Raw genomic sequence first — 72,089 nt, forward strand, 5'->3', positions numbered from 1 at the left:
CCACCACCCCCACACCGCAAAGCTGCCTTCCGCGGCGCATCGCAAAACAACTCCCCATTGCCGGATTTTCTGGGTGCTCCCTGTTCCCCAAATACAGGAGTGACCCAACCTGCCCCACCACCGAACTCCTTAATTAGGGTGACCCCCACAAGGACCCCCGAACTAGAGGAATCCCTCACAGAGACGCATAACTAAAAGAACGCACCACAGGGACACTCTAAATTGAGGGCCCTCCCCACAGAACCCCCAGAAAAAGGAGCCCTGTCTAGAAGCTAGAGAGAAGTCCAGACATGGGCAGTGAGAAAAATTACAGTTGTAACACTTACCTGGAAGCACCACATGTCCATTCTTGAAAAGGAAAAACTGTGACCTGTGTATAAACCCCTCAGATCCTGGAGCTGAAAGCCAGACATTCATTTCCAGTGGTGGCTTGTGATTGCCAGCTTCCACAAAACAGCTGCAGCCTTGATTCATTCATCTCCCTTCATGGGTAAGTGACTCCAAGTGCTGAAACATCAATGTTTACAGACATCAACTACATCAAAGAGAGGTAAGTGCATTACAAACGCTAGGTGTATTCCAATGACTCAAGCTTGATGAAACTCAAAGAGACACGCTGGTTTGTGGATTGCACAGTTAAGATATTCAGAGGAAGCTGCTTACTGTGAGTGGTTTAACTCTAAGATATTCTATGGAAGTTGCCAAAGCTATTGAACTTGCAATGAGAGAAGCTTTCCAGATAGGGGCTGGAGCGAAGATCCACAAAATCGATACCTCAAGAAACAAGGTTGTAAAGGTGCAACCATATCACTGTTGTACATAGGTTGGACACTCAGCGGGGAATTTTGGAGTAAATCAAAACATTCAAGAACTGTAACAAGAAGCACCACATTGCCAAAGCATTTGGGGCTCAGAAAACATCCCCTGCATGCATTTAACAAGGTGTTTCTCAATGGCTGCAGCACCAATAAACATACCGCTATCCAAAGATACTTTGTCTTTTTTTACCTTGGGAGCTTCACCCCGCCAAGGCCTCTATTAGAGGGGTTTCCTGCTGGTGATCTGAAACTCAGGTGGTACTGCCAGGGTGCCAGCTCTATTTGGCAATGCATGGTTGAGTAAGATTAGGTATAACTGGGATATAGTAACTGGGAAACTAGTGGATTCAAAGAGCAAATTGCAACAACTTCTGAAGAGCTATGAGAAGCTGCTCGAAGATTCAGGCTTGATGACTGGAGTTGAGGTACACCTAAAAATCAAGCTAGACAGTACACCCAAATGTCTCAAAGCTAGAACCATACCATAAACCATTAGGCCTAAAGTTAAAGAAGAACTAGATTGATCGCTAAGATCATGAGTCATTCTTCCTGTTGCTACAAGTGATTGGGTGACACCAATTGTTCCTGTAGTAAAACAGGGTGACTCAGTGAGAATTTGTGGAGATTTTAAAACTACTATTAACCCAGTTCTGTGCGCAGATCATTATCCACTGCTGCTATTTGCTGAGCTTTCTGGAGGACAGAAATTCAATAAAATTTATCTTTCGCAGGTACATCTGCAGGTGAATGTTGCTGCCAAATCACAGCCATTTCTCACCACAGTTTCATTCCAGATGACTTCCTTTTTGAATAACATCTGTGTCTGCTCTTTTTCAAAGAACATTTACTCAATATTTTGTATTTCTCGCTCATGGATAGTATACCTATGACTTCATCTCAAGTTCAAAGATATCCAAGAACTGATCCAGTAATTTTTTTAAAAAAAATTTAGAGTAACCAATTATTTTTTTCCAATTAAGGGGCAATTTACCGTGGCCAATTCAGCTATCATGCACATCTTTTTGGGTTGTGGGGGTGAAACCCACGCAGACACGGGGAGAATGTGCAAACTCTACATGGGCAGTGACCCGGGGTAACTGATGGGGAAGGTAATGGACTTGGTCCAAAAACGAAAATAGTCTTGAGAGCGATGGGGGACGGTGGGTACAACTATTCGGGTATGGCCAGGAGCCATTATAGTAGACTACCAAATGGTGGTCCATTTTGAAAAACAGAATTTAAGCAAGAGAATATGGAAGATGGACATATTTTAAAGATTTTATTGCTTCATCCCTTTTTGGCATGGAATTTAAATAGCTTTTCGTCTACACGTTTCTTCACAAAATCATCAATTACATCATCATAGGTTAAATCTTGTAAAGACACACTTTCAATCATCAATATTACTGAACTTGTCAAATGTTCCTGACAGATCATACTTCACATATGACCTTTCACCCAATTCAGTACAGAGAAAGAATATTCCCCAGAAGCATTTGGGACAGGTATTTTCTGACGGCACCATTATCGCGTAACAAATAACATTGATGGTCTCAATGATGATCTTTTCTTTCCATTTTAAAGTGACTTCACTGTCTCTAATTTTATTGAAAATAACTTCCTGTGTCTTGTACGCTTCTCATCATCCGATGAACCTGTATTTTCTGTTATGCTTCTACTGAACTATCGTTATTTCAAACTTCCATGCCAAAACTTTTAACTGAGGCTAACAATTATGCAGCATTCAATAAAGTTGTATCGACATTTTGCAGTGATTTTCTGACGGCATTAATTCTTTGAAGTAAACAATTTCACTAAACAGTAAAAGCTGCCATACCGTAATTGCCAAACTTTTTTGCTAAGGATTTTGTTTCAGCATTCACATGTGTTTTCCTGAATTTGATGTGGTTATGTCTGATAATATTTCCTTTATATCAGCAAAGTTCAGTCTCAAAGCCAAAACGGTATTTGTATGCGTGTACCACCTGGCGTCACAAATTGCTTTGGTTGTCAAATGTTTTCCCAAGCGTGACTGCAACATATTCCACCAATGTGTGGAAACCAAAAAAAAGCATTCAAGTTTTGAGCACAGTCAAAGGTATGTACAGCTGCCTCACAGGATTCAGCTTCAGCATTGTATATTAAATTCAAGGAATGACTAGAACATGGGATGAATAATGCACAGGGGCTTGCATGGTTTCTCAGCCACTCTGCCATTGGATTGGATTTTGTTTATTGTCACGTGTACCAAGGTACCGTGTGAAGTATTTTTATAGCGATGAAGTGATCGTCTGTTCTGTGCATTAAAATGTTGGTCTTCCCTGAGCCATAGTATTGATAACCTTTCAAATGCTCTTTGAGAAGCTCATCAAATTCACTGAGATATTCAAGGCAGGCTAAAAATGTACCTCTTCAAATTGACACCGATGAATCATCATGTCCTCTTAGAGATCATCCCGAAGAAGACAACAGTTTGACTGTGGCAACAACACATCTCAGCATTTTCTCCAGTAAGAACACTCCTTTTCAAACTGAGCCAATAACACAGAATCAATTCCTCCAGATAATTTATATCTTTGAATGAATGCACACATAGCTTTAATATTATTATATATACACATGTGTGAAATTATAGTTGTGTGCATTGTCTCTTTAAGATCCGAATCACTTGGCATGTGTGACATCATCAGCTACATTGTAGACTTTTAGAGAGTCTATTACCAACCCTTGTACAGTGAAGACCTAGTTAATAAACCTCTGTTAATTTTGCATCAAACCCATGTGTTTCTGCAATCCTATTTCTTTTGTATTGTTAGTCTGAAGATACAAAAGTTCACAAAAATCAAACTGGCAGCGAGGATGGGAACAGAAGAAAAAGGAAAACTTTTATTTTTTTCAAAACATTGTTGGAATGGAGCAGCTTTGACAAATTAATCAAACAACTAATTAACAGAAGGTTGGAAATTTCTGGCATCAGAACCGCTAAGGTTTTAAGGCACAAATTCATAGGAAAGGCCTGTACTGATTTTAAACTGGCAATCCAAGGAGTCGCCACGTGCAGTACAGTAAGACACAGAGGTTGACCGGGGCAGAAAACAAAAGATAATCATACTTTTGATGCAAGCTAAAGGTTCTGAAAGTGAAAGCTGATGAAAGTTAATGCTGTACCTTTTAATAATCCATCTTGACTAAAGTAGACCACTGGATTAAGTGAAGGGTAGAGCATTCCGATACTTTGAAAAATGGCAGGAAATATTGGCACAATGGGCTCTTTTGATGAGGACTCAGATAACTGTAAGTCATATTCGGAGAGATTCCATTATTATATTCAAGCCAACAAAATTTTGTAACAGATTAAGGTATTCTTAAGTATAATCGGGGAGCAACATTTTAATTTGCTAAGAAGCCTAGTTCAGCCGGAGAGCCCTTGATTATTGCAGAGAGGTTTCATTTCCATCGAAGGAATCAGTTCGAAAGTGAAAATATTGCACAGATTGAGCGACAGGCAGAGTTTTGTGGATTTGGCAATTCGTTAGATGACACCATTAGAGATCGTTTAGTGTGTTGTTTGAAAAACGAGGCCATTCAAAGAAAGTAATTAATGGAACGTAATCTAAATCTGAAGACTGCATTAGATATTGCTGTTTCAATGGAGTTCATGGCTAAGGAAGCTTCTCAGCTCAAAGCATGAATGAGGATCCATAAACTGGCTGCCGGTCAGACGTCTACCCAGGAACAGGCATGCCATCGCTGTGCAAAAATGACCCATTCACAGGCTGATTGCTGGAGCATGGACAGCCAATGTAAAAATGATGGCAAGACTGAACACACAGCAAGAGCTTGCTGGAGTAAAAAAAATTCTCCAGAGAAGAACACTCAAAGGAAGACCTAATTCAACGGAAGAAAATTAATAATATGGAAGAACAGAATAGCAACTACAATTAAACTAAAACAATATATTCTGGTGAAGAATTAAAGTTGAATATGGTATCAGTCCAGGATGAGTCAGACCATTTTTGGATAGTGCCAAAGTTGAATGGGCAACCTGTTAAAATGGAGATCAATACAAGGGCAGCTATGAACAGGCACTTAACCACCTGCCTTTAAAACCAGCAGATGTGATCTTGAGGACCTATACTGAAGAGAGAGTATCAGTGAGAGGTTGCATCACAGTCAAGGTTGGGCTAAATAGACAAACCGCAGAGTTACCACACCATGTGGTGCAAGGAAGTTTTCCAGCTCTCTTTGGCTGCTCCTGGATGAAAAGGAATACATTGAATTGAAGCGTTGCCGACAACTTAGTTGATTCAAAGTCACTTACCGACCATTATGGTAAAATATTGCAGTGTTTTTGCAGATACACTGGGGTCCTCGAAAGGTGTACAAGTGTCCCTGAAGATTAAAGGAAAATAGTCAGCCGAAATGTATCAAGGCTCGATGTATGCAATACATCCAAAGGTTGAAAAGGATTTCCTGAGACTTGTAGAAACAAAGTCTTAGAACCCGACACTACTACTGACTGGGCAACCTCTATTGTACCTGTAATGAAACAGGATGGTACAATTTGTATCTGTGGAGATTTTAAGCCAACACTCAATCCAGTACCACTTGTGAATCAATACACACTACCATTGACTGAAGATTTGTTTGCAGGTCTAGCACTAGGATTTGATTTGATTTATTATTGTCACAGTGAAAAGTGTTGTTTCTTGCATGCTATACAGACAATGCATACGGTACATAGGGAAGGAAGGAGAAACTACAGAATGTAATGTTACAGTCATAACTGAGATATAGAGAAAAGATCAACTTAATACGAGGTAGGTCCATTCAAAAGTCTGATGGCAGCAGGGAAGAAGAATGTTCATGAGTCGGTTGGTACGTGACCTCAAACTTTTGTATCTTTTTCCTGATGGAAGAAGGTGGAAGAGAGTATGTCCAGGGTGCATGGGGTCCTTAATTATGCTGGTTGCCTTTCCGAGGCAGCAGGAATTATAGATAGAATCAGTGGATGGGAGGCTGGTTTGCGTGATGGACTGGGCTACATTCACAACCTTTTGAGTTTCCTGCGGTCTTGGGCAAAGCAGGAACCATACCAAGCTGTGATACAACCAGAAAGAATGTTTTCAATGGTGCATCTGTAAAAGTTGGTGAGAGTCGTAGCTGACATGCTAAATTTCCTTAGTCTTCTGAGAAAGTAGAGTCGTTGGTGGGCTTTCTTAACTATAGTGTCGGCATGGGGGGACCAGGACAGGTTGTTGGTAATCTGGACACCTAAATACTTGAAGCTCTCGACCCTTCCTACTTCGTTCCCATTGATGTAGACAGGGGCATGTTCTCCTCTACGCTTTCTGAAGTCGATGACAATCTCCTTCGTTTTGTTGACATTGAGGGAGAGATTATTGTCGGCACACCAGTTCACTAGATTCCTGTACTCTGTCTCATCATTGTTTGAAATCCGACTACAGTGGTGTCATCAGCAAATTTGAGAATAGGACAGAAATTCAGCAAGATTGACTAATCGAGGCCCACCTGAAAATAAATGTGGCAGCTGAACCTCAACACCTGCTCACCATCATCATTTACAAAGGCCTATTCTGCTACAAGAGATTGTCTTTTAGAATAACGTCAGCACCAACATTATTTCAACCCTCAATGGACCAGATCCATAGTGGCTTACAGTGGGTACAGTGTTACCCAGATGATATATTGATCACTGGCAGAAATGAGCAAGAGCATTTACAACATTTAGAAGCTACACTGAAGTGACTTCAAATGCATGGGCTTCGGGCCAGGAAAAATAAATGTGATTTCTTCCAAACATCTGTACAATATCTTGGACATGTAATTGACAGTAAGGGTCTACATAAAGCAGAAAAAAAAACAGAAGCCATTATGGAGGGTCCAAGGCTAACAAATGTCACTCAACTTAGATCATTCCTAGGGTTAATCAACTGCAATGGAAAATTTATCACTCTATTGATCCTTTTACATACTTTGTTGTGTGCACAACAGGTATGGCACTAGATGCCAGAATGCAAAAAAGCATATCAATCTGCAAAAAGTCAGAAGTGTTGGTACATTGCAACCCAATGTTACCATTACAACTTGCCTGTGATGCTTCACCGTACGAGTGGTGGTGCCACATATACTACCTTCAGGGGAAGAAAGGCCATTGGCGTTTGCATCTCACACGTTAACAAGTGCAGAATCTAACTACGCTCAGTTGGGGAAGGAGGCACTGAATATATTTGGTGTTTGAAAATTCCACCAATACCTGTATGGTCATCACTTCACATTGCTGATGGACCACAGGCCCTTAGCTATCTTGTGGCCACATAAAGATATCCCTTTGTTTACTGCAAGTAGGTTCCAACGATGGTCATTAAGCCTATTGGCACATTGGCGAGACCATGCAGACGCTGCGACAACGAATGAACGGACATTGCGCGACAATCACCAGGCAGGAATGTTCCCTTCCAGTCGGGGAACACTTCAGCAGTCAAGGGCATTCAGCCTCTGATCTCCGGGTAAGCGTTCTCCAAGGCGGCCTTCAGGACGCGCGACAACGCAGCATCACCAAGCAGAAACTTATAGCCAAGTTCCGCACACATGAGTGCGGCCTCAACCGGGACCTGGGATTCATGTCACATTACATTCATCCCCCACCATCTGGCCTGCGAAATCCTACCAACTGTCCTGGCTTGACACAATTCACACCTCTTTAACCTGGGGTTACCCCATCTCTGGATCTGTAAAGATTTAATCACCTGCTAATGCTCGTATTCCAAGCATTGTCTGGCATCTTTGAATTTGTCTATATATATGTTTCTGGAACATACCTCTTCATTCACCTGAGAAAGGAGCAGCGCTCCGAAAGCTAGTGATTCGAAACAAACCTGTTGGACTTTAACCTGCTGTTGTAAGACATCTTACTGTGCTCACCCCAGTCCAACGCCGGCATCTCCACATCTTAGTTTCATTGGTTCTAATTCTCAGCTGAGACCCCCTTGATTCATTCAGGAAAGTGCCAGTCACTTAACAGGCGATTGGTTAATTAGACATTAATCAATTATCCCAAGTTAATTAAGTGTCCCACATTCAAATTCCCTACATCATGTCTGGTCATAGCTGTGATACGCTTTTAATCTTGTTGAATGTACCTTCATATCAGATAATGTCAGAACTTATATTAAGGGTGGACAGGAGCTAGGAAGAGGCCCCTGAGGAGGGACTACTTAGAGAGCGACGAAACCTCCAGACGGAATTCGACTTACTGACTACTGGGAAAGCAGAGGCGCAGTGGAGGAAAGCGCAGGGGGCGGCATATGAGTATGGGGAGGAGGCGAGTCGGATGCTGGCACATCAGCTTCGTAAGAGGGAGGCAGCGAGGGAGATTGGTGGTGTTAGGGATAAAAGGGGGAACATGGTGCGGAGTGTGGTGGGAATAAACAAGGCATTCAGGGACTTCTATGAGGAGCTGTACAGGTCGGAGCCCCCGACGGGGAGGGGGGGATGCGCCAATTTCTAGATCGGCTAAGGTTCCCGAGGGTGGAGGAGGAGCAGGTGGTTGGGCTGGGGGCACCGATTGGGCTGGAGGAGCTGGTTAAGGGACTAGGGAGCATGCAGGCAGGGAAGGCCCGGGGCCGGATGGGTTCCCAGTAGAATTTTATAGGACGTATGTGGACCTGCTGGGCCCGCTGCTATTGAGGACTTTCAATGAGGCGAGGGAGGGGGGGACCTTGCCCCCAACAATGTCAAGGGCGCTGATCTCTTTGATCTTGAAGCGGGACAAGGACCCATTACAGTGTGGATCGTACAGACCGATCTCGCTCCTCAATGTCGACGCAAAGTTGTTGGCGAAGGTTCTGGCCACGAGAATTGAGGACTGTGTCCCGGGGATGATTCATGAGGACCAGACGGGATTTATGAAGGATGGGCAGATGAACACCAATGTGCGGAGGCTCCTTTATGTAATTATGATGCCTTCGGTGGAGGGGGAAGCAGAGGTAGTGGCGGCTATGGACGCGGAGAAGGCCTTCGATAGGGTGGAATGGGAGTATCTTTGGGAAGTGCTGCGGAGGTTTGGGTTCGGGGAGGGGTTCATCAGTTGGGTTAAGTTACTATATAAAGCCCCGGTGGCGAGTGTGGCTACGAACCGGCGGAGGTCGGAGTACATTCGGCTGTACCGGGGGACAAAGCAGGGGTGTCCCCTGCCCCCCTTGTTGTTTGCACTGGCAATTGAGCCGCTGGCCATGGCATTGAAGGAGTCCAGGAACTGGAGGGGATTGGTTCGGGGGGGAGGAACACCGGGTGTCGCTGTATGCCGATGACCTGTTATTGTATGTTGCGGACCCAGTGGAGGGGTTGGCGGAGGTCATGCGGATCCTTCGGGAGTTTGGGGACTTTTCGGGGTATAAACTTAACATGGGGAAGAGTGAGCTCTTTGTGGTGCACCCAGGAGACCAGGGAAGGGGGATAGACGAGTTTCCGCTGAAGAGGGCAGAAAGGAGCTTTCGGTACCTGGGGAACCAGGTAGCTAGAAGTTGGAGGGCCCTGCACAAGCTCAATTTGACGTGGCTGGTGGAGCAGATGGAGGAGGATTTTAAAAGATGGGACATATTGCCACTCTCGCTGGCGGGTAGGGTGCAGTCGGTTAAAATGACGGTCCTTCCGAGGTTTCTCTTTGTATTTCAGTGCCTTCCTATTCTGATCCCTAAGGCCTTTTTTAAACGGGTAAGCAGGAGCATCATGGAATTCGTGTGGGCGAATAAGACCCCAGGGTAAAAAGGGTTGTCCTGGAGCGTAGCAGGGACAGAGGAGGGCTGGTGTTGCCAAATCTATGTGGCTACTACTGGGCAGCCAATGTGGCGATGATCCGTAAGTGGGTAATGGAAGGGGAGGAGGCGGCGTGGAAGAGGCTAGAGATGGCGTCCTGTGTGGGCACAAGTCTGAGGGCGCTGGTGACGGCACCGTTGCCGCTCCCGCCAACAAGGTACACCATGAGTCCGGTGGTGGTGGCGACTCTGAAGATTTGGGGGCAGTGGAGGCATCATAGGGGCGAGGTGGGGGCCTCGGTTTGGTCCCCAATTCGAGAGAACCATCGGTTCGTCCCGGGATGGATGCATGGGGGGTTCTGAGCTGGCATCGGGCAGGGATTAAAAGAATGGTTGACCTGTTCAATGATGGGACATTTGCGAGCCTAGGGGCGCTGGAGGAGAAGTTTGGGCTACACCCGGGAAACGCTTTCAGGTACATGCAAATGATGTCGTTCGTGAGGCGGCAAGTGAGGGAAGTCCCGCTGCTTCCATCACGCAGGATTCAGGATAGGGTGATCTCGGGGGTATGGGTTAGAGAAGGCAAGGTCTCGGTGATTTACCAGGAGCTGCAAGAAGAGGAGGAGACCTCGGTGGAGGAGCTAAAGGGCAAATGGGAGGAGGAGCTCGGGGAGGAGATAGCTGATGCCCTGAGTAGGGTTAATTCTGCCTCCTCTTGCGCCAGGCTCAGCCTGATACAGTTTAAAGTTGTTCACAGAGCACATATGACAGGGGCGAGGTTGAGTAGGTTCTTTGGGGTGGAGGACAGATGTGTGAGGTGCTCGGGGAGCCCAGCAAATCACGCTCATATGTTCTGGATGTGCCCGGCGCTGGATGGGTTTTGGAGAGGCTTTGCGAGGACTATGTCCAAGGTGGTGAACGCCCGGGTCAAGCCGAACTGGGGGGTAGCATTATATGGGGTATCGGACGAGCCGTGAGTGCAGGAGGCGGAAGAGGCCGGTATTCTGGCATTTGCGTCCCTGGTAGCCCGGCGGAGGATTTTGTTACTGTGGAAAGATGCGAAGCCCCCTAGAGTGGAAGCTTGGATCAATGACATGGCAGGGTTCATCAAGCTGGAGAGGATAAAGTTTGCCTTGCGAGGGTCTGTGCAGGGGTTCTTCAGGCGGTGTTAACCGTTCCTAGACTTTCTCGCGGAGCGTTAGGAGTAGGTCAGCAGCAGCAACCCAGGGGGGGAGGGGAGGGGGGTAGGGGAAGGGGGATTTTCTTTTGAGGTGGCGTTTGGGTTAGGATGGGGTGTTTCCCTATTTGTGTTTTTATTGTTATATGGGGGGTTATGGTAGTTTGGGGAAATTCTATGTATAATTCTTGCGGGTTGTGTTCTTATGTTCTTGTTTCCTTTTTCTGTAGGGGGGGTTTTGTTGAAAATCTGTTGAAAATTTGAATAAAGATATATTTTTTAAAAAGATAATGTCAGAACTTGTAGTTCATTATTTGTAACATTTGGTACAGGCATGGACAGTATTCATATTTATAACTTACTCATATTATTTCATATTTATTTCTACAAATTCAGTAATTTTCCGGAATCTTTTCAGCTAATATTTTAGAGGACCTCCCTCTATAATTGCTAAATCCAACAGAACATGTTGTAAATCTCACGGACACAGCGGCGGGGTATAATTATCCAGAGAGTGGGGGGAGGATCATGTGACTGAGAAGCTCCGTAAGAATATTAAAACGCATTCAAATAAATTTAAATGAGGTTCCTGCCCTTGTTGAGCGTGAACCTCATTACATCACCGGTGGGGGGGACGCATGGAAAATCGGAAAATGGGGTCTCGCGGGCGAGAATTCTTGTGGGATTTTCCGCACACATCGCCATTCTCACTGATGGCTAACGCAGGCTACAAATCGCTCCCATTGATTATTTTATTCATTTTTCAGGGAGATTTTGAGAAAGATACAGGCAGTTTAATATTCTCGTGATCAATAAAGAAAAAAGTTAAGATTTCTTTCCCTGCAAGAGGTAAATGGAGGAGACTCACTGCAACAGGGTGGCACCATGTCACATGATCTATCTCGAAATGGTGGAAACGAGTCAAAGTATCATCTCTCTGGCATTTCAAGCTACCTCTGAGACCACACCCATTGTATAAATTAAGGATCATATTTGCAGGCTAACAAAGTCAGCTTTTTAATCAAACAAGTTTCAACTACTGCCTCGGTCGAATGTTATGGTATCATCCCGATTCAAGGTCAGTGTTATGAAATTCATGCCAAAGGCACTCTCAATAACAATGAAGTCTTGCTGTTCACTGAAGTAAGAAGGCATTAGCTTCGCAAAATGAACTGCAAATCTTATATGGAGTGAAATAAGGAATGGAATAGTTCTTCAGAAGGGCCACAGAGTGGAAAATGCAGAACAGAATTGTTCGAATCCTAGGATTTTAAGCAGGTGGGAACATTGAAAATGCTCCAAACTATAATCTTCCAAAGTTCTCTCAATATAGGAACCTTTCCTTTAGATTGGAAATGTATGCTACACATTCTAAACAACCCAAAGATGTGCAAGAGATGGATTGGCCACGCTAAATTGCCCCTTAATTGAAAAGATTTTTTTAAAAAAGGAAATGTATGCTGGCTATTCTGCCATTTAAGAAAGGCACAGGTGGGAATGACCAGTTAGCCTAACATCTGTTGTAAGGTCATTGCTAGTGTCTAGACTTAAGGATAAGGTGACTAAGTGTGGCACGGTGGCTCATTGGTTAGCACTACTGCCTCACGGCGCTGAGGACCCGGGTTCGAATCCCGGCCCTGGGTCACTGTCCATGTGGAGTTTGCACATTCTCCCATGTCTGTGTGGGTCTCAGCCCCACAACCCAAAAGATGTGCAGGACAGGTGGATTGGCCATGCTAAATTGCCCCTTAATTGGAAAAAAATAATTGGGTACTCTAAATGTTTTTTTTTGAAGGATAAGGTGACTGAACACCTTGAAACTTTTCAGCTGATCAGAAAGAGCCAGTATGGATTTGTAAATTGTATGTCCTGCGTGGTGGGTCGGATTGAAAATTTGGAAGAGGTGACTAAAGTAATAAATAAGAGAATGGGTGGGATTTAGACGACCGTTAGCCATGGGTGTAAATCCCGCAATGGCCGCAAAATATTGCGAGAGGCCAAAAACAGGAATTGTGCTGGTGAGATTTCAGAACGCGATCTTCCTGGGCCCTCCCCGATGGTATGGTCAGGTGCACACCTACTATGGGCAAGAACCTGATCTGCATCGATTTGAATGCATTATGATGTATTTAGTGAGATTAAAGTCGAACTTTTGGACATCAGTGAATATTCCTACCCACCAGGTGTAATGTCACATGGGCGTGAATCACCACGACTTTTTAAAAACAGGAGTCAGGTACCATGACCTCCGAAAGGGAGGAAGGAGAAGAGCTCCCCCACCTCTCCACCTAGTACCAGGGAGTCCATGCAGCTGGCCAGCTCTAGAGGGGGAGGGGGTGGTTCGGGGGCTTCCAGAATGGGAGTCGCAGCTGGCTCCAGAAGTCTCAATGTCACCTGATGCTGCCAGTCCAGGAAGTCTGCCATTGTCTGCATCATATATTGAACCTCTTGGCCATGGTCCTCAGGGACTGAGCCATGCTTCGGAGTTCTCCATCCATGCATCTGACTTTCCACTGCGGATGCTACCCATGCTGTTTTGGCCTAGGTATCACGCATTGCTGACAATATCTCCTGCAACAGAAGGTTTTGAGACTCCTGCAGTCGGCCCTGGAATCGCAGGAATGTCACTGACAACCACTCCTGGTATTCCCGCCTCTGCCTTTGCCTCTCCAGAAGCTGAGCTACCAATGTGTCCAGGGGCATGGCACCTGGCTGGGGCACAGCTGAGTCCTCAGACCCTACAGACCTCTGACTGCCTGCTCCCTGGGATGTTCCTGCCTCCACTCGATGTACATTAGAAGCAGTGTGGTGCTTACCAAATAGTGACCGAGAAACCTGCCTGCTAAGTTTACCCACCAGGGTGTACATCTCTGCGATAGTGGATGGTGCGGGTGATAGCTGAGGCGCTTCATCTGTTTCCTCTGTCATGTGAGAGTGCCTTTAAGAAATGGATGTTTAAGCAATGTATTTTTAAGAAATGCAGTGATGTCAGAATGTGGGTGGAGCTGGGCTTTAGATCAGCCATTTTGCAGTTTTTAGTTTCAGTTTGAAAAGAGCTTGGGAGTGTTTGTGTTTGCAGTGAGCTGGATCTGCTGTGATCTCTGCTATGAAAGACTATCTCTGGATCGTTTGGGTGATTTAAACTCATAATAGTAAAGCCTTTAACCTGATGTGTTCCTGTTTAAAGGTGTTAAGTCTCTTGGATGTTGAAAGGAATAACTGAAGGATTATTTAGTGTTGTAATATTTTCGGGATTATATTTGAAGTAAGGGGTGTTAAGTGATCCAATGTATATTTAAAAGGTTAAGTTGAGTTCATGGAATAAACATTGTTTTGTGTTTAAAAACCCACGTGTCCATAATTGTAACACCACACCTGGAGAACAAACCGTGTGCTCGGAAAAGCAACAATACATTAAAGGGGAGGTTGGTTAAACTCCATGATACATTTTGGGGTTCTGAAAACGCCTCGCCCATAACACCTCCTCCAAGGTGGTGTCGAGGGGGGACAGTGAGACACTGCTGATAGACGGGCCAGAATCTTTGTTTGACGTTCCTGCAAGGCAAGGGATATGGCTTTAGTACATGGTCTGGTCAAGGGTTTGGACTACACATAACTCACTTGAGACTGGTCATCTGGATGAAGGCGCAGTGGCTCCTCACTTTTCATCCCATACCCACCTCGGTGTCTGTGTGGGCCCGCTCCTGCTCCTCCACTACATGCTCATTAGCCCTCTCCTCGTACGGATTCAAGATCCTCAGCTTGGGCATCCCACCACCTGCTTTCTCTCTCTTTCGGCAGTTGTGGAAAACAAACGGGGATAATGTGAGCTGGGCGCTAGGCAGGCCAGAGGTCAATGACAACGGCATGCGTAAGCAGGAAGGGGTTCTGATGAGGAGTGCGGTGGGGGGGGGGGGGGGGGGGTCTTTGAGGATGATTCTGGGAAGTCAAGTCCTGGGCCCCTGAGAGATGTAAGTTTGTGGGTTCCAGGTGACATTCCGGGGGGGACGGAAGTGTGGAGTACCAAGGGGAGACCGGGAGCACTTACCCTTGCTGATTGTAGTAGGTCATTCATCTTTCTCCTACATTGCACACCTTTCCGTTGGTGAGGCTGCTGGCACGGAGCAGTGCTACAGCCGTCTGTCAGGCGGGATTTGTGACCTTGCTGGAGGGCCTTTTGGGCAAGCCCCAGGGTATATTGTAGCCTGCCTCTACTCCATGGCATCCAGCAAATAGCTGCGGTCCCTCGCCACAAATCCAGGAGCTGGTTTCCTTCCTGCCATCTTCCTTGAATCAGATCAAGTTCTGTGGAGCCATTTAAATGCAGCACCCTTTATTGTCGTACTCAGATGACCCCCCAGGGAGGACAAATCAGAAACTTTGCTCCTCAGGGGCGTTGTTTTTCATGTGGAGGGGAAAATGTTTTCAAAGTGCCGAAAGAATGGGATCCGGATCGCGCTGTCAGGACTGACAGGCATCACACTGATTTTCTCGCCGAAAATTACACTTTGTCATTTTTCTCTGAAAATTCAGCCCAATACCTATATGGACATCCAGACATATTTAATTATTTTGTCAGAAACTGTTAACTAAAATTGAAGTTCATAGATTTGAAGGCAAATTATTGACCTGGTTACAACCGACTGAGCAGCAGGAGACAGAGAGGAAGGATAATGGGAATACTAATTTTCAAGATTTGACTCGTAAAGTCCCACAATGGCGGAGGCCATTCACAACTTAGAGGATGGGATAGAAAGCCACATATCCAAAGTTATGCCTCACTTATGCATGAAACATGCCTTCTGCTACAAAACAAGGTCATTAACATTGGAAGTGGGCGGGAAAGGAGCAGAAAATGGAGTCACTCCATTTTAACTGTTCACTTGCTCCCTTCCCATTCAAAGGTAGAGTTAAAACTCCCCCCTCCACCAAAATTATGGAAAAAGGTGCAATTCGCATTTGAACATAGTAACAGGAGTAAGCCTTTTATCCCCTCAAGCTTGTTTGGCCATTCAATTAGATTGTCTCAGTTTTCTAACCTAATTGCTCAGCAACTCATCAAGGATTCTTCAGCAGAACCTTCAAAACCCACAACCACTAACATCTGGAAGGACAAGGGCAGCAGGCACATGGGGACAGCACTACCTGGAAGTTCCTCTCCAAGTCACTCACCATCCTGACATAGAAATATGTCGCCGTTCCTTCACTGTCGCTTGGTCAAACTCCTGGAGCTCCTCCCTACAGCACTGTGGGTGTACCTACACCACATGGACTGCAGCGGTTGAAGACGGCAGCTCACCACCACCTTCTCAAGGGCAACTCGTGATGGGCAATAATTGCTGGCCGAGCCAGCAGAGCCCACATCCTGTAAGTGAATTTTTAAAATGCCAACCGAGGTACTATGCTGCCAGGAGGACCCTATTGTCCTGTTATTCATGAAGGCCCGGCCTTCTCAATCTTGCCCTTCACCTGAGGTGTGGTGATCCTCAGGTTAAATCACCACCAGTCAGCTCTCCCCCTCAAAGGGGAAAGCAGCCTATGGTCACCTGGGACTATGGTGACTTTAGCTTTACCTATTGTGCTGTTAACTAAGAAATTACCGTGGCTTTTGCTCCAGGTTATCAGCTGGTGGGAAGGCTGAAAAGGGCTCTGAAGGTAAGTGAAAAAAATTGTTTTGTGGGGTCAGGAGAAGCAGAAGAGGACTGCCAGTCGAAAATAAACCGAACACAGGAATGTTCAGAACTGGAGGGACCATTAAGGACAATCAGATACACCTGATAATCCAGAAAACTCGAGTGAGTTAGATGGTATTTAAATAGTTGAGAGATAAAAAGCATTAAGGAAGATAGAATGTCATATAACATTCTATCTTGCTTAATACTTTTTATCTCTCAACTATTTAAATACCCATCTAACTCATTCGAGTTTTTTTGTTATAATAGCCTTTATTTTGCTCTCAGCAATGAATGGACAACTCTGGCTGCACATTAGTCCAGAGACATTATGCAGGCTTGTCATTGGAAATTTCCACTAGTCCAGTAATTATTTCAATAAAGCACCTCCTACAGTATATCTGTGTTTCAGAGCCAGAGAAATCGATGAGAAGAAATTATCACATTAAACTGTTAAAACTCACATACTCCTTAATGCAGCAGCCCTGGGGTATCCAGCTGTCTTTGTGGTGCCATTTGGAAAGTACACCAAGGCCCGATTCTTCCCCAAAATTTTGAAGTTAATTTGTGGCGGGTTTTTCGGTAGTTTCCCACCGGCTCTGCCGTCGAGTTCCCCACCGCTATTCAATGACACTTACTCACTGTTTTGAGCCCTGGGGAGTTTCTCATCGGTTTACGCCACACTTAGAGGGCGGGATTCTCCATTTGCCGAGGTCGAAATCGCGAAATGCGATTGGGTAGAGAATAACTTCCGACGGCAAAATCGCAGTAGGCACCGGTTTGACGCCAAATCGGTAAGCTCCAGCACCCCGGAAATGGCGTAAATGCGTCACTCGCCGCGCGGATTAGAAGTACAGGAGACATATCTTTAGTGGGCCTGACACTTGATGCTCTGGGGCCTCCACGATTCACCACCTCCGATGGCCGGATTTCCCAACGGCGTGGTTAACCTGTGGTTCTAAGAATCGTGAACCTGGCATCCTGGCTGCTGAGCGAAAGATAGAGGAGGTAGGAAATGGCGTGGAGCCACTGCGGTGTTGGGGGAGGTGATTGGGGGGGGGGGGGGGGGGCGGGTGAGGGGGGGGGTGTCCGCACATGTGACATGGGGATCCGCAACTGAGCCTGCCGCTGACCTGCACCCCGACAACCTCCCTTTCCTCCGGGTCGCCGACCACATCCAGTGCCCTCTGTTCAGGCATGGTGAGGGACCGCAGGTCTGGTGGGACCCCTCCGGTCTTCTCCCACTCTCAGCGGTTGTGCCCAGCCTTCTCCTGGGGTGGGGGGTTCGTGGGGGGGGGGTAAACACAAACAACGACACTGTTAGATGTTCCGACGCAAGCAGCCCAGGGGTTGGGTAGGTGATGGCATTAGTGGCCAGGGCACCCGGCCATTGCAGCTGGCATGGTGCTGGCATGTTGGGCAGCTTGGGTGTTCGGCTGTACCCCTGGGGGGGGAGGGGCCTAGTTATGGGTGTGTGGGGGGGGCGGGGTTAGTGCCAGCAGTATGGCGCTGCCTACTCACAGTGGCCGCCCTGAGGAGGTGATGCAGTTTCTTCCGGCACTGCTGGCCAGTCCGGCGACGTTGCCCACGGCGCTGACCACGTCTGCCACCTACGCAGAGACACGGTGAATGGCGGTGCCTGGTGGCCTTCCACTGCATCCAGGAGGGTGTCCAGCTCAGAGCCCCTGCCATCTTGTTGGCTGGGACGGCGTGTGTGGGGGGATGGATCGTTTAAGTGCGGCTGCAGCGTGTGAGCCTCATGTGCGCCAATCGCGGACCCGGCGAATCCGGTACCATTTTGCATGGAATTTATTGTGTTCCACGTGGCGATGGTGCCAGCCCATTTAGAGTTGCTGAATCGGTGCACCTGTTGCGCCATTTTTGCTGTCGTAAAACGCCACTGTTTCCACGGCGGCATCAGCACTTACTCTCAGAAACGGAGAATCCAACCCCAAATGTTTTTTTAGCACTGGGGAGCTGAACTCAGAGATCGGGCTGCCATTTTGAAAGGGTGCCCTGATCTCTAAGTGAGCATCCCTACCCATGGGCAATGTCATCCGCCACACACATGAACACTACCCCACACTCCCCAAGTAAGGACACCCTATGGGGTTCCTGGGGAGCCCCCAAGCCCCCTTACTGCACCCTTTCCCTTCCAGGACCCCCACCCATCACCCCCCCCCCCCAATGTCCCGGAGGCCCCTCCTTACCTGCCCAGCACTCTCCCACCCTTCAAACACCCCGCACCCTCATTTTATGGGCAAGGCCCCCTTGCCCCCTGGCCTTTGGCAGTGCCACCTTGGCACCCAGGACGTGGCTTGGCAGTGTCATCCTTTGTGTGGACCAGCACTGATCGGCGCCCGGCTGCAGTCTCCCTGGGGAGTCCAGTGAATCGAGGGAGGCCGTTGGATTCTGCGCAGGTAGGTCGTAAGTAGATTTCCGACTCCAACACCTTGCGGGACAACGGAGATTCCTGGGAGGCGCGGAGGGTTGTCGGGATGCTCGCTAGAGGGCTTTCCTGGCAACATCCGGCTGCGTTACACTCATGCGAGAGCCAAACGCAGCGGAGATTCGCTCCCTAAATAATAATATTATTATTGTCACAAGTAGGCTCGCATTAACACTGCAATGAAGTTACTGTGAAAAGCCCCCAGTCGCCACATTCCGGCGCCTATTCGGATACACAGAGGGAGAATTCAGAATGCCCAAATTACCTAACAGCACATCTTTCGGGACTTGTGGGAGGAAACCCGAGCACCCGGAGGAAACCCACGCAGACATGGGGAGAGCGTGCAAACATCGCACAGACAGTGATCCAAGCCGGGAATCAAACCTGGGACCCTGGCGCTAACCACTGTGCTACCGTGCCGCCCCGGTGCCAAGTATATCTATTAAGACTGTAATACCCCATTGTGCGGAGGAACAGGGTTCCCCTGATAGTGAGTGTGCATGTGAAGATGACAGATGTTGCTGTCAGATTTACCTTTATTAATGGTGAACATTCATAGCCTCACCGATATTACTAATGCAAAATCCAGACCAACCTAACTTCACTGTCTCCCCAGTCACCACATTCCACACATTCACTATTGTCAGTAATTAAATCTAAATTTTCTATTCCTCTTCTGAGCTTGAATCCACGCCAGTTGTCACAAATGAATGTTAGCTTGTCTATACTTGAATATTTAAATACTTGAATAAAATCTCGCCTGTGCCTTCTCATCTGAAAATGTTCGCAATTTCCACAGCCCCTCAGAAAACAAGAGAGTATTGTTTTACTGGGGGTTCTCCTGATCTCCCAGTAGAATTTTGGTGGAGGATATACAGAATCCCCAGAGAAATGGCTTAATGGTTAAGGTCAGAGACGAGTGGAGCTTCCACTGAAATTCTATCCCCAGATTCTGCAGTGCAGAATTGTAAACAGTATCACTTTCTTCGGATATATGCCAAGATCTGGTATAGCCTCTTTAACTGCAACCCACTGCATTTGAATGTTTCAATTCCATCTCCTTTAGCTAAAGTATTATATGAAGGTAGTGTGGGTTTTATGTTTTTTTTTAAACTGCAATAGGAAGATGTTGGAGTTGCTATTGTGGAAGGACAAAGCCAAAGAGGCTGAAGTACTTTCCTCATCTAAACAGATCTCATGACTTTCTCTGACCCAACTTTATTTTTCAATGGCATTATCTGCTCTCAATCAGAAAAGCATTTTTTGTTGTACATTCATAATAAGACATTTGCTGCTGCAGCTACATAAAGTTAAACGGTCGCAATAATTATCCACCCAGTGTTGCTCAACATACTCCTGCTAAAAAAAATGAAATTCTTCATTTAAATGCAAGTGTTGCCCCAAGTAGATTTGATATCCATTAGCAGATATTTAGGTGCAGAAGACCTAACATATTTTTAAATTACATCTATTCCATACTTTAATGCCAAAGTGTGTGCTATTCTCGGTGTCCATGTACATAGATCCCTGAAAGTTGCCACCCAGGTTGAGAGGGTTGTTATGAAGGCGTATGGTGTGTTAGCTTTTATTGGTAGAGGGATTGAGTTTCGGAGTCATGAGGTCATGTTGCAGCTGGACAAAACTCTGGTGCGGCCGCATTTGGAGTATTGCGTGCAATTCTAGTTGCCGCATTATAGGAAGGATGTGGAAGCATTGGAAAGGGTGCAGAGGAGATTTACCAGAATGTTGCCTGGTATGGAGGGAAGATCTTATGAGGAAAGGCTGAGGGACTTGAGGCTGTTTTCGTTAGAGAGAAGAAGGTTAAGAGGTGACTTAATTGAGGCATACAAGATGATCAGAGGATTGGATAGGGTGGACAGTGAGAGCCTTTTTCCTCGGATGGTGAGGTCTAGCACGAGGGGATATAGCTTTAAATTGAGGGGAGGTAGATCTAAGACAGATGTCAGAGGTAGGTTCTTTACTCAGAGAGTAGTAAGGGCGTGGAATGCCCTGCCTGCAACAGTAGTGGGCTCGCCAACACTAAGTGCATTCAAATGGTCATTGGATAGACATATGGAGGATAAGGGAATAGTGTAGATGGGCTTTAGAGTGGTTTCACAGGTCGGCGCAACATCGAGGGCCGAAAGGCCTGTACTGCGCTGTAATGTTCTATGTTCTAACATATCCTTCCATTTTTATCCCCATTGTATACTTATATAGCTTCCCTTTAAATTAATCTATGCTATCTCTTTGAACATCTCCATGTAGTAGCTGGTTCCACATTTACTCATTGGATAAAGGTTCCCTTCAATTCCTTATTAGATTTATTGGTGACTATCATATGCTTATGGAACAGGATTTTCCAATTCCTCCCACTGGCAGGATCTTCCAATCCCGCCAAAGTCAACGGGGATTTGAATGGCTCGCTGCATCTGCCGTGGGGGATCCTGCCATGTGGAGGTGTCATGGATTCCACAAAAGGTCTTCAGGGTGTTAAACATGGCTACCACATTCTCTCCCACTTGTTTGCCTAAAAAAAAAACAATTTAAGCCTGGGATTGGCACACCATAGCATTAATATGTTGCCTTTATTACTATTAATCTCTAATCTTAATAGGTTTCATCTTTTCCTCTGCACTGTTAATGGTGCCCTTTTTGCACCGTTAGATAACCCTTCCAATGTTGTCACTCCTCAGCTTAATTTGACCGGGAAAATGAATGAGCTGCAATGCTGGCAATTAGAATAATATTGTGCCCACCGGCAAACTCTGCCACTGACCTCAACAGACCTTCTAGGATCAGAGGGACGTCCCTCATTTTGGATTCTCATAATGGGAGTCCATGCTTCTATAAGTTATTCTTGGGCGCCTATCCAAGACAAATTGAACTTTGCCAGTCAAACATTTTGGGCTCGATTAAATGGCCATGTTGCGTCCGACCTGGTGTCAGGATGAGGCCACTGAATCTGGGCTGGGGGCTGGTTTAGAACAGTGGGCTCAACAGCTGGCTTGTAATGCAGAACAAGGCCAGCAGTGCAGGTTCAATTCCCGTACTGGCCTCTCCGAACAGGTGCTGGAATGTGACGACCAGGGGCTATGTTATTCTCTAATTCTGAATAACGACTGTAGACTTACAGTTAACATAAACACTTTATTCAAAGGGTTCGTTCTGCTTCCAGAGCTCAACTAGATGTAAAACAGCCAAGAGGTATCACCACAGTGAAACTAAGGTAAACTGCCTATGCTAAACGATCCCTGTGTGCTGCTGCTCACTAGCTCTGTGCTTCTAAAAGAGGCGGATCCTCCCTTGGGCTCGACCCTTTATACCCGTCTCTGATGCTGCCCTCTAGTGATGCTGTGGCTGTCACATCTGTGCTGCAGTCCCTGGTGGATGTGCAGATGTATGTACAGATCACTACAGGGGCTTTTCACGGTAACTTTATTGAAGCCTACTTGTGACAATAAGCGATTATTATTATCTCATGAGAGGCCTCTCACAACATTTGCAATGTTTAAACACCTCACAATATTTAACAGAGTCTCGCGGGACATCACGATCTGGATCTCACCCTCACTGGGTGGGATCCAGATCAGCATATTTAAATGAGCCATTAGGCATTATAGCCATCGGGAAATACCCTGCTAAACCCACCCAAAACTGGAGATAGATTTTTTTCTGGTTGAATTGCGGCCATTGTTTTGAACAGAGTTACAAATTTGGTAATATTAAGTTCTCTGACCTATCTTTGTTGCAAACCGGCACGTACTTGAATTGAATAATAGTGTGACTAAAGTAGATGTATTCATTTTTTAAGGACTCTAATAACAGTTCAGCATCAAATTTAAATAAAGTACAAGATGGTCAGGTGTTCCCGTAAGAATGTCGCGCAAGTCAGAAATGAGGAAAGCTCATTTGGTCCTTTGATGTTCATCCTTCTTGCAATATTTACCCCTCAAAGTGGCATTTACCATGACCTGTTTCAGCTGAAGGGATGGGTGCATTGTTGTCTCATTTGTTCCTTTACTTTGAGGAGTCAGAGCGTGTAACTCATGTTACAATGACATTTTTTAAAAATACATTTTATTCAGGTATTTATGGTTTTACAACAACAACAAAATAAACAATGTACATGAATTTATAAACATAGTGCAAAAGCCGTCTTCCTCCCTGACAGGTCACACCTTTACTAACCCCCTACTCTAAATTAAGCTAACCCCTAACCCCCCTCCCCTCCCCCCCCCCCCCCCCCCCCCATCTGCTGACAGTTAATTTTCCACAAAGAAGTCGACGAACGGTTGCCACCTCCGGGCGAACCCTAACAGTGACCCTCTCAAGACGAACTTGATTTTCTCCATACAGAGAAAGCTAGCCATGTCAGTTAGCCAGGTCTCCGACTTTGGGGGCTTTGAATCCCCCCAAGCTAATAATATTTGTGTCCGGGCTACTAGAGAGGCAAAGGCCAGAAAGTCTGCTTCTTTCTCCTCCTGGATTCCCGGATCTTCCGAAACCCCAAAAATCGCCACCTCTGGACTCGGTGCCACCCTTGTTTTCAATACTTTGGACATGACATCCGCAAACCACTTCCAGAATCCCCCAAGCTTCGGGCATGTCCAGAACATGTGAACATGGTTCGCTGGTCCCCTCGCACACCTTGCGCACCTGTCTTCCACCCCAAAGAACCTCCTCATCTGGGCCACTGTCATGTGAGCCCGGTGAACGACCTTGAATTGTATCAGGCTGAGCCTGGCACACGTTGTGGACGCGTTGAATCGATGCAACGCGTCCGCCCAGAGACCATCCTCTATCTCTCCTCCCAGCTCCTCTTCCCACTTGAGCTTCAGCTCCTCAGTCTGCATCTCCTCCGACCCCATGAGTTTCTTCTAAATGTCAGAAACCCTCCCTTCTCCCACCCACACTCTAGAAGCTACCCTGTCCTGAATTCCCCTTGGTGGTTGGAGCGGGAAGGTTGAAACCTGCCTCCGTAGGAAGTCCCGCACTTGCAGGTACCTAAATCTGTTTCCCCTCGGCAATCCAAATTTCTCCTCCAGTTCCCTCAGGCTAGGAAAGCTCCCTCGATAAACATATCCCCCATCCTCTCAATCCCTACTCTCTGCCATCTCCGAAACCCTCCATCCATCCTTCCCAGGGCAAACCGGTGATTGTTACAGATTGGATACCACACCGATGCTCCCTTCGCACCCATATGTCTCCTCCACTGCCCCCAGACCCTCAGGGCCGCTACTCTAAGGTGCATCTCCTGTAGCATTACCAAGTCCGACTTCAGTCCTCTCAGATGCACAAACACCCGTGCCCCCTTAACCGGCCCATTTAGTCCTCTTACATTCCAGGTGATCAGCCTAGTTTGGGGGGCTCATCACTCCCCCCCCTTCTCCGATCAGCCATCACCTTTCTTGGGCCAGTCTCCAGCCCGTGCCGCACGCCTCCACCGGCCCGCCCCCAGGCAGCCTCCGCCCCCGACCTCCTTTCTGTCCCTCAGCAACAGTCCCTCCCCCATCAGCAGAACATCTTCCCGCCTCCCCCCTAGTAACAGCACAGTGTAAACCAACCCCTTCGACAAGCATAACATCTGCTCACCCCCCACTGCGCTTCTGTGAGCTAGCCCGCCCAGCTAGCTTGGTGACCCCCGCCCATGGCGCCAGACATTCTCTCACCTATTGTTCCCTCCCCACCCCGCCACCCCCGCTCATACACACATAATCAAACTAAGAAACCAGTCCCAACACAATTGCCCTAGAAAAAAAAACTGATTAGCAAAGAAAAGATCAAGCAAGAGATCCAGCATCTGAACAAACACACTTCCATCTCCCATCAGTGCAAATGTAACCTTTAACTCACTCAGCTCTGCAACTGGTCCCAAATCAATACAGAAGGCATTACAAATAACGTCTGAAAAACAAAAAACAAGAAACTTTTTTTTTTTAATTTTAGAGTACCCAATTTGTTTTTTCCAATTAAGGGGCAATTTAGCATGGCCAATCCACCTACCCTGCACATCTTTGGGTTGTGGGGCGAAACCCACGCAAACACGGGGAGAATGTGCAAACTCCACACGGACAGTGACCCAGAGCCGGGATTGAACCTGGGACCTTGGCACCGTGAGGCAGCAGGGCTAATCCACTGCGCCACCGTGCTGCCCTGCAAGAAACTTTTTTAACGTGAACGTTGCAGCAAAGCTCGAAGTCCTCAATCCGCCACCAGTCCTTTCCTTTACATGAAGTCCATCGCTTCCTCGGGTGACTCGAAATAAAAATGTTGCTCCTCGTACATGACCCAGAGACGGGCCGGATACTTCCAAACTTCACCTTTTTCTTTAAAAAGGGTCGACTTTATCTGATTGAACCCCGCTCTTCTCCTGGCCACCTCTGCACTCAGGTCCTGATAGATCCGCAGGATACTGTTCTCCCATTTACAGCTCCGTGTCTGCCTGGCCCACTGTAAAATACGCTCCTTGTCCAAGTACCTGTGGAATCTCACCACCATTGCCCTCGGGGGGTCCCCACTCGCGGCTTCCTCGCGAGCGCTCTGTGAGCCCTGTCCACCTCCAAGGGTCGGGAGAACATCCCATCCCCCAGCAACTTCTCGAACATGCACGCTATGTAGGCCCCAGTGTCCGCTCCTTCGGACCCCTCCGGGAGACCGACCATTCTCAGGTTCTGCTGGCGGGATCTATTCTCTAGGTCCTCTACCTTCTCCAGGAGCCTTTTCTGCTGGTCTCTCAGCATCCCCACCTCCAACTCCACCGCAGTTTGATGTTCCTCCTGCTCAGCCAGCGCCTTCTCTACTTTCTGGATCGCCCGATCTTGGGCATCCAATCTGAGCTCCAGCCGTGCAATTGATTCTTTAATCGGGTCCAAGCATTTCTGCTTCTGCTTGGCGAAGCCCTCCTGGATAAATTGCATCAGCTGCTCCGTTGACCGCTGGGTCGACAAGCCAGGACTCCGGTCATTCGCCATGCTTTCCCCTGCTGCAGCTTCAGCCCAAGCCTTCTCTGTTCGTCTGTTTCTTCCTTTGAGAGCACTTCAAGTCCGCCTCTCCATGCACCGATGTGGGAATCCAATCAACAATTGCCTCTGCCATCAATTTTCCAAATCAAGTCCGGTAAAAAATCGGGGGGAAAGGTCCAAAGGTCCGACCCGAGCTGGAGCCACCAAATGTGTGACCTACTCCTTCATAGCCGCCACCGGAAGTCCCGTTACAATGGCATTTAACCTCTGGACCAACTATATCAATAGAATCATGCATACATGTGGGTGCAATGAGTAGACAGAGGTAATGCAGAACAGTGAACATTTTTATGAAGTGAATCAGGCGAAAAATCTCTGGGAATGAGGTAATTAACCCTTTGGGGTTGTTGGATTACTTTTCCACAGGAACAGAAATTCCACTCTCTTTATTGCAGAGATTCCACATCGATTCTAGATACATTCATGGAACCAAATTCTGACAAATTCAAAGTGAGTATTGATCGCATTAATATAAGCAGCGACACCCCAGTCCAACGCTGGCATCTCCACATAATGAATAATGTGTCCTCTATGGATTTTCTGATCCTGGGAAGGCCCACCTTGTCAGAATATCAAAAGATGGCTGTTTATTTTTCCACTTCATTACAATTACAGCATTACACATCGAGTGGTGTCTTCACATACCATACCGGGGTACTTAGTCACAATGAACTTTGAACCAAATTAGAAAATCAAATCAATCAAAATCAAATGAGTTAAAGAAATGTAGAAATGGTAGATCGAGCTAAATCAAAGTTTCATTGAAAGTCTCATTTGAATTGAAGGGAATCTCAGACAAATCAGACAGTGTATCATCTAATATTCAAAAAGAAAACAAGAAAATGGTGCAAACAACAATAGTGTCATATTTATTCTGTATTATGAGTGTAGTACCCTCAATAACGACACGAGAGTGTGGAATGGTAAATGAAGGCTTTAATAAGCAGAGAACTAGCCAGCTTTGAGGCCTACCTGGAATCCTCGGAAGCTCCCGGCCTAGGGCCTCGCAAGCTGTGCCTACTCCACGCCCGAGTGAGCCATAGAATCTCCGCCATGATCGAGAAAGCGACCACTTACGACGAGGCGATTGAGATCCTGCGAATACGTTTCGTCAAACCCATAAATGCACGGCACCTGCTCTCTACCTGCCGGCAGCGCTCAGGGGAAACGCTGGACAAGTATGTGGAAAAGCTCACCGCACTCGCCAGGAACTGCAACCATCAGGATGTGACAGGGGAAGTCCACATGAACCTGCACATCCGAGACGCCTTCGTGTCCGGCATCCGTTCGACATATATCAGGCAGCGACTCCTCGAAAATGGAGCTAAAGGCCTTCAGGACATGCTCGCCACCTTACTGGAAGTGGCCCGCCACAACCTAGGCACGTACCCCACGGACCCTGCGAGTCCCCTTCGGACTTCCCCAGACTCGGCCACGCTACGGGCCTGCGCCGAGCGGCGACCCGCTCAGCCTCCAGATCAACGGGCGCAACACTGCCTGCCTCTTCGACTCTGGGAGCATGGAGAGCTTTGTCCACCCAGAAACTGAAAGGCGCTACTCCTAGTGCACCTATCCCACTTCCCAAACCATATCCCTCGCCTCCGAGTCCCACTCGGTCCAAATCAAGGGATATTGTATTGAGAATCTCGCGATCCAGTGCGCCGAATACGCTCGTTTCAAGATCTATATCCTCCCTCACCTCTGTGCCCCCCTGCTGCTCGGACTGGATTTCCAGTGCAGCCACCGAAGCCTGACCCTGAAGCTCGGCGGACCCTTGCCCCCCCTCACGGTATGCAGCCTTGCAACACTGAAATTTGCACCCCCCTCACTATTCGCGAACCTCACTCCCGACTGTAAGCCCGTCACCACCAGGAGCCGGCGGTATAGTGCCCAAGATATGACTTTTATCAAGTCAGAGGTCCAGCGTTTACTAAAAGAGGGGGTCATCGAGGCTAGCCCCTGGAGAGCACAAGTGGTGGTAGTACGGTCCGGGGAAAAGAAACAGATGGTCGTGGACTACAGCCAGACCATATACCGCTTCACGCAGCTCGATGCGTACTCCCTTCCCCGCATAGCAGAGATGGTCAATCGGATCGCTCAATACCGTGTATTCTCCACTGTCGACCTAACACCTGCCTACCACCAGCTCCCTATCTGACCGAAAGATTGCCTCTATACTGCTTTCGAAGCAGCCGGCCGGCTTTTCCACTTCCTCATGGTCCCCTTCGGCGTCACAAATGGGGTCTCCATCTTCCAGAGGGCGATGGACCAAATGGTGGACCAGTACAGCCTGCGGGCTACTTACCCGTACTTGGACAATGTCACCATCTGCTTATTAAATTGTCGTAGCCTCAATAACGACACAAGAGTGTGGAATGGTAAATGAAGGCTTTAATAAGCAGAGAACTAGCCAGCTACAGAGCCGTGTGCTTACTGAATGCCGCCTACAGGGCGTCACCTTATATACGGCTCTCTGGTGGGCGAAGCCGGAGGCGGAGTCCCCAGGGTTCCAAACCCGGTCTTAAAGGGGCATCACCAACGTGTTAAGGGTACAGTAACCATTCATCACATTGAGGTTTTAGGCCTCTATTTTAAATTCCCCCTTATTCCCATCACCACTAATAACCTTGATAGCCTTGTGGTGAGGCTAAAGGTGCTTCTGTCACAACTGTTGAGGTGTTTTTACATATTTATATACTAGCAGCGGGATTCTCCACTGGCAGGGTTCTCCGTTGCGCCAGCAGTGCACCCACGCCCGTGAGCTTCCTGGCGACGTAGGGTTTGTCACAATGGGAAATCCCATTGGAAGGTGGCATGAACACAGAATCCCGCTGTCGGCGACATCATGCCACCCAGGAAAACTCGGCTGGTGGACAAGAGAATCCCGCCCCAGATGTCCATTGAACAAAGGATTTCATTAAATCCGGTAATTCAAGGAATTTTCATATAAAATTAAAGGTAAACGTTTGTGCCAACTTATTTTAATTCAGACGTGCTCATTTATGCAAGCAAAACAGTAATAGACTCAAACTTAATTAAATGTGATTATTGTTTGATTTGAAGAATTCTAGAGACATTCTTAAACTTGTGCTAGTGATTGACGGCTAGAATTCTGCAGCTTCCAGCATCAGTTGGAACGTTTGGGAAAGGAATGTAACTAATTCTCATGTTTCATTTTCCACAGGAGTCTTTCTAAAAGCCAGATTATTAAAACTTGCAAAGAACATCTGTCATTGAAAGTTTAGATTGGATTGAAACCTGATTAAAAAGTATGTGAGAGAAGGATTATCTGATGAGGTACAATAGGACAGGTGGAATTTATACATATTTTGTGCAGATCAAACCATGGAAATAATAATTCTGAATAACCCAGCTAATGAATAATCGTAACGAACATTTGAACATTCGTTATAATTGACACTTTGCTGATATAGGAGTTTACGCCTGGGAGAAATGGCGCACTTAACAGTTATTGTGGGGCACAATTCTTAATTTTTATTACATTGAGGTTGGCAAGAGGATGGCACTGGGTAAAAGAGTCGGTGCAGTCACAATAGGCTGCATTCTGTAATTCAAATTCTGCAACTCTGGGGGCTTTGTCGTTCACTACAGATATGGCATCTGCTTCTACCACTCCCCAGCCCAGTCCAGTTTGCAGGTAAGGGAAAACAGAGGACAGGGTGATGAACATTTCAAGGAGGGAGCTGTTAGGAAAAGAGTCTTTGAACCATGGGTCCCATTTGGCAACTCAGACATTTCCATTCACACATTTAGCCAGTAGCCATTTTGGAACAAGGCATTATGGCCTAAATTCTACATTGCATGTCCACCCCACTACTGCTGCTAGCGAGGCTGGAAAATTTGGCGTCCCATTTTCTGGTGGTGGGATTCTCTACTCCCAAAATTTGTCAATGAAATTTCCCATTGAAGCCACCCCACGCCGCTGGGAAACCCTTCGGGTGGGGGTGCGCTGCCAGTGGGACCAGACAATCCTTCCAACAGAAAGCAGCCAGAGAATTCCAGCCTATATTAGGCTGGGTGTTCAGAGAAAGAATTCTCCTCTGAAAGGCTTACAGTAAAATGCACTAATCTGAGACAGAAGCAAATATCACATATAGGGAAATCTGGTACATTCAGACAGTAGACAAAACATAGACTAAAACCATAGGGTGTCAGAAAAAGACAAGATGCTATTAACATTGTTTCTACTTCAAGTTATCAGTTTATATGATATGACTCCCAGCCAAAATGGGAATCTCAAAACTCAATGAAACTCTGCAACAAACTAAAAGCAACATTAATTAAATATTACTTAGTAGGCAATTATTAGGTTCTCAAATCGACCAGTACCCCCATGCTGCATTTGCACAGTACAACACAGTCCCTACGGAATTACAGGGTGGAATCTTCCAGCCTCACCAGCAGCGAAAGTGGGGGAACACAATTTGACAGGGGACCAACAATCAGTTTCCCAGTGGCAGGATGAACTTTAGCAATTAAATTCTTGGGACATTGGCAGCTTAATAGTGGGTCGAGCTTCACAACAAACAATGCCAGGAAGACCCTTTGCATTCATTAGCATCTCATAAATGCTCATTAGAGGCCACCACGCCAAAAGTAAGTTCCTCCTCCAAATTAAGTTATGCACCAGTGAGAAATAAGAACATTTACTTTTACGACTGCACATAAGTGGTGTGTGCCTGGTGAGGTAGACTTCTTCCATGATTAATGGCACCTATAGCCAAACTGTTCCAGTTAAAGTCCAACACTGAAATCACCTGTGGAAAATTTCTGATGAATGTGCAATCAACAAAAAAGCAGGACAAAACTTGAATCTGGCCCATTACTGATCGATCAGTCTGTCCTCAGCCATTAGCAAAGTAAAGGAGGGTGTTGTCAACAGTGTTATCAATCAATATTTACTTCCGAACAGACTCCTTATCAATGCTCAGTTTAGGTTCAGCCACAACCATTCAGCTCCACAGATCATTACAGCTTTGGTCCAAATATGGGCTAAAGAGGTGAATTCCAGAGGTGAGATGAGAGTGACTCTTGATATCAAGACAGCATTTGACCAATTGCAGCATCAAAAAGCCTGGAGTAAAATTGAAGTCATATGAAGTTGGGTGAAACTCTTCACCTGCTCTTGCCATGCATCTTTTCGGTGGGGGGTGGGGGGTTGGGGGACCACATCAAATAGGGCTGCTGCCAGCCCCACCACTTTCCCATCCAACCCTGAGTTCACCCCCATAATGTGGGGCATGGACAGCCTTTCCGCCACATTTAAATAGGTAATCGAGGGTCAATAGGACTTGTTACTAAGCCAGGTGTTATTAGCACAGGATGGCGCCGGAGCGTGGCGACTCTCTGCGAGCTCTCCCTAACAGGTCCACTTTTTACTTATCTTACAATCGTTCTAATCTTTTAAAATTTATTTCTAAGACTAACATTATTACTAACCTCTCTCATTTATCTTTTCTTGCAGGCTTGATATTGTGTACCTTGTGTTGCCCTAGTATGTATTTTCTTTTATTTCCTTTTCATTCCCTATACTTAATGATCTGTTGAGCTGCTCGCAGAAAAATACATACAAGACTGTACCTTGGTACACGTGACAATAAACAAAATCCAATCCAATTGACCACGATAATTCACTGCCCATGCCATAAAGTGATTGGCATGGTAATCCGGCAGAATTGGGCAGGTCGATTTTGTTAAGTAAATTCTTCAAAGGGAGGGAAGAAAGGGGTGGTTCTATCTCTGGGAGCTGCCTTTTGCACATACCCCCAAAGATAGAATGCCCCTCTTTCTTCCTACCCGCCTGCAGCCTTAACCCAGCAACCCCCCTACCCCCACCTCCCTTCCCAACCTGCCCAAGCCCCCCTCAACCTCGACCCCGGATATAGCTATTTCTGGGGATCCATTTTTCATTCTTCGTGTTTCCCGTTGCAGTTCCAGTAGCGCTCACTTATGTGCTCTTGGCTCTGCCTGGACTGATGCAGCTTCTGATCAATTGGATTGGCCGGTAGCTATCGAGGGTGGGACCCACTCAACCTTTGTTCAGCCCACCTGCAGTATGTAATGGTGGCCGGTTTAGCTCAGTGGGCTAAATAGCTGGTTTGTGATGCAGAACAAGACCAGCAGCACAGGTTCAATTCCTGTACCAACTGAGGATATTCATGAAGGCCTGCCTTCCCAACCTTGCCTCTCACTTGAGGTGCGATGGTCCTCAGGTTAAACCACCACCAGTCAGCTCTCCCCTTCAAGCCTATTGTCATCTGGGACTACGGTGACTTACAGTCTGTTATGCCTGTAGGATGATTCTGGTGTACGGGCCTGATAATTATATGGTTATGTATTCAAATGAGGGTCCTGACATTGAACGTTAGGCACCGTGCCTCTTCACTGGCAGGGGAGGGGACAATCACAACACGCATTTCCGCCAACATAAAACACAACTTTTCACTTCTCATGATATTTTTCGCTCTCGCCGCTGAACCCACCCGACACGAACAGGAGCAGAAAATCTCAGCCTATGATTCTATGACCATTTTCTACAAGAGAAACTTGTTCCTGACATCGAAAGGCATTACCATCATCGAATCCCCAAGCATTAACATCACTGTTCATCAAAAGGCTCAACTGATCCATCACATAGGTACATGGCTACAAGAGCAGGTTAGTGGCTGGGAATTCTGTAGTGAGTAGCTCATCTCCTGGCTCTCCAAAGTCTTTCCAAGGTACAAGTCAGGAATATTTACCTGAATAAGCGCAGTTTCAATGAAATTCAAAACCGTCCAGGACAATGCAGCCCATTTGAATAGCACCTCAACCACTACATTAAACATTCATTCCCTCCAGCGCAGTGCACAGCGGTAGCAGTATGTACCATCTGCAAGATGCACTGCAGAAACCCGCCAAGGCCCCTTCAGCAAAGTTTTGACTGTTACCACCTTAAAGGATGAGGACAACAGATGCATCTGAAGACTGTGACCATCAATACTCCTCCAAGTTGCACATTAACCTGATATCTCTGCAACTTCACCTCTACCTCCCTACCAGAGAGCACTGTGAAACTACCTCCACCACATTTGACTGCAGCAGTACAAGAAGAACCAACACCTTCTTAAGGACAATTTGAGACGGTCAATAAATATGGTCTTGACAGTGGTGACTCCACCCCATGAATGCATTTAAAAAAGTTCTCCTGACTCCCCCTTTAATGTATTTAGTTCTCATTTTAAATGTGAGCCCACCTGTAACCTATCAAGCAATGGAAATAATGTTTTGCTCTATTGTGTCAATTCTTTTCATAATTATGAAAAGTTCCATCATACTTATTCCAGTAAATACAATATATGCAACCCTAGTCAGTTATCCTTAATCAGCTCAAGTTATTAGCTGTGTGATTTCTTTCTTTGACATGTAAATTGATCCGTTTTTTGCAGTTGTTTATGCCGCATTGTACTGCTCCTCATTCAGAGGCAGCCATCAGGATAATTATGTCTACAATAGAAATTGTCAAAAAAAAACTTCTGCATCATTTAGATTTTGATCATAGAATCATAGAATTTACAGTGCAGAAGGAGGCCATTTGGCCCATTGAGTCTGCACCGGCCATTTGATAGAGCACCCCATTTAAGCCCACACTTCTGACCTATCCCCATAACCCTGTAACCCCACCCAACCTTTTTGGACACTAAGGGCAATTTAGCACGGCAGTCCACCTAACCTGAACATCTTTGGACTGTGAGAGGAAACTGGAGCACCCGGAGGAAACCCATGCAGACACTGGGATAACGTGCAGATTCCACACAGACAGTGACCCAGCCGGGAATCGAACCTGGGACCCTGGAGCTGTGAAGCAACTGTGCTAACCACTGTTATTGTTTTACTTAAAAATAAAGCTCCTGTAATCATTTAAAAATGTAGGTGATTGTTCTCAGCATGCAGGGACACAGAGGAAGAATGAGTACACACTTCAAATGATTCAAATAAAAGCAGAAGAGAAAAGATGTGAAACAGTTTAGGGAAAGAGTGCAAGGTTTCTCTGCATTATTATGGTATGCAACATGGTAAATTAAGGCTAAAATTAATTGCACGCTATTTAATATACTAGCTGGGTCCAAGTATCTAAAATTATCAGTTGAGAATAGTGTATAGAAGGGATATATTTTGTTGCATAAATTTCACGATTGCTATAAATGCTCTATGTCTCGCAAAATGGTAATAAGTATATTATTTTGGAATATAAATTATAATCTACAGCTCAACATACTAATACAGATTGTCATTAATGCAGATCATCGTGTTATACATGGTGTACTTCAAAGGCTGACAGAAAATGACTGAAAGGTATGTCATGAATACTTTTCATGTTCATCTTAAGGATTTGAAGTATTTTCATGGGAAAATGGTATTACAGGACTTTGAAATGTTGATACTAATTCACCAAAGTCAGTTAATCTTTCCATGTCATAGAACTGAAAAGTTGTACTGTTTCCCGGCGGCACACAAGGGACAACATAGAGGTGAGAGGGATAAGAATTGAATTTTGGTTACCAGGAATAAGGATGTAGAACGGGGTCATGAGTTTGAAGACATTATTGGGCTGGAGTTCCCGATGCGGTGGAGCATCCAGCAACAGGGGAAACGGGATCGATACACGCCAATCCGTTTCTAATGCTCAGGTTCCTTGCTGGCATGGGGACCAAGCATCATGCCTCCATCCTATCCCTGTAACCCAGTAACCCCAGCTAACCTTTTTGTTTTGGACACTAAGGGCAATTTATCATGGCCAATCCACCTAACCTGCATATCTTTGAACTGTGGGAGGAAACAGGAGCACCCAGAGGAAACCCACGCAGACGTGCAGACTCCGCACAAGTGTACTTTGGTCGCAGTCCACAGGTCAGCCATAGTTCAGTGCTGTGGTACAGTAGGGGGAATGCTAGAGAAATTCCAACATGGAAATGCAGAAAAATTAGGAATTAATTTGGGAAGCAATAATGTATTTTGAAAATCTGATATCACACTATTGCCACCATATACAAACAAATTAGTGAACAAAACAGGGACAGAAGTAGGCCATTCAAAATCTCGACCCTACTCCACCATCAATAAGATCATGTCTGATCTGTTTGTGTTTCCAGTTCCTCATTCCCATCTACACCCGACAATCTTTGATTCCCTTACCTAAAAAGAAACTAACTATCTCCACCTTAAAAATATTCAATGACCCCCACCTCCACCTCCTTCTGAGGCAGAGTTCCAAAGTCGCACAACCCTCTGGGAGAAAAACATTCTCCACATCTCTGTCCTAATATAAAGATACATTAAAAGATATAGAGAAAAACACTGTAAGAAAACTGAATATACATCATAGAGGATAATATTTAAAATTGAATAAATCGAATAAAGCAATTATGCTTTTATATTAAAGATGAAAATATTTGAATTCCGTAAGTGAGACAAATATACCCTACAAAATGCACACTAGAGCTTAGGAAGGAAAAAGGTGAGTGAGCTACTCCCATGTCCTGAAACTTTGTTCATCCCATTTACACTGACATTGGGGCAATTTTATGTCAGTGCTTGCCATCAATGAGGACGACACGGGCACATAATCTTGTGAGAATCGGGATACAAGATTCCCGCCGTCGAGATCTCACCTCCCAATTTTCCATGTCCCTTGCCGGTGACATAATGTGGCTCACCCCAAAAAGGGCGGGAACCTCATTTTAATGGATTTACATACATTTTACTGGTGGGCTGGTAGGGGTTTATTTTCTGTGCTGATTGGGGCACCCTTTTTAAAGGGCACCCCCCGTCTCTGTGGAGCGGCCTTGCCGGCTCTATCAGTACCCGCCCCCGCCAGATTGACGGTGTAAACTATGCCCCCAATGTTCTTCTTCAGAATGACCGAAAATCTAGACTGAAAAGCCAGCTGTGCAGCTGGAGAGCTACACGTCGGGTTTCAGTGAGTGCCTGACACTGCAAAAATATGGAGAAATTTCACCCATTGTGTTTAAATTTAGGTTCTATTCTTGCTTCTATTCTTGCTGATGGGAATTTGGAGCTGACTTTCCTGCAGTGCTTAATTGTACAGGCTGGAAGGTAAAAGCTGGTGTAAAACAAGTGTAAATACACTGCCATCCACAGGAATAATAATGAAAGTGCAAAAATATGTTTGCCATCTTTGGTATCAGAATCTCTTCCCTCTGCTGCTCACATTCCTTCCCCATGACGATACAGGAAATGGTGTGCCCATTGGGAAGGTTATTCCTGCAAATGAGTCCTCCTGAGCATGGGGCTGAGGGGTGCTGGGGGAGAGAGGCACAGGCTTCAAAGAATTTCTGATGTGTTGAGACTGACAGCTCGGTAGTTACGTTTGTAAGGCTCAAAATCTTAGTTACTCCATTATCTTCTACTTAAGTTTCTGGGCCTAAATTTATTTGCACTGGGAACTTGTGTAAATGCAAGAAACTCAATCTGGCCTTTAGATCTCTGTTAATGAGCTAAGCAGTGTTTTGGTGGATGTAGCTAGACTCCAGCACAAGTCACTTGTGCGCAAATTTCATCAAATAAATATGTACAGCGCAGCTGTGCCAAAGATCCAATAGCAATTTGGGTCATATATCCAATTTCTAATTCTCTATCACCTTGGCCGCAAAGCCAAATATGTGATTTGGAATAGCCTGTGCAAATTTCTTTTTAGCATGTAGTTTTCTATTTCTCTTGTTACTTTGTCCAGAACAAATAATGTTTTTACTCAGATGAATCGTAGGATCATGTATGAGATCAGGTTTAATGCCTGTTCTTGCCGGCTTGGATCTTGTATGTTCCTTTTGTGGGCACCATGAATTGGATTCAATTTGAATTGATTTTTGGAGCAAGCAAGGAGATGGATTAAGAACTTCCCCTGTCCACTCTGCGCCTTGATGCATGATCAATTGCACAAAGACTAAAGTTGGGTACAACTGTGGCTTTATTACAGTCAGATGCGTGGCCTCCTGCTGCAGCTGGTGAAATGGCAGGGCACTGGAGGTCATGCATATTTAAACAGTTCTCCCTGGGCGGAACCAGCCGGCAGGAGCTACCGGCGAACCTGTAGTGCAGGTCCTACCTTACATCTCCTATTACAGTGGATCACCACATTCATCCCCTGTTAAAATGAGTCCGGCAGGGGTGACGTGAAACTATATACAATTAGTGGAATTATGTACAGTGGTAGGGAAAGAAAAGTCCATGTTGACGGTCCGGAATCCGTCAAAAGTTCAGCCGATCCGGTGCTTTGGTGCTTCGTTGTGATCGGCGTAACGGTGGCGGCGAAGTCGGTGCTGGCGGTGGTGGAGGTGGCACCGATGGTGGTGGTGGCGGTGCTGATGCTGGCCAGTCATCGGATAGCGTGTAGAAGTCCTCTTCGTCCTCTTGTGCGGAAAAGGGGAGGGGGGGTGGTCTGGTGGGGTCAATATTGGTGGCGCGGTGGGAGGTGGGGCGCATTGGTGGGGGGGGGGGGGGGTGCTGGGGTGGAACCTGACGGTGCCAGGTCCCTGAGTGAGACATTATCTTGGCGGCCGTCGGGGAACTCAACGTAGGCATATTGAGGGTTGGCGTGGAGCAGGTAAACCCTGTCCACCAAGGGGTCCGCCTTGTGGAGTCGGATGTGCCTACGGAGAAGGACCGGTCCTGGAGCAGCAAGCCAAGTCGGGAGCGACACCCCGGATGTGGACTTCCTGGGGAAGGTAAAAACACGTTCATGGGGTGTGTTATTAGTGGCGGTGCACAATACTGACCGGATGGAGTGGGATCCGGAGGCTAGGGATATCCTTTGATTGGCAGGGTGGACCGCAAGGGAGCAGTGCCTTGCCGTATCTGGGTGAACAAAGCTTTCAGTGCTCCCAGAGTCCAGCAGGCACGAGGTCGCGTGGCTGTTGATTTTAACCGTCGTCGACGCGGTGGCCAGGTTGTGCGGGCGAGATTGGTCCGGTCTCGATGGACGAGTGTCGAATTTCAGAGGCATGAAGGGTGCGGGAAAATAATGCCACGGGTCTGCCTGCCTGGTTTAGAGTGGCGGCAAGGGAGACGTCTGAAGCGTTGCTTTCTACTTGGAAAGGCAGTGACTCGTCCACTGCGCGCATCCCGGCCTTGGCGATGTCTGCGCTGATGCGGGTGAAAGCATGTTGTGCCTCGGCCGCGAGGGGGAATTGGGTGGACTGAATGAGTGGGCGGGCCTTGTCCACATAGTTTGGGACCCACTGAGCATAGTAGGAAAAGAACCCCAGGCAGCGTTTGAGGGCCTTGGGGCAGTTCCATGAGGGAGCGCATGCGCTCGGGGTCGGGCCCGAGAAAACCATTTTGGACTACATAGCCGAGAATGGCTAACCGGGTCGTGCTGAACACACACTTCTCTTTGTTGTAGGTCAGGTTGAGAAGGGTGGCAGTGCGGAGGAATTTATCGAGGTTGGCATCGTGGTCCTGCTGATCATGGCCGCAGATGGTAACATTATCTAAGTATGGAAAGGTGGCCCGCAAACCGTACTGGTCGACCATTCGGTCCATCTCTCTTTGGAAGACCGAGACCCCATTTGTGACTCCGAAAGGGACCCTAAGGAAGTGGTAGAGGCGACCGTCCGCCTCGAAGGAAGTGTATGGCCGGTCCGACTTCCGGATGGGGAGCTGGTGGTAGGCGGTTTTCAGGTCAATTGTTGAGAAGACCCGGTACTGCGCAATCTGATTGACCATATCAGATATGCGTGGGAGGGGGTACGCGTCGAGCTGCGTGTACCGATTGATGGTCTGGCTGTAGTCCACGACCATCCTGTGTTTCTCCCCAGTTTTAACCACTACCACTTGGGCTCTCCAGGGGCTGTTGATTGCCTCGATAATACCCTCCTTAAGCAGCCGCTGGACTTCGGACCTGATGAAGGTCTTGTCCTGGGTGCTGTACCGTCTGCTCCTAGTGGCAACGGGCTTGCAATCCGCAGTTAGATTTGCAAAAAGGGCAGGGGATTGACCTTGAGGATCGTGAGGCCGCAAACGGTAAGGGGGGTAAGGGCCCGCCAAATTTGAGGGTGAGGCTCTGGAGGTTGCACTGGAAGTCCAGGCCCAACAGGAGTGCAGCACAGAGGTTAGGAAGGACATAGAGGTGGAAGTTACTAAATTCTACGCCCTGGACGGTGAGGGTGACTGTACAAAAGCCTCGGATCGGGACGGAGTGGGATCCAGAGGCTAGGGAGATCCTTTGATTGGCAGGGTGGACCGTGCGGGAGCAGCGCCTTACCGTATCTGGGTGAACAAAGCTTTTGGTGCTCCCGGAGTCCAGCAGGCACGAGGTCGCGTGGCCGTTGATTTTAACCGTCATCGACACGGTGGCCAGGTTGTGCGGGCGAGATTGGTCCAGCGTCATCGAAGCGAGCTGCCGGTAGCCATCGGATGCTTCGGGTGGTGAGCGGGTGCGGTTCCGATGTCGAGATGTCCGGGGACCCTGTGGGGAACAAGATGGCAGCGCCCATGGTGCGCACATTGCGGGGTCGGGACAAGATGGCGGCGCCCATTGGTCGCACATGGACCCAGGAGGAGAAGATGGCGGCTCCCATTGTGCGCCTGGCGTGGGGGAAGGGGGCGATAGCGGGCGCGATCACAGTGACTGCGCGAGCCTGGCACACAGCCGCAAAGTGGCCCTTTTTACTGCAGGCTTTACAAACTGCAGTGCGGGCCGGGCAGTTTTGGCGGGAGTGCTTCTGCTGACCGCAGAAGTAGCAGTGGGGACCCCCGGGGTACGCGGATTGGCGTGCGGCGCAGGCGTATTGCGAAGGCAGGGCCCCGGCTGAGGAGGTCGTCGGCGGGGTCCAGGAGGGGTAGGAAGGGGTAGAAGGTTGGGCAGCGCGGCGGGAGAGGTACAATTGTACGTTACGGGATGCGACCGTCATGGAGAGCGCCAAGGTTTTCGTCTCCGCCAGCAAGCAAGGAGATGGACTAAGAACTTCCCCTGTCCACTCTGCGCCTTGATGCACGATCAATTGCACAAAGACTAAAGTTGGGTACAACTGTGGCTTTATTACAGTCAGATGCGTGGCCTCCTGCTGCAGCTGGCGAAATGGCAGGGCACTGGAGGTCACGCATATTTATACAGTTCTCCCTGGGCGGAGCCAGCCGGCAGGAGCTACCGGCGAACCTGTAGTGCAGGTCCTACCTTACATCTCCTATTACAGTGGATCACCACAAGCCTTGGCTTTGTAACTCTGAGAAAGTAATAACATTTAGAAAAACAGACTAGGCACACTGATAGAAAAACCTGTAGGAGTTCCTCCAGTCTCTAGTTGTAACGCTAGGACTTTCCAGCCTGCCTGTGATGCCTGGATTTTGCGTATAGCCTTTAGAAGATGCTGCTACTTTCCCCGTGTCGCCGTGAGTTTCACCCCCACAACCCAAAGATGTGCGGGTTAGGTGGATTGGCCATGCTAAATTGCCCCTTGAATGGAAAAAAATAATTGGGTACTCTAAATTTATGGAAAAAAAAGATGCTGCTACTGGAGGTGGAGAGAGGAGGGGAGGCTGTTAATGCAAGGGCAGACACTCACTACACCAGGAGTTCCCAGTTCCCTGTCAGGTACCAGCGCATTGTACCAGGTAGGTAAGACCGCCAGATGACATGGGGGCTCACCATGGGAGTTATCATAGAATCATAGAATTTGCAGTGCAGAAGGAGGCCATTTGGCCTATTAAGTCTGCACCAGCCCTTGGAAAGAGCACTCTACTTAAGCCCACGCTTCCACCCCATCCCCATAACACGACCTAACTTTTTGGACACTACGGGCAATTTATCATGGCCAATCCACCTAACCTGCACATATTTGGACTGTGGGAGGAAACCGGAGCACCCAGAGGAAACCCACGCAGACATGGGGAGAAAGTGCAAACTCCACACAGACAGTCACCGAGGCCGGAACTGAACCAGGGTCCCTGGAGCTCTCAGGCAGCAGTGCTAACCACTGTGCCACCGAGGCCCAGACCAGACAAACAGTCTGGACCAACAAAGATTGGTCTCATTTTTTTAAAGTAGATTTGTCTGATTTGGCCCATCATACAGGAGGCCAAATGGGGTGTGACTGTAGCCTGGTGAGGGGAAGAGGGGAGGGTGGTTGGTCCTGGCAGATGCTTGAGTGGTATTTGCATCACCGGTTCCGTGTAAATTAAATGCCCTCCCACTGACCCTACAGACTTCAGCAGGGCATTGCTGCAGGAAAGCAGAATCCCACAGATCTTCGGGCCCAGTACATCAATTGTTTAAAGGCTCTCAAATGACTGCTGTGAAAATCAAAACAATCAATGACAGAAAGCTGACGAAAAGAGGCTGTATCATTTCCCTCCAGCGGACACTAAAGTCAAAAGATCTGTTAGACCATCAGTCACATGAAAGCCCGACTAAATCATGCCTAAGGAAAATGACAGCAAGCAGAAGCTGCAATGGGAGACTGTGTTTTTTTTTAGTGTTGATAATCCTAGGAGGGTTAAATTGTCTCTTTTCCATATTTATCCTCTGATCTCGTGCTATCTATGAAAATAACCAGCTGCTATTAATTAATAGGAAATAGTCCTTTGCAATCGTGTGTAATTCTAGTCTGTCGATTCAACACAAAGATTACAAGCAGCGGAGTAAAATTATAATCATGGTGATAGGTTACATTTGGAATGTCTGCTTGCACAATGCTATTTTTCTCGCTGCTCACATTCACACATTGTGAAGGTGCCTGGGGCCACACTGCAGCTGACTTTCCATTCCTGATTTGCCCGTGCCCGTTTAATGCAAAGCTCTTTATGCAAAAGGAGGCGTGACAGATCCTTTGTTTCATCACAGTCAATTTTTTGTCTCCTGACTGTGGGAAAGCTGTGTCAGTGAAGGGCTGGGCTTACCCAAGTCTCATCTGTGCATATTCCTCCCAAACGCATGAAAAAGTCCATCTGCTAATCTCTGTTGGGGTTGGGCGAATCGGGAGCTTATCTTCTGTCACTCCCGAAAACATCAGGGATCATTGATATCAAAAACTCAGTAAAAATAAAATTATTTTCTCTCGAATGTGTTATTTTTAATTTACAGCGACTCCTCCTTCCGATTGGGCCATCCGGCAACGTCACAATCAAAATTAAAACTGCTACTGAGCGGCGTTGCCAACTCTGGTTGGAGGCATTCCTGGATGAGGTGTGATCACATGAAGTTTTGACCACATGATATCTGACCATATGATGCCTGATCACCATAAGACCGTAAGACATAGGAGCAGAATTAGGCCACTCGGCCCATCGAATCTGCTCCACTAATCAATCATGGCTGATATTTTTCTCATCCCCATTCTCCTGCCTTCCCCCCATAACCCCTGATCCCCTTATCAATAAAGAACCTATCTATCACTGTCTTAAAGACACTCAGTGATTTGGCCTCCACAGCCTTCTGCGGTAGAGTTCCACAGATTCACCACCCTTTGGCTGAAGAAATTCAATGTTTTAAAGGATTGTCCCTTTAGTCTGAGATTGGGTCCTCTGGTCCTAGTTTTTCCTACAACTGGAAACATCTTCTCCACGTCCACTCTATCCAGGCCTTGCAGTATCCTGTAAGTTTCAATAAGATACCCCCTCATCCTTCTAAACTCCAATGAATACAGACCCAGAGTCCTCAATCGTTCTTCATACGACAAGCTCTTCATTCCAGGGATCTTTCTTGTGAACCTCCTCTGGACCCTCTCCAAGGCCAGCACATCCTTCCTTAAATACAGGGCCCAAAACTGCTCACAATACTCCAAATGGGGTCCAACCAGAGCTTTATACAACCTCAGAAGTACATCCCTGCTCTTGTATATGAGCCCTCTCGACATGAATGTTAACACAAACGAGCTCCGAGTTGCAAAGGTAAGTTACCACCTCTCTCCTGGCATTAGTTCCGCCTGCCACCCCTCAATCCACTGCCTGACACCTTGCACCCTCTCTACATCCTGCCTTTGTGCTTGTTCCTCAGAACCCCCGGCACCCACCAACACAATCGCTTCATATCGAGGTGTGGTTCCCACACATGCCACCTGCTATAGACCCCCTCTGATCCATTAAGCATGTGACTCACAATGTCCTCGCTTTGTCCCTGTAGGAAAAGATGGCCCATAATGAACGGGAAAGGGCCAAAATGGGGAGGAATCCCAGACATTCGAGTCCTCATTCCCCATGAGGAACGGGCCCCCTGGAAATCATGGGGTTGCATAAGGAGAGAGCAGTCACCAACAGTGGGTTTGGCCTGCGCCAGAGAGGTGAGGATCCATTGCCCCATCACCCAGATGACCTGTCTCAAGAGAGTAGTTCATGCCAGTCAAAATGATCCTTCCCTCTCACTGACCACATGACCACTGTCTTGCAGGATTTCTATTTGATGAGGCCAGGCCATCCAGAGTTGTACCTGTGAGCGGAAGATTGGGAAATGTCACTCAGGCCCCCGCTCGAGCACTGGTTCAAGGCTGCAGTGACCTTCGCAGCCAGCGGGAGCAGGTGGCCTCCTCCTCCACAGGGTGCTGTGTCCATGAGGACGTGGCCCGGGTCCTGCACTGTGCCCCTGCTGAGACACAGTCTTCTGCAGCACATGGTGTCCGGCAGCTCATTGAATTACCAACAATGCCTGTACTCTTTGGGTTGTCACTGACCTCCCCTTCTGGTCCCTCCTCAGCCTGGGTCTTCAGGGTGTGCGGCAACCCCCTGTATATGGGATGCTGCCTCCAGCTTGTATTGGCATTGCTGTTGTCTCCGGCGTCTGCCCTTCTCGGCTGCCACAAGCAGCACGAGGGCAGCCTCTGCGGGATCCACGTCAGCAAAGTTTATCTGGAAGGAATTGGAGAAGGAGAGAGACCAACAATCAGTTCAGCTTTCCACCCCAGGCCCTCAAGCTCCCAAGCCTTCCGCACCCTTACATGTCCTGCCTTCTCTGAGAGTGCCACCCAGTGAGCGCATTGTACTGGCAAGCCTTGCCCTGTACACTCTCCCCCAGACACAACAGGAGCTCCTCGACCCCAAACCGGAGCAGCTGGAGAAAACCCACGCAGACACGGAGAGTAAACGCCACACGGTCACCCAAGGCTGAACTCTGCCATTTTGAGCGGGCGGACCAACAGCGAGGACCGGTGGCCTGGGCTCCCCTCCCCCCACCCACAATGCAATTCCCCCTCCCTCTCCCCCACCTTGGGTTTTCTGGGTCACCCCCCCCCCCCCCCCCCGTCACAGTACGAGGGTGACCCGACACCCCATCAGGGACTCCAATGAGAGAGACTCCGACCAGAGACCCCCCCCATTACATAGACCCCCACCAGAGATCCCCCATGAGAGAGACCTCCACCAGAGATCTCTCAATTACAGAGATCCCCACCAGAGACTCCACCATAAGAGAGACCCTCACCAGAGACCGTCTATTGGGAGAGACCCCAGCCAGAGACCCCCCAATCACAGAATCATCCACCAGAGATCCCCCCTGAGAGAGACCTCGATCAGTGACCCCCAATTACCGAGACCCTCACCCGGAACCCCCCCAGTTACAGAGACCCCCACCAGACTTAGATCCTTGTCTGGAGACCCCCCATGAGAGGGAACTCTGCCTGGAAGCCCCGCATAAGAGACACTCCTGTCTGGGAGCTAGAACGCAGTCCAGACAGAGACAGTGAAAAACATCACTGCTTTAAAACTCACCTGTGCACAATGCCTGCTGGCTCAGCCAGAGGAAACAGCACCTGTCAATTTCTGGAAAGAGAAAAGCAGCCCGCTGGGTTTAAACCCCCTCAGGTCTTTGATCTGCAAGCCATTCATTCATATCTCCATGATACTGCTTTCACTAGGCTGTGATTGACAGCTAATAATAATAATCTGTATTGTCACAAGTAAGCTTACATTAACACTGCAATGAAGTTACTGTGAAAAGCCCCTAGTCGCCATATTCCGTCGACTGTTCGGGTACACGGAGGGAGAATTCAGAATGTCCAAATTACCTGACAGCACGTCTTTCGGGACTTGTGGGAGGAAACTGGAGCACCCGGAGGAAACCCACACAGACACGGGGAGAACGTGCAGACTCCACACAGACAGTGACCCAAGCCGGGAATCGAACCTGGGCCCTGGTGCTGTGAAGCAACAGTGTTAACCACTGTGCTGCCGTGCTCCATACACACCCAGCTGTCTGCATTGTTTCATTCATCTCACTTCACTCTTGAGTGGCTTTTAAGTCGTCAGATGTGAAACCAACTGCAATGGTAGGGGCTGTGTGGGGGTGGGGTGGGGGGGGGTGGGGGGGGGGGGCGGGTGGGGGGATCTGGTGTGGTTGAGGTCAGCTGGATTTGCATTGTGCCGGGGGAGTGTGGCCCTCCGATTGACTTTGCGGGCGACTCCCTCAATAGAGTTACCTCATTGGCCCACCCTGAGGTCTTCTGTGTCAGGACCACGTTTGGAAGTACCTACACCAATTCTCGCCCATGTGAATCCTGGCTCACAGGACCTTGAACTACTTAGGCTTGGAGAATATGGTGCCTGGCCCGCCAACTTTGTTGCCGCCGCCCGTGGGTGACCGGAGCATCAGAACGGGGCCGGCACCCGGCGCTGGATTCCCCGCCGCATCGGGAACGCCACTACCGGCAGCGTGCGGCGGAGAATCCAGCCAATAATATTAGAAAGTTTGTGTTTGGATATTGGAAAAGTGGCAGAACAAGGAAGATGATCATCAAAAGTCAAAGAAGCTGAAGATTCAGATTGTAATGTGGCTGGAGAATGCTTCCCAAATGGGGTGGTGCTAGTCCATTGAAAGGGAACATTTTTTCAAATGTCTGCGGCACAGGGAGCCTGTGGGCAAGTGAATTGAATGATGGTGTAGCGGCATTCTCATTATACTAGCAATCCACAGGCCCAGCCTAACGCTTTGGGGATAGGGATTCAAATCCTGCCATGACAGCTGAGAGAATTTGATTTCATTTAATAATATAGAGCCTGTGGGCAATTGTAGAGGAGATGCTCCTGTGGGACTTGGTGGCTTAAGAACAGCCAATTATTCCTATTTTAAAGGGAGTTGGAATGATGCCTGAAGGTAGCGAGGAGTCGACAAGGTCAGCAAAGAAAAGAAGTTAGATATTCAGGAAAGAAGGCAGAAATGGGGAGAAGTACAGGAGACAATATGGAATCAGATGAAGAATGATACATAAAGCTTCAGAGCACAGATGTGTGCCTTTGACTTCATACGGCGTGATCAAATGGACAAGTCTCTAAGTGTCATTTCAGGCCGGTTTGGCTGGGACTTTCTCCCCGGTTCTGTTGGCGCGTTCCCCGTCGCTATGTAACCACACTTAGTCACTTTCTAGGGCCCTGGGGGGGGGGGGGTTCTCCCCAGTCAAGCTCACACTTAGAATTGTTTTCATCACTGGGGAGCTGAACTCGCTGACCAGACCGGCTCCTCAGAGACCGGATCACCATTTTGAATGGATGCCCCGATCTCGAAGTGAGCTTCAGGGTCCCCCACACGCCCCACCCATGGGCAATGCCAACCCCACACAGATGGGCACTACCACCACCACCCCCCCCCCCCAAGTGAAGACACCCCGCTATGGGGTCACTGAGGGGAGCCTCTTTTTAGGTTTTTCCTGCCCCCTTTTGGACTCCTCCCTCTTTCAGGACCCTCACCCTTCACCCTCCCAACTTTCTGAAGGCCCCTTCATGCACGGTCTTCAACCCCCTCCCTTTGTAACCCATCATTTGGGGCAGCACGGTAGCACAGTTGAATAGCACTGTGGCTTCACAGCGCTGGGGTCCCAGGTTCGATTCCCCGCTGGGTCACTGTCTGTGCGGAGTCTGCATGTTCTCCCCTTGGTTCTACCACCAAGAAAGCACAACAGCGCCTATACTTCCTCAGGAAACCGAGGAAATTCGGCATGTCCACATTAACTCTTACAAACTTTTACAGATGCACCATAGAAAGCATCCTATCTGGCTGCATCGCAGCCTGGTATGGCAACTGCTCGGCCCAAGACCGCAAGAAACTTCAGAGAGTCGTGAACACAGCCCAGTCCATCACACGAACCTGCCCCCCATCCATTGACTCCATCTACACCTCCCGCTGCCTGGGGAAAGCGGGCAGTATAATCAAAGATCCCTCCCACCCGGCTTACTCACTCTTCCAACTTCTTCCATCGGACAGGAGGTACAGAAGTCTGAGAACACGCACAAGCAGACTCAAAAACAGCTTCTTCCCCACTGTCACCAGACTCCTAAATGACCCAATGAGGTATGGACTGACCTCATTAACACTACACCCCTGTATGCTTCACCCGATGCCGGTGTTTATGTAGTTACATTGTATACCTTGTGTTGCCCTATTTTGTATTTTCTTTTTTTTTCTTTTCACGTACTTAATAATCTGTTGAGCTGCTCGCAGAGAAATACTTTTCATTGTACCTCGGTACACGTGACAATAAACAAATCCAAATCCAAATCCAATGGTTCGTCATTAAAGTGGATTTCCTCTCACAGAAGAATTGGTAGAACCGTTTTATGTTCTTTCTCTATTTGTGCATAATTGCTTTCGGCCTTATTCAAGGTTCTGGACATGAAGGCTGGTTCTCTTCACCTGTGGGCAAGTAGTGGGGGTGTGGGGATGACCTTGGCAAGATGTTCATCGTCATCAATGACGTGTTGAAGGCTGTGAAGAAGATGACGTAGTTTCTCCGCTCCAGGGAAGTACTGGACGACGAAGGGTATTCTGTCGGTTGTGTCCCATGTTTGTCTTCTGAGGAGGTCGGTGCGGTTTTTCGCTGTGGCACGTTTGAACTGTCGATCGATGAGTCGAGTGCCATATCCCGTTCGTACGAGGGCATCTTTCAACGTCTGTAGATCCCCACACCCCCACTACTTGCCTTCAAACAACCGCACAACCTCAAACGAACCATTGTTTGCAGCAAACTACCCAGTCTTCAGAACAGTGACCACGACACCACACAACCCTGCCATGGCAATCTCTGCAAGACGTGCCAGATCATTGAAATGTATACCATTATTACACGTGAGAACACCACCCACCAGGTACGCGGTACGTACTCGTGCGACTCGGCCAACGTTGTCTACCTCATACGCTGCTGGAAAGGATGTCCCGAAGCGTGGTACATTGGCGAGACCATGCAGACGCTGCGACAATGAATGAACGGACATCGCGCAACAATCACCAGGCAGGAATGTTCCCTTCCACTCGGAGACCACTTCAGCAGTCAAGGGCATTCAGCCTCTGATCTCCGGGTAAGCGTTCTCCAAGGCGGCCTTCAGGACGCGCAACAACGCAGAATCGCCGAGCAGAAACTTATAGCCAAGTTCCGCACACATGAGTGCGGCCTCAACCGGGACCTGGGATTCATGTCACATTACATTCATCCCCCACCATCTGGCCTGCGAAATCCTACCAACTGTCCTGGCTTGATGTAATTCACACCTCTTTAACCTGGGGTTACCCCATCTCTGGATCTGTAAAGATTTAATCACCTGCTAATGGTCGCATTCCAAGCATTGTTTGTCATCTTTGAATTTGTCTATATATGTGTTTCTGGAACATACCTCTTCATTCACCTGAGGAAGGAGCAGCGCTCCGAAAGCTAGTGACATCGAAACAAACCTGTTGGACTTTAACCTGGTGTTGTAAGACTTCGTACTGTGCTCACCCCAGTCCAACGCCGGCATCTCCACATCATTCTTACTAGTAACCAAGATGCCATCTAAGTATAGAATCCATACGGATTCGGCCCATCAAGACTGCACCACCCGTTGGAAAAAGCACCTGACTTGAGCCCACGCCTCCACCCTATCTCCAGAACTGCACTTAACCTTTTGGAAACTAAGGCCAATCCACCTAACCTGGACATCTTTGGACTGTGGGAGGAAACCGGAGGAAACCCAGACATGGGGAGAAAGTGCAGACTCCACACAGACAATCACCCGAGGCCAGAATTGAACCCGCTCACTGGAGCTGTGAGGCGGCAGCGCAAATCACTGGGCCACCGTGCCACCCAGTAACACTGGACTCTATGTAATCCACTTAAAATTGAACTCAGAACTCGTTGGAACAAAGCTGGTGCGGAAAATATGCCAAGTGATAGTCTTTTGTATTGAAATAAACCTTTGTGTGTCATAATCATCAATAACTGTTGTGAATTAGGATCCACGTACAGAAAATATGCTTGACTGAGGTTGATTTTACTGGCCTCCAGCCAACCCAGCGAATAGGTCATCAATCAAGAATAAAGGATACTGTTCAGCACACAGTACAGGATTAATAGTGACTTAAAAATCGCCACAAATGAGCGCAGATCCGTCTTTTATTATCACAGGTATGATCGGCATGGTCCAATCACTCACATTAACGAGTTCAAGGACTCTTGTTCTGACCAGCTGTTTGAATTCTGCCTCTACCTTGGCTCTGATTGTGTACAGCCCTGATTTACCCTTTAAGCATCTCGCCTGGTTTTCTTCCTTGATCTTCAGCTTTACTGAGATATCCTTCATTCTTCCCAGTTCACCATTGAAGACAATAGCATGTTTTTTCAAGATTTTGGGTAGACCTGATTCGGAATCTGTCATGACATTTACCTCAACCCAAAGTAATCTGATCGTTTCCAGCTAAGTTCTTCCCATTAGTGCCGGCTAATTTCCTTTGACTATGTGCAAGGACACATCTGCCATCTGTCCATTTAACTGTACAGTTAACTTCAAAACGGCCCAGCCCCTCAATGGTACGTACCACTTCTCTAGTGTAGGTGTTTACCACTTTCTTCAAGGGTTGCAGAGCAATATGTCAGAGGACGCGATTCTTGGAAAGATGTCTAAGTGTGATAGCGAGTGGAAACTGCCACGAGCTTCCCGGTGCTCGGCCTGTCGAGGCCGGCAACCCAATACAACGTTAATTGGTCCACTTAACGAAGCCTCACGCCGCAAATGAAAGCTCGCCAGACAATTCGCCGGGACCGCACTCGCCAGCCCTCCGCTAACAATGTCGAAAAGCACTTAACCAACTCCACTCAGCTCGCAGCCATGACACCGAGACTACCCGCCCCAAGATTTGGAGATGCAGACCTAGGGAGGCTCTTAGATGCAGCCGGATGTCCTATTTCCCTGAAGGCCCCGGAGGGTGAACCACAGGGCAGCCAGTGCCACCTGGGGTGAAGTGGCAGCGGCCATCAATTCGGGCATCACGACCAATCGGACTGGCCTCTAGTGCCACAAGGTCGTCAATGACCTACACCTGGCTGCTTGCATGAGTTGACCCCACGTAAACAGGACCCATCCAACCTTCCATTAGCGCCCCCCCCCTTCACCCCTCACCCTCCATTAGCACCCCCTCCATATACCACTCCAACACTTTCTTCATACCCCGCTCACCCCTTTCCCCAACACCCCCCACCACGACCACCAATGTGAACCACACATGCGGCTAACAATGCCCTCTGTGTCTCCGCAGGAGAAGCTGTCCCACAATCATCAAGATAGGGTCCAGACTTGCGGCAGATGCTGGCCATACGAATCCTCATGACCTTTGAGGAGCGGACCCTGGAGGTTACGGGGGTGACTGAGGACAGGGCAGTCACCAATGCGAAGGTTGACGCATGCCGCTGAGATGAGGATCCACGGGGCCCCACCCGGAGGATCTGTCCCACTGACCACATGTTCATTCTTCCACAAGACCTCCATCTGACAGCACCGGCCCACCTGGGACGGTCTCCCTCCCGCCTCCCATGAGATCACCTCGGACGAGAACTCCGAGGAAGTGCCTGTCGATGCGTCACAGATGTCATCCCCACCCTCCACCAATGCAGAGACACGCACCTCGGTGGGCAATGTTAGTGGTCAGGCTTCTGGGGCACATTCTGGTAAGAACTACACAGTTGCTGATGCACATCAGGTGGAGGCAGTACCGCCCAGGCAAGACAAGAGTCAGAGGTCTGCTGGATCTGAGGACCCAGCTGGATCCAAGTCAGATGCTGAGCCTCTGGACCTGGTTTACCCGGAGCTGATGCAGACGTTAAGCTGCGGCCGGTATAATCAGAGGGAAATATCAGCGACACTTCAGTAGGCCCATAGCCGATTTAAGGAGTCCCAGAGACTACGGGCGCAGGAGATGTCGCCAGCAATGCATGGCACCGAGGCCAACGCTGCTAAGGTGGCGCCCGCAGTGGAAAACCTGGTGCATGACGTCAACAGCATTAATGGAGGTGCCCAAGACATGGCGCAGTCGGTGACGACCATGGCTGAGGGCATGGGCATACTGTTTGACTCTCTGGAGGGCGTGATCCAGGCGGGACCTTGATGAGGTACTGCAGGATATGTCCGGGTCTCAGGTGGGAATGGCCCAGATGCTGGGGAGCTTGTCCCAGTCGAAGGTGGGCATTGCCGAGGCACTGCAGAGCGTGGCCCAATCACTGAAGAGCATCCCTGAGGATGTCGACACCATGGTGCAGAAATTTGCAGCCGCCGGTGCTGGCAGAGCCAGATGATGCAGGGGCAGCCATGGCTTAGCCCAGCTGCCCCGCCGTCCTGAGGGGAAACCCAGGGCCCTATGGGCACCGATCGATAGGAGGGGGTGCAGGGTGGAAACCCAGACCCATCCTATGGACTGGCAACGGTAGCCACCAGCACCCCCCAAATTCCACCTCTCTGACAAAGCTGCGTCAGGCAGGCAGCACCCGGAACAGGGCAGCACGGCTGGGCATGTGCCGCCATCAAGAGCCCCCGGAGGATGCCCGCCATGGGCATAAAAGGTAACTGGACGTGGTAAGCAGCTGCCCACCGAGGGCAGATTTAAAGTCGTGTCTGAGGGTGGGCTGGAGTGGTTGGGGGAGGGTAGGAATACGTCATCTGTGGGCGGGGCGTGCTCATCTGCTGCTGCGAGCAGGATGTGATGTGTGTGGTTATTCTGTGAGCCGTAAGCCTTGAGCTGGTTTATATGAAACCATGCAGATTTACCATTTGGATAGGTTATTTTGTATACTGAGGGGCTGACTTTGTTCGAAATGGAGTACGGTCTGGAAAATTTGGGGGAAAGGAATGAACTGGGGCTGTAAAGGGAAAGCATAACTTCTTGCCCTACTGTAAACTCAGTGACATGTACTGTTTCTTCCTGGTTCCAAGTCTCACTGCTGCTGCGAGTTGGGCTGCCTTTATGTTCTGTACTAGTTGTGTAACCACATTTTCATGCGTGAGGGCTGTAACTGTGGGGCTGGCCAAATCCAGTCCTAATAAATACTCAGTGCCTTTCATGGGGCGTCCGGTCATGAGGGTGTGGGGGATGTATCCTGTGGATGTAGATACCGTGTTTCTTAAAAACATTAAAGCAAATGGAAGAACTGAATCCCAGGTGCTGTTATTTTGCTGTACCATTTTCCTGAGGGTGGCTTTCAATGTCCTATTCATTCATTCTACAATACCACTTGACTGGGGGTGGTGTGCGATATGGACATTTTGTCTAATGCCGAAAATTGTGAGGACGTTTGTCATTACACGTCCGGTGAAATGGGAGCCTTGATCGGACTCTATACTGCGTGGGAGGCCCCATCTTGTAAAGATGTGGTGTGTTAATATTTTAGCCGTGGTCTTGGCCGTATTAGTTCGTGATGGAAATGCTTCCACCCATTTTGTGAAGGTGTCTATGACCACCAAGACATACTTGTAACCATTTCTGCACGGGGGTAGGGGTCCTATATAATCTATCTGGAGATTTGTCCAGGGTCCATTAACGGGGCGGGTATGACTAAGTTGAGCCTTTTTAGCATATCTGTCTGGATTGTTCTCGGCACAGATTAAACAATTCTCAATGTAGTGTGTTACATCGATTTTTAAATCAGGCCACCAGCAAAGCGGTCTGAGGTGGGCTAGGGTGGGTTCAATTCCTTGGTGTCCATGATTGTCATGGAACTGACAAATGATCTGGTTCCTGTCCTTGCTGGGAACTATATAAATGCCATCCTTTAAAATCACACCGTCATGTGTGGTTATTGAGTTTTTAAACTTGTCGTACGGGACTGGGGAGGTTCCCTTTAAAACTTCCCTTAGTTTCTCGTCCTCTTTCTGAGCCTTCACTAAATCCTGAGTATTGGTCTGTGAGACCTGAACTGCGTGTATTGGGGTGCTTTCGGAGGGGTTCCAAACATAACCATTCCTGGAGCCTGCCTTCGCTAGGGCGTCTGCTTTAACGTTACCAGTGGGGAAGAACGGTGATGACTGCGAACCTTAATTATTCCGTATTTCCTATCCTTCGCTGTCTCTAAGATATGTCGGAGTAATGGGGCTGAGGGTAGGGGTTTACCGTCCGCGGAAACAAATCCTCTTGTTTCCCAGAGTGGTAGGAATTCTGTCAAACTTTTACAGACATACAAGCTGTCCGAATAGATGTCTGCTGGGGTCGGGAACGAGTCAGGGTGGTCTACAATATATGCAATCGCTGCCAGCTCTGCTGCCTGCGAGCCTAAGTGTCCTAGAAACTTTAATGTAATTTCATCTAGGGCGCGTCGCTGTGCTTCCTCTACATATATACTGCAACCGGTAATTCTCTCTCCATTTAACACTGTGGAGGAGCCATAAATCTTCAGGGGTGCGCACGTGTCTGTGGGCTGGGGTCTCTGGGGTGTACTACCTGTTTTCCTGGGAGGTGTCTTGGGAATAAATGGGCCAGTGTCCTGTTTAGTGGTGATGATCTCACATTCATGAGGGGTGCCTGCATACTGCAAATTATCGACAAGGAAGGTGTGGGTTTTGGTTCTCTTTACCGTGATGGCCCGTCCCTGCAAAAGAAGGGTCCAACGGGCTGCGCGGATTTGGCTGACTGTGTCGGGGTGTGTTCTGTGAGAATGGTGATGGGGTTGAGTCCTGTAATGTAGGCGAAGTATTGCACTGCCTAAAAAGCTGCGAGCAGGTGCCTTTCACAGGCAGAAAATCCTTGCTCTACGGGGTCTAACACGCGTGAGGCGTATGCTACAGGGCGTAATTGGTCATGGCGTTCCTGGAGGAGCACGGCCGAAAGGGTTCAGTCGGTGCTTGCTACCTCTATAGCGTGCGGGGAATGTGGATCTGGGACCTGTAGTGCGGGGGCTGTGCTGAGTGCTCTTTTTAAAGCATCCTTGGCATCCGTATGCTGTGGAAGCCATTCCCAAGGTGCTTGTTTCTTGAGAAGTTCAGAAAGGGGCGCTGCTTTAGTGGCGAAACCGTTAATATGGTTTCAGCAGTAGACAACCAGTCCTAAAAATGACCGGAGGGCTGAGACATTATGGGGAAGGGGCAATTTGACAATCAAGTCAATTCTCTTGTGCTCGATCTCGCATTTACCATGAGTGATCACTGTTCCCAAGTAAATCACTTTTTCTTTCAGAATCTGGGCCTTCTTGGGGTTGACTTTACAACCAATTTCTTTTAGAAGTGCTAGGAGCTCGGCGAGAAGTGAAACGTGCTCTCCCTTTGTGTCTGTCTGTAGCAACAAGTCGTCTACATACTGGACCAGACAATCGGGGCGCGAAAAGTTTGCTAATCCATTTGCCAGCTGTCGGTGGAAAATGGAGGGGGAGTTGTGGAAGCCTTGTTCAAGGCACGTCCACGTGTATCGTTGCCCTTGAAATGTAAAGGAGAATTTGCACTGGCACGCTTTAGCCAATGGAACGGACCAAAAGCCATTACTAATGTCCAAAACCCAAAAAAATTTTGACAGGGGTCCCTGTTTGAGCATGGTCTCGAGACGCGTGGCTATGGTGGGGGCTCCTACTGGGGTCACTTTGTTCAGTTCCCGGTAATCAATGGTCAGTCGCCATGATCCATCCAGTTTCCTGACGGGCCAAATTGGTGCATTGTTTGTGGAGGCTACTGATCTGAGTACGCCTTGATCCAACAAACTCTATTACTTTGGAGATTTCTCCCTCTGCTTCCTGGGGAAATCCATACTGCTTCTGGGGTTTAGGGTCGGGACCTGTAATGTTCACAAAGCCAGTCAAATTGCCACAGTCGTGCTTGTGCTGTGCAAATGCTGCTTTCTGTTCCTGCAGGACTGCCCTAACCTGTTTGCCTGCACTAATGGCTCAAGGGTTGAACCAGAAATCTCCTACTGAGCTAATCCTGTTTACTCACTCTCCTACTGTGGGGGCTCATGTTGCCTTTGCCATTTTCCAAACACACTTGTTCACTGGGTCGAAAGAAAGGTTATGGGATCTCATGAAATCGATCCCAAGGATATGTTCTGCTGTCTGGGGCAGATCAACTAAAACTACGGGGTGCTTAGTCGTGATGTTCCCTATTTGTATTGCTACAGGGCCTGTGATGTGTCCCCGTTGTAAATGGCCTGTAAAGCCTCTGAGTGTGATGGTATCTGTTGTGGGCCACGTGTCTCGCTGAAACATCGTGGAGGAATTGAGTGTGGTGCGGGACCCTCCTGTGTCCCAAAGAAATTCTGCGGGTTGTCCCCGGACTTTGCCTGCTACTACCGGTCTACTGGACTTGTCCCAAAGGGTGTCGCAGACCCAAGTTGGGGAGCCCGAACACCGTCAGTCGGTGCCGTTCATGTCTATATTTCTCTGAACGGGCGCTAACGCTATGGATCAGCTTTGCCCTATTCCTGTTTAGGGTGCCTGTCTGTTGACTTATCTGCTGCTTCTGGGGCACGCTGCACTCTCGTGCAAAGTGTCCTAGCTGTCCACAGTTGTAACATTCCTGAGTTTTGCGCTGGGGTTGGCTGTTCCTGTCCTCATTTACCCATGCGGGGTTCAGGTGTACTTTAACTGTGTTCATTTCTGCCTGCTCTTCATCGGGTGTTATAAATGCGGTTTTGCCTGCAATTGATTGTTCCCAAGCGCGGGACAAATTCTTCAAAACCCATTTTTCATTGTGGGCCTCATCTGAGGGGTCATAATTCGCGCAAGCTTTTCGTCCTGCTTCTGTGGCATGGGAGACTAGAATTCGGGTCCATTTGGCCATATTATCTGGGGACAAATGGGCGCGGGCTAACTCTCCAAAAACTGCGGTAAAGTGAATCCACAAACGTCCAGCAAACGCTGTGGGGTGCTCTGTCTTCTTTTGCCTACACTTAGTTAGGCCTTCTACGGGGTCTCCTCTGTTAAAGCCGATCGCACCAAGGATCGCTGTGTGCATCTTTTGGGAGTGTGGATCCTTCTACATTCTGTGGTTCGGGAAGGGTTGCTACGGCTGAAGGGCCGAGGCTTAAAACTGTGAGCTTCACTTGCTCCTTTTTGTCCAGGCCGTACATGGTTGTCTGTTGTTTGACTTTCACGAAAGATTGGTGGGGGTCTGATGTGGGAAGGAACGGTGTAATTTCTCCACACGCGTTCCGTAATTGGGTCACGGTTAACGGGGTTGTGTAAAGGAAGTCTGCTTCTCCTTCTCCTGCGGCACTGCGATGTGAGGTTACAGGGTTCATGGGGGTGTGTTCTGCCTGTTCGGTTGGGGGTTGGGGCGCTTTCCTTTTCTTGGGTTTTTCCTGCGTACATGTCCCATGTACGTATCTATGGGCAGTCTCGTTTAATTCCTGCCAGTCGGGGCCGTTTTCTTGATCTAATTGGGGTCCGAATGTACTCTGAAATCCATTTTGAACGGAAAGCAGAGATTGCAATTCTGCAATTTGCTTCTGACACTTTGCGTGGTCTACGGAGCTCTGCCTTTGTTCCGTTGTGGAAGTATGGTGTGCTCGTAGGGCTGCTTTTAAATCATTGCACTGTTTCTGCAATTTCTCGACTTGCTGTTCTGTCTCTTGTCTTACCAAGACCGTACGTTGCGTGTCCTGGTAGGCCTTATCATATTGCATCTGAAAACTGTTCAAATGCGCAAGACAAGACTGATGTGCCCTCTTGGCATCATCCACCTCTCTGTCCCTTGCTGCTAACTGCTCTTTTAAATCTCAATTCTCTTTCTCTACCTCACTCACGCCTACCTCACTGGTTCTGTCCCTCTCCTCTATCTCTCTACGGAGCGTCCTAACAACCTCCTTTATGCCTCGCAATTGTGCCAAACAGGACATGATTGCCATCGGCTTGCGAGATTTCCCTAAGCTCGTCTTGTGGATCTCTGACAGGTTCTCCCACCAAGTATGTCCTATATGCCCGGGTCCTGTTTCCTCATTATCGCAGAATTCACTGCAAAGGGGCCATCCTTTCCCTTTGAGATATTTCCTGATCTCATCTTCCCAAACGGGGCAATGTCCTACTCTACTGGTCGCTGCAACCTCAAATTTCTGGGGGTTCATAAGGCGTTCCATTGCCTTCATTGCCATTTTCTCTATCTAGGTTCTCTACTGAATTTGGAACAGGGGTTGATAAAGTGGTGATGTAAACACGGGTACGGCTTATGCTAATTTCCGGCCTACAAAACTCCCGACAGTTTTACGCAGCAAAATCTCTCACGTTTACCTTATATCCTTGTTAGTATTCATGCATTAACACACTTCCGAATCTCAGAGGCTTTATCAGTACTGTTTTGACGCTTGTCGTTTTTTGTTCCCAATTGGATTCTCAATTCCAATTTTGGGCTCTCTCGGAGTGGTTAGGCCACTTCTAAGTTGAGTCCCGTCAGATGTCACCAGTAAATGTTGCTCTCTTTGGTTGGCTCTTAATTTGGCTCTGTTTAATTACGTTTGCTCAAGAGTCGCCAGGTATCTTTCGACACCGCCACCAGGTTCAGAACCAAATACTGATCAATGACTCGATACACCAGTTAGTAAGTTCAAAAGCAATGCTCATTTATTTACACACAGTCAAATCTACTCATGCATAAACTCGACAAACTGGCCGTGTCCTACGTGACTGTTGGTCTGCTTTGTCTTAGTCTCTTCTGGCGCCGGGGAGTCTGCCTTAACATTGTGTATCTAAATGTTTCACTTTTGTCCCCGGGGATGGCTCATTAGTATTTAGATTGCTTGGTAGTTTCTGTCCTGTCTGAGAGTTTAAGGTTCTAATCAACAGACAGAGCTTGCACCTGCTTGTTTCTTAGTATTGTCCAATTTTCCCTGCATTCTTTGCAAGTGTCCATTTTGTAATCGGGTCAAGATTTACTGAGATGGCACTCGGGGGGCAGGGATAGGTAGGGATTAAGGAGGGGAATGTGCAAGATGGGGGATGGGTGAGGGGGCATTGAAGAGGGAGGCAAGGAGGGTGGGGATTGTGGGCCGGCACCATCGGGAGAGTGGGATGAGGAACATTAAAAAGCCCTCACCACAACCAGTATGACGCCTCTGGGTCTTTGTTCCGGGATGCGGGCCAACCGCCAATCCCATGCCCCCCAGATATGGGGTCCTGGCTCCCCTCCACAACCGCAACCCCACCCCCTCCCCACCCGACATGCCCTGCCCACACACATCCGACCCAGGCGGGAGGGGCACCCTGCTCACCAGACAGCACACCCTGCACCCCAGACGCTCGAACAGAATGTTGCCAAACCCTGGCCTTGGACATGTGCCTGGGGTGTTCGTAGTTTGGCTGCTGCGTCTGTGATGCTGCCTCCCTTAACAACAGGTTGGTTCAAATATTTCCATGTGCAATTTAGCTGCCTCATGTTTGCCACTTGTCCAAGTAATTTGGTGCCAACAGGAAATTTTAAAATGTCACAACTTGCCTCCTTAGGTAGGACCTTTACCCTATCTTTGTACACAACTGATGTTGGAAACTCTAGATTGTGTGGAGTCACGTTTGGCATCTGCCATATTGTGGAGTAGAACATTAGTGCAACAAGGCACTGTGACATGGGGCTTCATATATTAACAGGAAAGCTTGATTTCTCTCCATTAGAAGATTTCCCCTGTGTGTTAACACCACAACAACGCAAACAGATGCTCAATGAAACACAATCTGGAGGTGGCTTTCTGGCATTGCCTGTAGCGCTGATGCTGAGATCAACTTCCTGACCTCTGCATACACAAGTGTGTCTTTTGTGAAGTTGATCTAAAGGTCTGTTTTATGGAATGAAAGACAAAAACAAAGCATCTTGCTGATAAGATCTTTCCTTTCACTCACACCCGTTAAGTAAAGCAATGCCCCACCTTACAAGGAGATGCTATGACTCCAGAAGAATTCCATCTGCCAAAATGTCATGCTTTAGAAAAACATCAGCCTTTAAAAGTGTCAGCTTGTATCTCATTTCATATTATCTTGCTGACTGGAATGTGGAAGTTATCATAATGAAATGAAAATGAAAATCGCTTATTGTCACAAGTAGGCTTCAAATGAAGTTACTGTGAAAAGCCCCTAGTCGCCACATTCCGGCACCTGTTCGGGGAGGCTGTTACGGGAATCATCTTAGTTTGGAGGTGTTTGAGAGTCTTACAGTAAAAGAGCACAATCTGGCCATCAGGTGATGAGTCCTGCCCTCTCTTTTAACCCTTTGTGCCTCCCATTTAAGAAGTGAGACACCAAACAACCAAATGCAACAACTGTAAACATAATATTATGGTTAATGGATACTTTGCATATTCTTTTCTTGCTCTGGAAAATTTAAAATTTTCAATTGCAGTATCCAAAGCTGATGCCTGAAGCCAGTGTTAAGCAGATCAAAGTCCTTCTACTTTAAAACTCTAAGGTCCGAATTCTTAATTTCTTAATTTCTAACATTAATGTGCTCAGGTGTGCTTGACCTACAGGGTGTAAATGAATAGTATTTATGAATCAAATAGAATTTATGAAGCAAGATTTTCCATGTGCTTAACAAGAAGCAGTGAGGACAACATAGAAGCTATTCATCTCTCAAGATCCTGAGAGTTCTTGATGCTGCTTGCACAGATGATGGGCGGGATCCTCCGTCCCGCCGCATCCGTTTTCTGGCGAGGCTCACCCCCGCCGACAGCGGGATGCTCTGTCCCGCAGCCGGCCAATGGGGTTTTCCATTGTGGGCACCCCACGCCAACGGGAAATTCACGGGCGTGAGTGCGCTGCCGGCGAAGCAGAGGATCCCGCCAATGGAGAATCCAGCCAATGTTTTTCTCTTCTCTGTCTTTGTGATGATGTTCAATTGTGTCCACAAGTCAACAAAGGCCATGATTTTCCAACTTTTATGCACCTGTTTCTTATTCCTTGATCTCCAAATTCACCTCTTCCATTGGCTTAGGATGCAAATCATCTCATGTCACCCCACCTTTGTAACCCCTGCTTTATTGGCTGCAAACTGAGACACAGCACTATCTCTTACCCTTGGAACCCTCAGAGTTTACATTCTACTGCAAACAAATAAAACATTTCCTTTAGATACAATATTCACAAACAAAGTCAGCGGGCGGGATTTCCCACCCATCCGGGGGGTGTTTTGTGGCAGCGGAGGTGGTCCACCATTGGCCAGCAGTGGAATGTTTCAATTCCGCCACTGTCAATGGGGTTTCCCATTATTCGCACCCTCCACCGCCGAGGAACCTGCGGCTGGTTGTCGCAGTCGATTGGACCACCTGTAAAATCCACCCAGCCTCTTGTCAACAAGACGTCATACCATAATATCAGAAAACAAAAGTTTCCTTCCAATACCATTGTCCTACCCTACAAATATAGCTAATCAATTAAATCAATGCATTAAATATCATCCTATGTTCAAACTACTTTTAGCTATTCCTTCAAAGTTGATTTAAAAATTCCACCTAATTGTATTGTTCCTACCCATCCTTTGCCCAAAACTGTATAATCCTCTTTCATGTCCATGGCACTGACTTCAAATACTTTACCAAGTACTCCACTGATCGCCAATTGTACAATACCTCAAAAACAACTGTTGCACATTCTAAGTGCTAACTTCAGTTTATTTGGTGAGCCGACAGAGATCATTATGGATAATGGTCCACAACTTATTGGAAATCCAATTCAGGCTATGTGTGAGAAGTGAAATATTGATCACACTACTTCTTCCTCTCATTATCCTAGATCTAAAGGCCTAGCTGAACAAATTATCCACACAATGAAATCCCTAATTCTCAAAAGTAGACAGACCAAGCGTGATCTACACATTGCAATGTTACATCTGAGAGTAACATTTTTAAGAGCTACTATTCCATCACTTGCAGAGCTCATGTTTGGAAGACCAGTGTGTACCAATTTACCTACTCTTCCCATTCTACTATCTCAGAAACTAGAGAGCTGCTTTTAAAACTGCAATGAAGGTGATCAATGTGCATGATAACATTGCAGGAGAGCAGCATGGTGGTGCAGTGGTTAGCACTGCTGCCTTAGGGCACCGAGATTCCAGGTTCAATCCTGGCTCTGGGTTACTCTCAGTGTGGAGTTAGCACATTCTCCTGTGTTTGCTTGGGTTTCGCCCCCACAACTCAAAGATGTGCAGGGTAGGTGAATTGGCCACGCTAAATTGCCCCTTAATTGGAAAAAATGAATTGGGTACTCTAAGTTTTTTTAAAAAAAGATAAAATTGCAGGTGCATGATTGCTAAATTTACAGTTGGGACAAGTTTGCGTCCAAAATTCAAGTGGCAATCACTTGAGGTGACAGGGTTTGTTCAGAATCAAGGTCCCGAAGTCATTACACCCAAAGGTGCAACGGTGAAGAGTAACTGAGGATAAATCAGATCTATTCCAGCTCTTCAACCACCACATAGTCCTATTGCATCTAGGGCAAGATCACAAATGCAACCAGAAACAACATCCAAGAATCCCACAGATCACTGTGAGCAATTAAAGAAACCTCCAGACAAGGTTACATATATATACATAGAACATACAGTGCAGAAGGAGGCTATTCGTACCATCGAGTCTGCACTGACCCAGTTAAGCCCTCACTTCCACCCTATCCCTGTAACCCAATAACCCCTCCTAACCTTTTTTTTGGTCACTAAGGGCAATTTATCATGGCCAATGCACCTAACCTGCACATCTTTGGACTGTGGGAAGAAACCGGAGCACCTGGAGAAACAAATGCAGACACGGGGAGAACGTGCAGACTCCGTACAGACAGTGACCTAGCGGGGAATCGAACCTGGGACCCTGGCGCTGTGAAGCCACAGTGTTACTATCCACTTGACGAATGTGATATAAAATAGTTACTTTAGAGATACTAGTTAATGTAATGTAGAAATAAGCCACTTTGATTCTTGCAGTTAGGGACAAAGGAATTCGAGACCGCATGGAAAAAGCAGGAAGAGGTGTGTCTATAAGAGTGAGGCTGCATTGATAGGGGCCAGAGAAAGGGATTGGAAGTGAGCCAATCAGAATAGATTAAACAGGTCAGGAGGGACCTAGGCTGACCTATGTCCGTCGAGTATGTGAAACTTGATACCATTTGAACTGATTTTGCAGAGATTCCTTTGTCTTTTAGTCAGTCGTTTTCTGGAGTGTAAGAGGCTGGATGTCCTGTTACATTTCTGTAAGATGACTCAAGCTTGCAAGCTAAATAAATAACTTCTGTTTACGTGCGAATCCGTCTCAACTTTTATTGAGGCCAGACTGACAGGGAAAGAAATTTGGAGATCAACATTTGGTGCCGAAAACCGGGATTTCTCTGGGCGATCCTGATCCAACTGCGAAATCAGAATTAGACTGATTATGAACAGGAGGACGGGAACAAAGGGCCCTCAATGTAGAAATGGAAAACGACCAGCATTGATTGTTCCCCTCTTCTTATCGTCTGATTAGTCTGGTCACTCGCGGTTGGCACAGAAAGACCGCCTCGACGAAATCACAGGTCAGTCTGGGGATTAGCACTTTAATTGATGGGATTTCATATTGTTGTTTCGGCTTGGGTTAGGGTTTTGGGCTGATGGGACTTTAAATAATAAAGGTTCAGTCTATTATCAGGGTTCAGAGGCTGATGGGACTTTAAATAATAAAGGTTCAGTCTATTATCAGGGTTCAGAGGCTGATGGGACTTTAAATAATAAAGGTTCAGTCTATTATTAGGGTTCAGAGGCTGATGTGACTTAAATAATAAAGGTTCAGTCTATTATTAGGGTTCAGAGGCTGATGTGACTTAAATAATAAAGGTTCAGTCTATTATTAGGGGTCAGAGGCTGATGTGACTTAATTAATGAAGGTTCAGTCCAGTATAACTGTTTTTAAATCTGAAGATGGTTCAACTCTATGTGTGAGTGTTTTAAATATATAGTTGATTAAGCTAAAATTGTCTCCTTGGACTGTAAAGTTCCGAGGTCTAGTTGAGATTGTGAGGTTGAAGCAGAAGTCTCTCAAAGGGTTAACAGCAGCAGGCGGAGTTGAAAACAGACAGTGCTTCTCACTCAGGCCTTGAGATAACAGCACCAGTCTGCAGTGTAATCGGATACCTTTCCTTTGAGTCAGTGAACACCAGCAAAGTTACGTTTTGAATTAATTAAAGGAAACCAGTGGGTTTCTCCACCTCTTTGATAAAAGTTATTATTTTCGAAAGCAATTGATTGAAATTGCCAGAATCTTAAATTTTACTTACTTGAAATAAGGTTTATCTCATTTTATCTGGAGATTAATAGAAACTTAAAGAAGATCATGGACACCATTTTAAAAAGTGTCAATCTGGAGATGATAATTGATTTTGCGAATACTTATGATAGTTGATTTTGCTAATACTTATGTGTATGTAACAGAAAAAAAACTTGTTAAAAGAAAAATTGTTAAGATAAAGAAATAATTAAGTTGTAAATGTTATACAAGTTTGTGTTAAGCAAATTGTAAATTTAGTTCTGAGTTGAGATCAGAGCTAAGCTTGCAAGTTGCAGTAATTCAATTTGAATTTTCAAACATTTTTAAGTTTTAAAAAAAAAAGAGAGCAAATAGAGAAAAGAAGGACACAGTTCTTGAATGCGTTGAATAGCACATTTCAAAGGCCCATAAATCTTTCTGTTATCTTAGACCTAAAACCTAGGAAGATTGACGAGCCATAGGAATGTCTGGGGCGTTTTAATGAAATCTACCGGGGGCAGTCAGGCGATTTGCTGTATCAAAATGGTCAGAATTCCCCTCAATACTGTGCTATGTTAATGCATTGCCTACCACCTTCTGTGGTTACTGCTGTGAAATGTAATAACATGAATTGGACAGAGAACGACCCTTCCCAGATGGCAAGGGCAGTCAGATTTTACTGGAAGGAGGGTGTAGGCCAAGAAGGAGGCTCAGTTACAAAGGTTAAGACTGAGTATGTAATGAAAAAGGATGATCTGCGATCCCAACAAGCGGCAGAAATGGTAGTTTACCAGCAGGAGCTCCAATATAGTGACTTTGGGTGGGTGGATCAGCGAAGAGGAGGATGAGACAACAGTGCTATATTTCTATCACCCCCCAGTGGTGGACGTTAGACATTGAACAGCCACTATCACTGCATCACGTTACCCTGGCCTATGACAGAACTGGACGAAACAGGGAGTTGGAGGACAAATACCGGCCATTACTTGAGACCGAATGGCCAGTCAAGGTTACAGCCACAGTCACGGGAAAAGAAGGTACAGCCGATTTTGTTACAATATCACCACATTTATGGCCACAGTCAGCTTCGGTAAGCCCTCATATTACACGTCAGGTCCATGACCAGTACCATGCCAGGGATATGGGGCGAATGGTCAGCATCTTACCGCAGCTCGTCAGAATAGGTATGAGATATACCTTTTGAACAATCCACGTCTGACATTTAAACACTGTACCACTATCAATCCAGCCTGTTTTCTTAGTGGTCCCCCTGTCCATGAAGACGCACCTGGCCACGACTGTTTAGCCTTGATTCAGGAAACTACCACAAAAGGGGCGATTTGAGTGACATTTCGTCAGAACAACCTGACATGATTATGTGTGGTCAAATATCCCACCGGGGTTTAGTTAATGACCTACTGCAGGCCCTCCTTCTGCCAGCGCAGATTTCCGTTATTAAATGCGCTGCCCACACGAATGGTACAACCCCAGTTGACGTTGGTAATGAACGAGCAGATTGTGCAGCGCGCACAGCCGCACAAATTCAGCAAGTGATGGTGCCTAAAATGTTAAGTCAGACTAAACGATCTACTATGAATGTGTCTGCTTCTGACAAGCCAATGCCAGACGTCATAAGGTTACAGGAGGACGCTCCTGAGAGTGATAAACAAATGTGGAAACGGTTAGGTTGTACATATGATTCTGTTTCCTCTTTATGGACCACGCCTGCACATCAGACTTGTATGTCTGATGTACTGGCTTTATGGGTCATCGAATGTGTACACTTTGCAACTCATTGTGGGGCTCGAGGGACTAGTGATTTGTTGCTGGACACTTGGTGGCACCCTAAAATGCAGGGGTTGGCCCAAAGTATCAGTAATCGGTGTTTGATTTGTCAGCAATATAACACCGGAAAAGGTATCCCTTGTGGGAAGGGGCAAACCCCGTTGCCCAGTGGTCCCTTTGAGACGCTCCAAATGGATTACATTGAGTTGGAAAGGTGTCAATGTTACAAATATGTTTTGGTCATTGTGGATGTGTTCAGCAGATGGGTTGAGGCGTATCCGACTATCTATAGTAAAGCTGCTCCTGTGGTTAAAGTCTTGATGAGGGAAATCATTCCCCGGTACGGTATACCAGCTCAGTTAAGTTCTGATAATGGGCCTCATTTTATTGGAAAAATTAACAAGGAGTTTTGCTCCCAGTTGGGCATACGCCAGCAGTTACACTGTGCTTACAGACCGCAGGCAGCTGGGGTGGTTGAGAGACACAATCAGACCCTCAAAACTAAATTGGCTAACTTAAGAGCAGACACGGGACTGACATGGCTTAAGTTGCTCCCCGTTGCCCTCTTCCAGCTGCGGGTTACACCTGCGGGACCAGCCCGGCTCTCTCCCGCCGAGATTCTTTATGGCAGGCCTCTTAGAATTCCTTGGAGCCTGCAGGTTCCCAGACGGGTTCAGTTTCATTAGATGACTGAGGAAATGACCACCTATGTTCTAGCCCTTACGCAAGTGCTCAAGGAACTCCATGGCCAGGTCCGCGCGGCTCACCAGCCATTGCCCCCAGTACCTAGCTCACTTTCAGTCCAGCCCGGTAGTTATGTCATGGTCAAAAAATTGGACTAGGAAGGGATCGGAGCCGCGATGGGACGGGCCCTTCCAAGTTCTCCTTACCACCCCCACAGCAGTTAAAGTGGAGGGGCGAAGTGCTTGGGTCCACCTACATCACTGTACATTGAGTCCATCTCCACTACTGTAAAGGGTCGGATACTAACCTGCCTCCCTTCTCCAGTGCTATTTTACAGGTGTGGAGCATGATGGAGTGGCTACGCATCGTCTGTCTGATATTTGGCCTCACTTCGCTTGACGTGTTATTGGCGATGGACATGGAAAAGGGGAATATTATGTATCTGTGTAGCCCCAACCAATCTACAAGGATACATCACCTATGCAAAGGTGATGTTCTTCACTGCCCCCATATACGAGGACATGGTATCGACTCATGGAAGGTCATCAAAGTTAAGGAGAATGCGGGAGTCATGAAGCAGTTGCACCGGTCCCGGCGATGGGAAGGGAACATTATATGGACATTGCCTTGTTTTTGGAATACATGTAAATTTGATTTTGGATGTGTTAAAAGTGGTACAATAAATGTAACATCAGGCTGTCAGAAGAGTGTAGGAAGAGACCATGAGAAAGAGAAAGGGACTAGAGAGAGGACGGGGCGTGTGAGAAGGGAAGTACAGCTAGAACGTAGGTTACCGGGAGATGCACTTAAGTTAATTAAAGGCCAAACTGAGGAAAACCCTGGTAGTATGAATCTCTTCTACCAGATTTACCACCGTCTGTATGGCCAGGGACGGGTTGTCTGCTACCCAAACCCCGCAGCGGTGTCTAGGTTATTTTCTGTTTCACCGCTTTGGGGCACTCCCCAAATGGTGGTTCATTGTCAGCGTTCCGAGCCATTGCCCGAGCACGTCACTCTTCCTTACGATCCGGATTCAGCACCACCGGCTATTTGCCTTCCCCTCCCTCGGGATAATTCCCATTCACAGTACGATAGGCTGCGACGGTGGAGGGCGTACATACCTAGCCACTTCACTCCCAATAGGGATTCCCGGTCGTACGAGAATTGCTTCAGCAGTGAAGGATATGGCTGTTTGCTGGTAGAGGTGGACAAATATAACATGTCTGTTTCCCACCTGTACGGACAGGAGGTGCCATATCACCCAGGCGTCTGGCCAATGCGTTTGTTATAGCACCACTTGCGTTCCATTGAACGCTGGCCTCCAGCTCCTTTGTGGCTGGGCGAATGTCTCTCATATCACTGTCGGGAATAGGGCTTTCCGCATTGCTGGGCGGCCCGAATGGGCATTTCAAAATTGGATAAACTGGGCTACTGGGAGGTCCTTACGCAACCGATATGCTGATTGTGATGCTAGTCTCCACACGGAACAAGGATACTACTTTTTATTTAATGGTACGGCGACCAACGTTTTGTCACCCCATTTCCCCGCCGAATTGCTATTGGGACTCTAGTCCCTACCACAGTCCCCTGCCCTTCGGCGTGGAACCTGCATAATCAGTTAGCACACCGGGCAGTCTCTGCTGAATTTTGCGAGAACTGGAAAAAACCTCAGGTTCTCGCACCCAACCGGGGCCACTCAGCCGGGTGGGGCATTCTGAGCGTATTGACACTGGGAGGTGTGGGGGGTTCCTTGGCTGTTAGTGATCGGAATTATTTTATTTGCGGCCTTACCATCTTGGGAAATGAAACCTTGGGAGCCCTCGGGGCAATAACCAAGGAGTTGTCTCAGCTACGGTTGTTTGCAATGCAGAACCGGTATGCTCTTGACTATCTTCTGGCCCGTGAGGGTGGGGTATGCGCCATAGTACAGGGCAAGTGGATCATGGGTGTTCAGGACTTGACCGCTAACATTACTACATTTATGGATCGCATACGGGATCACTTGGACGGGATGCAGGATCCTGACTCTTGGGGTAACTGGGGATCTGGAGGATGGAAGGACTGGTTGATAAATATGGCCATGTATCTAGTGGTAGCTATCGGCTGCATCTTTGTGGGCCTGGCCACCCTTAAATGTGTGATGGGTAGAATGCGGGGTGCACTAGATCAGATCAACGCCCCAATCACCGAGAAAAAAAATTTTAACTGTTAAAATCCATGAGGGTGAAGCAGATGAAGGGGGGCTAAGACAGGAATTGGAAATGCAGCGACGAATCTTTTTAGATGAGGAACCGTAGCTATAGATTGGATAGTTCGGTTATCATGGAATGATAAAAGGAGGGAATGACGAATGTGATATAAAATAGTTACTTTAGAGATACTAGTTAATGTAATGTAGAAATAAGCCACTTTGATTCTTGCAGTTAGGGACAAAGGAATTCGAGACCGCATGGAAAAAGCAGGAAGAGGTGTGTCTATAAGAGTGAGGCTGCATTGATAGGGGCCAGAGAAAGGGATTGGAAGTGAGCCAATCAGAATAGATTAAACAGGTCAGGAGGGACCTAGGCTGACCTATGTCCGTCGAGTATGTGAAACTTGATACCATTTGAACTGATTTTGCAGAGATTCCTTTGTCTTTTAGTCAGTCGTTTTCTGGAGTGTAAGAGGCTGGATGTCCTGTTACATTTCTGTAAGATGACTCAAGCTTGCAAGCTAAATAAATAACTTCTGTTTACGTGCGAATCCGTCTCAACTTTTATTGAGGCCAGACTGACAGGGAAAGAAATTTGGAGATCAACACACTTGTGTTACTATCACAAGATCTTCAAATACAGCAGATTACCTCAATGCTTTAGAAACTCATAGATTCATTTGTTTTATATATTTATGTAATGGTAACTAAACATGAATGTGTATTGTAAATAGTTACACTTCTTTTGGAAGTGGGGAAAGTATCTTTAAAAAGAAAGGGACATTTTGCAATATGTTTTTATGGAATCTCAGCATGACATGTGATCCAGTCTTGGTTTCATTTTTGCTTACTTTCACCAGCTCAGATGTCTTTAAGCTTTGTACCTATGTTTGAAGAATTGTTCTCATGTGCCGGATCTCAATAAATGAACCTGTAATGTGTTTGCCTTATGAGCGATTAGGTATTATATCATTATAATAACACGATGCTGCTCAGTGACATCTAAATTCTGATTAAATTTTGATATCAAAGACAGGACAGTCTGCTATCCATTAACATTGAAAAGATTGAAAGCTAAATTTTAAATATATATTTTTAATCTTAACTTCACACAATTATGCCACTGGGAACAGTGGTATCACTGTATGCCACCGCATCAGTGGTTAGCACTGTTGCTTTACAGCACCAGGGTCCCAGGTTCGATTCCCAGCTTGGGTCACTGTCCGTGTGGAGTCTGCACGTTCTCCCCGTGTCATAAGAACATAAGAACTAGGAGCAGGAGTAGGCCATCTAGCCCTCGAGCCTGCTCCACCATTCAATGAGATTATGGCTGATCATTTGAGGACTCAGCTCCACATTCCTGCCCAAACACCATAACCCTTAATCACTTTATTCGTCAAAAAACTATCTATTTTTATCTTAAAAACATTTAATGAAGGAGCCTCAACTGCTTCACTGGGCAAGGAATTCCATAGATTCACAACTCTTTGGGTGAAGAAGTTCCTCCTAAGCTCAGTCCTAAATCTACTTCCCCTTATTTTGAGGCTATGCCCCTAGTTCTGCTTTTACCCATCAGTGGAAACAACCTGCCCGCATCTATCCTATCTGTTCCCTTCATAATTTTATATGTTTCTATAAGATCCCCCCGTATCCTTCTAAATTCCAATGAGTACAGTCCCAGTCTACTCAACCTTTCCTCGGAATCGAACCCCCTCAACTCTGGGATTAACCTAGTGAATCTCCTCTGCACACCCTCCAGCACCTGTGCGTCCTTTCTCAGGTAATGAGACCAAAACTGAACACAATACTCCAGGTGTGGCCTCACTAACACCTTATACAATTGCAGCATAACCTCCCTAGTCTTAAACTCCATCCCTCCAGCAATGAAGGACAAAACTCCATTTGCCTTCTTAATCACCCGTTGCATCTGTAAACCAACTTTTTGCGACTCATGCACTAGCACACCCAGGTCTCTCTGCAGAGCAGCATGTTTTAATATTTTATCATTTAAATAATAATCCCTTTTTCTGTTATTCCTACCAAAATGGATAACCTCACATTTGTCTACATTGTATTCCATCTGCCAGACCCTAGCCCATTCACTTAACCTATCCAAATCCCTCTGCAGACTTCCGGTATCCTTTTTGTTTACCACTCATCTTAGTGTCGTCTGCAAACTTGGACACATTGCACTTGGTCCCCAACTCCAAATCACCTATGTAAATTGTGAACAATTGTGGGCCCAACACTGATTCCCGAGGGACACCACTAGCTACTGTTTGCCAACCAGGGAAACACCCATTAATCCCCAATCTGTGCTTTCTATTAATTAACCAATCCTCTATCCATGCTACTACTTTACCCTTAATGCCATGCATCTTATCTTATGCAGCAACCTTTTGTGTGGCACCTTGTCAAAAGCTTTCTGGAAATCCAGATATACCACATGCACTGTGTCTGTGTGGGTTTCCTCCGTGTGCTCCGGGTTTCTCCCACAAGTCCTGAAAGACGTGCTGTTAGGTGAATTGGACATTCTGAATTCTCCCTCAGTGTACCCGAACAGGCGCCGGAATGTGGCGACAAGGGGCTTTTCACAGTAACTTCATTGCAGTGTTAATGTAAGCCTACTTGTGACACAAATAAAGATTATTATTATTCTTTGTGTGTGTTTCTGTATATGTGGATAACTGCATTATAATGAGGTATTCATTTGTCTCAGTGCTTCCTGAAAGTAACTTTTAACAATCCATTTGAGTGAAGTGAAGTAATTAGCCAATTATCCATTCCATATATGCACTGAAACTGAGTGAGGAGCAGCTAATATTCTGCTTCCACAATGCCTTATTATACCTGACACACCAGATAGGTTACAGTCCCAATTGCATAATTAAAACTGGCTGTATAAGGGAATTCTTAGTCATGAGGCTTAAGTCATCATGACTGTTTGGGACAGGCTAGATCGACCAACTGGTTTTTCCAGTCTAATGTTTTCATATTCATGTATGTTTTTATATTTATTCGTTCTTCCCACGTGTAATCTGCCCGAAGGCAGAGCCTTGGCTCGTTCTCTGCTGATGCTTCATCCTGAGCCATTTTCTTGCCAGTTTTTGTCAGCAGTAGTTGGTCATTGCCTTCCACTCTCAGGGGCTGGATGAGGCAGCAGGTTCCAAGTCTACCTCAGCAGGAATGGGAACTGAACCATTGGTGTTACTCTGAACCGCACACTAGCCATCTAGCGAACTGAACTAACCACATCCCATGTTTGTTTACATAGATGCACAAATATAACTCCAGCTGACCTGTTTTATGGACACCGTCAACATGTAAAAGGCTAATGCAATGCTAATGACTACAAATGTAGGCATCAAAGCGTTTGAAGAATAGGAGAGCGCTGTAGGCAAGCTCAGGCTTTGGGCCAAATCAGTGGAAGAAGTTAGTTATTGTGAACCGTGGGAAGAAGGGCAACTGAAAGAATGGCCAAGACACAGGAGCAGGAGGTAACCTTAGTTTTAATCTGTGCCACCTCCACCAATTCATTCATCGCAACTCGGTGCCAGAGGCAGTTCAGTGATTGCATCAGGTTAGCAAAATCAGAAGAGACACTCACACCTTGTAACAATACAATGTAATGAAAATGTTTCACCTTTGAAGCTGTCTGGCACCATTTACAACATATCAAAAATGTGCATTAGAGACGATTCATTTTGCTTTTCGTCTGTAAATGTTCTTTCATCCACAAACTTAATATGTAGCCAAGCGCTAAACACCTCGAAATAAATATACTAGCCCTTTCCTGTACTTTTTTCCCATTTTGATTAAGGTATGATTGATGACCATCGGGTTGATCTCCATCTGATGGCAAGAAGTGAGCATTCACACTATCTAAGAAGGAAGCAGATATTTTAGCATGATGCCAGATGAGGAGAAAGTCCTTAAATCTTTGGTCATGTATAATGGAGCAGATAGAATAGGAGACAGGGAAGTCAAAAAGTAGGTGCCAGCTGCATTCTTACTGAGATGTTGCTGTGGCGAATACATCAGGGAGCTATTGTCCCCCATGCATTATTTTTTGTCATTAAAGGTACCATACCTGGACATATTCTTTTTGTCTGCAGAAGAAA

This window comes from Scyliorhinus torazame, chromosome 6 (assembly GCF_047496885.1).
Source record: "Scyliorhinus torazame isolate Kashiwa2021f chromosome 6, sScyTor2.1, whole genome shotgun sequence".
NCBI classification, from domain to species: Eukaryota; Metazoa; Chordata; class Chondrichthyes; order Carcharhiniformes; family Scyliorhinidae; genus Scyliorhinus; species Scyliorhinus torazame.